The sequence below is a fragment of the Eriocheir sinensis genome, chromosome 11 (assembly GCF_024679095.1).
Source record: "Eriocheir sinensis breed Jianghai 21 chromosome 11, ASM2467909v1, whole genome shotgun sequence".
NCBI lineage: Eukaryota > Metazoa > Arthropoda > Malacostraca > Decapoda > Varunidae > Eriocheir > Eriocheir sinensis.
Window position 1 is genome coordinate 61,030 of NC_066519.1, and position 72,089 is coordinate 133,118.

The 72,089-nt window shown below is 45.0% G+C and overlaps 1 protein-coding gene across 5 annotated transcripts; it reads left to right on the top strand.

The window, feature by feature from the left end:
- Window positions 1-3,054: 3,054 nt before the first annotated feature.
- On the top strand, window positions 3,055-27,677 carry LOC126996720 (uncharacterized). Of its 5 annotated transcripts, XR_007751394.1 has the most exons (6): window positions 3,055-3,334; window positions 6,219-6,373; window positions 12,207-12,430; window positions 14,374-14,535; window positions 17,148-17,245; window positions 27,645-27,675. XR_007751394.1 is itself a non-coding variant. In XM_050857464.1 (5 exons), exons 1-3 carry the CDS (start codon window positions 3,142-3,144, stop codon window positions 12,225-12,227), a joined length of 369 nt encoding a protein of 122 aa, XP_050713421.1. In that variant the 5' UTR covers window positions 3,055-3,141; the 3' UTR covers window positions 12,228-12,430; window positions 17,148-17,245; window positions 27,645-27,677. The 5 variants fall into 5 exon arrangements, 3 of the variants coding, with proteins under 3 accessions (XP_050713421.1, XP_050713423.1, XP_050713422.1); XR_007751393.1 differs by lacking the exon at window positions 27,645-27,675 and having other exon boundaries at window positions 14,374-14,907; window positions 17,148-17,173; XM_050857464.1 differs by lacking the exon at window positions 14,374-14,535 and having other exon boundaries at window positions 27,645-27,677.
- Window positions 27,678-72,089: the final 44,412 nt, after the last annotated feature.

Here is a 72,089-nt window from a genome sequence, read left to right on the forward strand (position 1 = left end):
ATGTCAGAGTTAACCTCATGTGGGATGGAGGCTGATATGGAAATGGGGGCAGCCATCTCGCATGAGGCTAATTCTGCATTATATTATGTGTGTGTACGGGTATTATATTACCTCTAGTGCAAATTGCAGTAATTAATCCTTTTCATGCCATCTGGCGACATGCCATTCCTGTCAAAATGGAATCAGTCTACATCTGGAGCTTTTGACCTCGAAATGCGTAAGGCAAAATTTTTAAAAAAATCGCCAAAGTAAAGTAAGTATCGTTCAAATTGGTGTCAAAATTTTTTGAATCAAAGATCCAAGCTAGACTCTATAAAATAAGCAATGGTCAACTCTCTCAAAGCCGTTGGTTTGATGTGATAATTGCCCGTGGTGGAGTTTTTCGCCTCTCAGCAGGCAGCCTGTAGCGCGGACTGTTGCCCCCTTTAGAAATTGTCTCTGGAGCCCAGAAGTAGCCTGGATTACAGTTTGGCAGAACGATTTATTCTTACTTCAATGCAAAGTGGTCGTGCCGTGATGCGATATTTTGTTTTATTTTCTCGTAGGGACAAGTAACTGTTACTGTAGAAAATCTGGCTAAAACTATCAAGTAAAGAGAATTTGAGACACGCTTGTACGGAGCATGATGATGATTATGATGGTGATGGTAGAAAAAGAGTGAAAAAACTCCAGCAGAGTGTCAGGGAGAGACTTAGTGTTATTTATTATGCAGTTATTATTGGTACGTCTGGCGAAGTTGTTCCAGACAGCAAATAAGTGCGGTGCGCTAATAGTTATGTCTGTTTTTTATTATCAAAACTCTATTCCAGACAAAATTGACTCTCTATTTTGATCGCCTTGACCTGCCCGTTGTGTTGTGTTTTGCATACCCTTGAGCTGTTTCTTCTACTGGAGAGACAGAAGAGATAGAAAAATAAAAAGTTATCCTCCATCTTCTCAAGAATTACTACGGTCGTATGAAAATTCCAATAATAGCGTTGGAATCCTCATAAAATCCTCTTTATTGGCACATAAATCATAAAAAGTCGTCTCCACGAAGTTTTGTGGAGCTACAATTGATGAACGTAAGCATTTTCTTATTTTTCTTTAATCAAATTTTTTTTTTTGGAAGTTGGTAAACTTTGCTGTTTATTTGCATTCTTGATATTTTTTCCTTCATAAAGCAGAATAATCTCTTCCAAAATGAACGATGTATAATAATAATGCTTGAAAAAGAAATACCATTGGCTGAAATTAAATGCATGTAATTTTTTTCGCCGCACAGTCAGGCCATTCCGCAAAGCCCCCTGAGGGAGCCCTTGCAGACGGATGTCGCAGTGGAAGAAAACTTGTTAAACTTTTTGTGCGTGAAAAGGGTAAATACTTTGAAAACTAAAGAGAAACTGCAAAATATTGATGTATAACGAGTATAAGTATAAGGGTGGGTTCTCACCAAACCATTCAATTCAATTCCATTCCATTCAATTCATTGTCATTCATGAGTGGCTATGATGGATCACGTTAATTCCTATGTAAGCGTTCCCAGGTCATTCAATTCAATTCCATTCCATTCAATTCCTCGCAATTCTCAATCAATGATGCATCTGGTTCCATTTTTCTCTCTTGAATGACAATCATTCGACTATAATATATAATAATTTTGCAGGTAGCGCCATGTATATTGTCTAATATTTATATTTTTCTGCTAATTTTCATAACTTAATATGCATATGAAACAACATCACCATACGCTAGTCAGAGGACATCACCAGTATGTCATGAAACGTCATTACTCCATGACCTTGATACACCAGCATTTGATTAAGCAACAGCGTCAGCATGTAATCATAAAACGCTGTATTTAGACACTAGTAAGGTGTTGTTGAAGCATTAACTTGCTTTAATTGTTAAGTGAAAGTCTGTAATTTTCATTTCATTATTTTTATTTTTCATTATGTAGCTAATGAATGGTGTAATATTTCCCTTAATAGGTTTTTAGTTCAATATTACTTATGTACTTATTTATTTTGAATATTAACACCATATATAAATATTGGAACAATATACATTTCAAATCAAGTTTAGCTCATTTGCAATTTAAATAAACGCTCAACAAATTATTGAAGAGTTTTATGTTATTGCCTTACCTTAGATAAATGGCCAGTCTTTCTTCTGCTTCAATAATGACGGTAATTAGTATTTTGCTTCTGAATGGAGAGCCTCAGTAACTCGACCAACTGCTTAAATTTCTCCTTGTCAATCCTGGAAGAAATCATGAAATTTATCTGGATTATTGAGCAAATCTGGGAACAAATGTGCAAAATGTCCCCAATTGTGCTCCTACTATTAATGGGATGCATCCACATATTCCTTTGTTTCCTACGCCTTCTACGCCGCTGCAACAACAACAATGTTATTCTTGCTAGGTCACTGACGTCCATCTCGCACGAAGGCTTATTGCATACTAGATGACCTGAATGAAAAGTAAGCTGATGGCGTTGGTTGGAACGGTGTTCATTCAAAAAGAATTGAATGACGTGAATTGAATGGAATGGAATTGAATTGAATGGTTTGGTGGGAACGCACCTAAGGTGCGGCCTAGCACATGGCAGCTTGGGGGCTAGGTTATATTAGGTCATAGTTATGTTAGATATGCTTTAGATTAGGTTGGGTCAAGTTAGGTTATATTAGGTAGGAGTTTGTTTGATTAGGTTAGGTAATCGGAGCCCTTTCATGAATCTCAGTAATAATGATGATAATGATGATGATAATAATAATAATAATAATGATAATAATAATAATCTAATCAGACCTAACGCCACATAACAGGAGCATTCCTCCACTTGACTCCTGTTCAGCCATTTCCATGGACAATAGTAGGAAAAGAAGTTGAAGAGTACGCTTTGTCGGAGCAAAAAGTGTCAAGCTCTGATGTGTCGTTGAAATAAGAGAAGCCAAGTATGTAAATCTAGTAAGGTATCACGGTGGGGCCAAGGAGAGAGGGATGGGGTATTACTCTGGGTGTGTCATTCATTGCAATGCTTGTCCCCAGGTGTGCAGTGTGGGAGCGTGAGCACCTGCCAGGCCGCTCACAGTGATAGAGCCCTCAAGTAGACTAAGAAGCTGTGTTGCCGAGGACCACGTCTGGCTCCAGCAGCTCAGATGAGGAGGCGTCACGGTTCGGGGAGGCGTGTGACCCCACCCTGTGGAGGACGGCCACGCAGGGAGCCGCCAAGAATGAAATCTGCAGAGCGGAGGCATCTGATGAGAAGCCCCAGCCAAGGCGACCAGAGGCAGGCCTTCATGCTGCTGGAGAAGATGCACACAACCCTTGCCGGGGCGCAGGGCAAGGCAGGTAAGCAAGCAGTATTCTTAAGCACTCTGACTTCTCCTTTGGCCACTTTTTACTAGGGATGTGCCGATGTATTGGTATCGGTGGTATCGGCACATTTTATTGGTATCGGCACATTATATGAGTATTGGTATCGGCTGATTTTCTGCTGATACCGATACCTGAACTAGTTTTGTACGTCGCATGTCACTCGTTGCAAATATAATTTTGTTCAATAGAAATTGGATTTTCTAAATTACTGAAAAAATATTAGAAAAATGTAATTATCTAGGATCATGATACTACACAGTTTGGAATTTCCCGCGATTTAATTTTCATCACTTTAAACAATATGATTCATATTACTTTCAATACAAGTACAGTACCCTCTTGAGTTTCGCGCTATCCGAGTTTCGCGATCCTCTAGTTTAGCGCTTAGCCCTAAATTCTTATCATCACGAGTTTCGCACATTACCGCCACGAGTTTCGCGTTGCTCTGAAATATACGGGTCACGTCTACCTACCGCCGGCGTCATGCGTGCTGCCTTAAAAGGCGGTGTCCAACCATTGGGGCCATGGGCAACCGCGGTTGCCTGTATGCCCAACTGGGAGCAAGTTGTTGGTTGTCCTTACGAATGGAAAACGGTTGTGAGTACGAGCGTGGGTACCTCACGGCTGCATGTAAACAAACAGACGACGGCAGTGGCTGAGGAGCAGTGGAAGATGGCCCACCAAGAGACTCGTAAATTGGACTGGCAGAGCTGCTTTGCTTACTACTTGATTAACAAGATGAGAGAACACCCCGTGCTGGGGAACCACAGTCCAGAAAACTTTTTCTCCAGTCAATGAAAATTGTAGATCTCCCGGTGTTGTTTCCTCTTCTTCTTCTTCTTCTTCTTTTGACCTGTAATGCATGGCAGCGACGGTGAAAAGTAATAGTGAAAAGTAGCAAAAGGGCATACAACAGCAAAATCAGCGAGAGAAAAGGACAGAAAAATACCTAAGCTCAGGGTGAAGTGTATAAGTGCGCACTGTTAAGTAACTTAGGGCTGCTTTCACAGTCACTTTATTTGTTTTGATCGTTACCAATGGTGGCGATCGCCGCTCACCGTTGCCAGATTGTTGTACTCAAGCATAGTATTTATCGGTTTCTGACGCCTAACTATTGCCAGGAAACATCTAACTCTTTTAACGATAACTATAAATGAGTTTCGTTATTGGAGCCCAGAAGACAATTTAGGGGTAAGATGTCGGGAAATATAATCGGCTGAGTACGACAACCTGGTAATGTTGTGACGTCGCTTAGTATTTCACGTGAAACTGACCGACGGGGTAGTGGCGGCTGCACATGAGGCGAGAGATGCTGAAAGTGTTTGGTTGGTGCGGTGCTGGGCTAACCCCGCAGCCACCACTACCCATTGACCAGTTTCACACAGAAATACTGTAGCGGCGATCGCCGCCATTGGTAACGACCAAAGCAAACAAAGTGACTGTGAAAGCGGCCCCAAGTGCATGTTGTGAAGTATAAAAGTGTGGAGAAGGACCTAAGAAGCGATACAAAGCATTACAGGTCAAAAGAAGAAGAAGAAGGTCCACTACACTGGCCGGTGTTGCGAGAAATATCTCCCCGATGAAATTAGTCATTCTGTGTCCACCACACATGTGGGAATACACAGCATTAAAAGTATTAATTTGCCTGGTTTTGTTCTAGTCTGTCTGCGCGAAACTCAAGAGGGTACTGTGTATAATACTTAGTATACAGTGTAGCCTTTGGCACCGCGGACGTGTACAATACAGGTTTAGTAGCTTCGGCGGAGCCCCTCCACTCGCCTCATTTGCCTCAATTGCCTGCCTCAGACGGTCGCTCCGCAGCGGAGCACGCTGCCAGGGTCTGGGGATCTCTTCACAGTCTTCTGCCTAAATGTGTGGCAATTAATAAAGCTAACCTAGTTGAGTCAAGTAGACCTCATGAGGCGCCTTTTCTCTCGCCCCTTGTCGAAACTCATGGGTGTGTGTGTTAACACTTCCCTTCTATGGTGGAGCAACGAGTAGTGGGTCTTTTTTTCTTAACATGTGATGTTGCCCTTTAGCGGCTGGAGTTGTTGTATAAAAATTTAATCAGTGCACAGGTATCGGTATCGGTCAAATATTGGGGTATCAGTATCGGTCAAAATTTTGGTGTCGGTACATCCCTATAGTCCAACCAAATTGTCGGGTCCGTTTGGGCGGAGGCTCCCGCGGGTCCATTTCTCCCCTCCGCTCTGCCACACAGTCCCAACACATTTTTTTTCCTCTCCTATGTTACCTTTGCCTTACATGTGAGAGCAAGAGACAGGTGTTGGCACTGTGTGGCAGAGCAGAGGGAGGAAAGGACCCGCGGGAGCCTGCGCCCAAATGGACTCCACAATTTGGTTGGACTATAGTCTGTACTTCTCTCTTTTATAGGAACAGCGATTAGTGGGCTTTTTATACACTTTCTTTTTGTTGCCCTTGATCTCCTTCCTTTATTGTAAAAACAAACAAAAAAATCTCTCTCTCTCTCTCTCTCTCTCTCTCTCTCTCTCTCTCTCTCTCTCTCTCTATCTCTCTCTCTCTCTCTCTCTCTCTCTCTCTCTCTCTCTCTCTCTCTCTCTCTCTCTCTCTCTCTCTCTCTCTCTCTCTCTTCCCCACTTTCTTTCCCTTCTATTTTTCTCTCTCTCTCCTTACTTCCTTCTCTCCCTCCCACTTTCCTCTCTCCCTCCCATCTTTTCCCTCCCTCTCTCCTTACTTCTCTCTCTCCCTCCCCACCTCCCTCCCTCCCTCTCCTCCTGCCTGTACCCTTCACACAGCCAACAGTCAGGCCCGGTCCACTCCCCCAGCAGTCTCTTTGTGAGCAACTCCCCCTCACACACTGCCCTCCTCTCCTCAGGGTGTGTGGGGCTGAGGCACAAGGATGGCCATGGCCCCGGCATACAGAGCAGGCCATCGTCAGGCAGGGCAGAGGCCAGCACAGCGAGGGTGGCCATGGCTGCCCCATCCACACTCTCCCTTCCTGGCCAAGCAGCTCACCTCAAGACTGGACGGGTGAGTGCTGTGTAGTGGAAGTAGTAGTAGTAGTAGTAGTAGTAGTAGTAGTAGTAATAGTAAATTGATTTCTTTTGGCCACTCCTTAACTTTTTTATAGGAGCAGTGATTGGTAGGCTTTTTTCATTATTGTTTTCTTTCTTTTGCCCTTAAGCTGTTTCCTTTATTGTAAAAAAAAAAGTAGTAGTAGTAGATGGGATGGCTGAGAGAGAGGGAGAGGAAGGGAAGTAGATTTGGACAAGCTATGGGATGGAAGTGATAACATTGCTGGAGTGATGTCGCTCTATTAGTCGGCCGGCCAAGTCCAGGAAATATGCCAAAAAAAAATTCTGATGGCATTTTTTGTTAAAAGTGGGCAACTATGCCAGAAGTCATGAGTATAGTCTAAAGATCCAGAATCACCCGGTTGCCAAAAAGACATTTAACCTTTAAGGTCAAATTTGGAGGTCAAAAGGTCAATTGAGGTCAAATTTTATGTTTTTTCTACTTTGTGCTATACTTTCAATAAAATCATGTTTGGTGTAAATAGTGCTGGATTAAAAGATATACAAGTTTTTTAAATTCAAATTGTATTGGTAAATGCGACCAATCTCAATTACGCACGCTGGGGTCCTGTCTACCTTGCAGAAATGAAGGGGCTGCCGAAAACTGCACCGGACGTATACGAAGAGTTCTTAGCTGGGAATTTCGTCGTGAAACGCCACAGTGGAAGGTTCAACCAAGTTCCAGTGGACCAGGCAACCGAATGGATGAATAAGGTCTGTAAATTATCAAACGGGATTATTGGAATCACCCAGAATGATACAGCGAGAGACAGATTTTGCACGACCTGGTCTGAGAGGTGCCAAATTTCAGAAGACACCATGCAGCTATTTGGACTTTGCAAGGATGACGCCGAGGTCGATTTTACAACTAGGAAAGACGGTCTTCCATTTAAAAGGATACAGGACTGGGATGCTGTAGCGAATCTTGAAACCCAGTTTCGGCGGTTTAAGGTGTTCACAGAAATTGACCAAGATGCCACATCCGGCGACGTAAAGCTGAGCTCACTGACAACCAACGACCTAGCCACTGATGGAATAACTACAGATCTCCTGACTGCTGAAGAGAAAGGAGTCGAGTTGGTGAAGCAGAATGTAAAGGAAAGACTAGTAGAAAGGTGTGCCTTTTTTGAAAAGCAAAACGCCAGAAGTCAAAGACATTCGCAACACTGTACGAAACTCCTGTACATGACAAAAAACCGAAGACCACCAAGACGATTAAAGCAGACAGGCAACTGATGCAGAGACTCTTCAATGCGGCGCAAGCTGGTCGTGCAGTTGACCTCCACAAGGTGCTGGAGCATGAATTGTCAGCTGTACCACTTAGTCTGGCGAACAGAGCGAAAAAGATGAACACCAACATAAAGTCTGCAATGCTTCCTTGCTGACGAAAGATCTTGGGGTAGACAAAGTCAAGGGAGCACCAGAGACCGAAGGAAAAACTTGCATCATCATCGATGGGCATGCATTGATTCAGTCCTCGAATACCGCACAAATGTAAGACATTTGGTGACTATGCGCAGAACTTCATCAAGACTGTCACAAAACAGTTCACTGACAGAGTTTCTCGGATTGATGTGGTCTTTGACCAATACAGGCCACTCTCAATTAAATCGGAAAGAAGGAGTCAAATAGTTGGTCGAAAGAGGCCAATCCGTAAGGTTATTGACAGGGATGATCTTCCACTCCCCCAGACCTGGAAGAACTTCATTGCATTAGATGAGAACAAGGAAGACCTTGCGATATTCCTGAGTGGCAAACTTTCAGCATTTAGAGAGGCAGGCAAGGAGGTTGTCATTGGCGGAAGCATTCCCAACGGATTCTCGTCTACACGTGGATTGATTCCCAGGCTAAAGGCAAACCACGAGGAGGCAGACACGAGGATAATCTTGCACATGCTAGAAGCATTTGATTGCGAGTATGAGAGCATCCTAGTGAAGTGCCGCGACACCGACGTCCTGCTACTTTGTTCACTTCACGAGGGAAGAGAAGGCAAGGTGTGGATGGTTAGTGGAATGTCGAAGGAGCAGGAATGCTACCCAGTGCATCTTATAAACAGAAGCCTACATGAGGAAGTAGTGGATAACGTGCTGGGCTTCCATGCTTTAACAGGTTGCGACACTGTCTCCTCATTTGCTGGACATGGAAAGAAGTCTTGCTGGACTGTGTTTTTACAACACCCAGAACTGTTACACAGTGTTGGTCGAGATGCGCCCCTAGGTGATGTTGAAAAGTTTCTGTGCTACCTGTACAAAGCACCATGTCCATCTGGAGGCATTGACAAGGCAAGGTATGACTTATTTCAGAAAGGGAAAAAGGCTATTGAAATGCTGCCACCCACACGCGATGCATTGGAATTGCATCTCGCACGAGCAAATCATCAGGCAAAGGTGTGGCTGCAGTCGGACAAGGTAGATGTGGTGACTGAAAACCCTGAGGAGACTGGTGGATGGAATGTAGTGGATGGACACTTGGAAGTTGTGTGGCTGAGAAAGCCTTCCGTTCCAAGTAGTTGCATGGAGTTGATTACGTGCGGGTGCAAAACGAAATGCCGAACACACGCTTGCGTTTGCAACAAGACAAGACAGCTGTGTATTCCTGCTTGCGGTTGTGACACTGATGGGTGTCTGAATACTGCAGGTTTAGAACACGAACAGGACTAGAAAGTCTAAGATATGATTACAGGACATCTTTTTGATTACTTTATTGGAGAAGCAGAGACATTGTTGGGAACAAAGCGGATTCATGCAATTCGCAGAGTCTTCTTTTGTATCTTGAAGCATAACAGAGTTATATGCGCATTAAGTCAGATAATCTATCACATTTACCAGTACCTTTTGATTTTAAAACATAAATATCTCACTTAATATTCATAACTTTGCACCAAATTATACATTGTATGAATGTATAGCACAATAAAAAAATTGACCTCAAAATTTGACCTTCAAGGTCAAATGCCATTTTGGCAACCGGGTGATTCTGGATCCCTAGACCATACTGATAACTTCTAGGGTGGTTGCCCACTTTTAACAAAAAATGCCATCAAAAGTCACTTTTAAGGGTCTTGGCCGGCCGACTATATAATAAAATTTAGAATATGTCATGATGCCTTACCTTCAATACAACCCTCTGTACTTCACTAATAGAGTTCAGTCCAGCACAAGACGCCCCTGTTCCATTACTAAGGCTGTGTGTGTGTGTGTATTAGAGGCATGTTAACTTCTGAGGACTTCCTGGACCACAACGAAATCATAATTTTAGTGGTGAAGTGCACAGAGTTTTGGTGGCTTGGCTTGTTGTTCTGGAGGCAGTGTATTGTGACATGCTGTAGAGTTGTTATTTAAAACCCAACCCCTTCCTCTGTCATCCCCTTTCCTGCTCCTGCTGCCACCCACACTCCCTACCCAACCTCCATTCTTCGATACTAGGTACTTTCTGCTACTACTACTACTACTACTACTACTACTGCCCAAGCTCTCTCTCTCACACTCCCTGCCCAGTTCCCTCTCTCTCCCTCCCCTCTTCCCTCTCTCCCTGCCCAGTTCCCTCTCTCTCCCTCCCCACTTCCCTCCCTCCCTCCCTACTTTCCATTTTATCTCCCCACTTCTTTCTCTCCTTCCCCATCTCCCTCTCTCCCTCCCCACTTTCTTCTTTCTCCCTCCCCACTACCCTCTCTCTCCCTCCCTTCCTCCCTCTCTCCCTCCCCACTTCCCTCCCTCCCTCCCTACTTTCCATTTTATCTCCCCACTTCTTTCTCTTCTTCCCCATCTCCCTCTCTCCCTCCCCACTTCCCTCTCTCTCCCCACTTTCTTTTCTCTCCCTCCCCACTTCCCTCTCTCTCCCCACTTTCTTTTCTCTCCCTCACCACTTCCCTCTCTCCCTCTCCACTTCCCTCTCTCCCTCTCCACTTTCCTCTCTCCCTCTCCGCTGGCTTATGTTTATCCATTAACTTTTTCCTCAACACTGACTCATTGATGATTACCAGAAAGTTAAAGGTGTGAATGCTCACCTATTCTGCCGCGAGAAACACACAAAAGAAAAGAGTGATGTCGCCGGGCTCAGGTGTTCTCTGCTCTGTGGTTTTAAATGGTGTACATACCTAGTTGTATTTACTTAGTTGTGATATACATGATACACATGGGTCCTGTCTCCAAATCTTAGTTTATCAAGTTTAGCTTAACCCGTCCGCTGTGATGGTCACGGATTTGGCCTTCCCTGGTAGCCTGGTAACATATAGTCCCAGGTCTTTCTTTGCCTCTGTGGTGGATAGTGGAGTGTTTCCCATGTGGTATTGGTGTGCTGGATATCCCTTCACTGGTAGCCTGGTAACATATAGTCCCAGGTCTTTCTCTGCCTCTGTGGTGGATAGTGGAGTGTTTCTCATGTGGTATTGGTGTGCTGGATATCCCCTCCCAAGGTGCAGGACTTTACATTTTCTTCATATTGAATTGTAGCAGCCACTTTTTGTCCCATTCCTGTAGCTTGGTGATGTCTTCTGGTAGGAAATTTGCAGTCAAGGGGTTAAGGTGTTTTATATTACTCATGACAAGTCAGTCAGAAGTCTATTATTTCAGCAAGACAAATCTGGTGCTAGGAAAGTTGTAAATGAGAAAACTGGGTGAAGTTTCTGGGATGGAGGCAGCAATCAGCCCCTTATATGGGTATGTAATTCAAGATCACTTAAATAATGTAGTTTTTCAGACACCAGTTAAATGCTATTGGTGAGACACACTTCTTTTTTCAGTTACATTTGCTCTCATGAGTGGTCAAACCTACAAACAGTGATGTGTTCTGTTGAAGGATTACAGATTTTTTTTATGACTGAAGTGGCAGTGGTGCTTGCAGAAACACAAGACTTAACAAACACCCACAAATGTAACCCGTCCACTGAGATTGGCACGGATTTCACCTTAACAAACACCCACAAATGTAACCCGTCCACTGAGATTGGCACGGATTTCACCTTAACAAACACCCACAAATGTAACCCGTCCACTGAGATTGGCACAGTTTCAACTTAACAAACACCCACAAATGTAACCCATCCACTGAGATTGGCACGGATTTCACCTTAACAAACACCCACAAATGTAACCCGTCCACTGAGATTGGCACGGATTTCGCCTTAACAAACACCCACAAATGTAGCCCATCCGCTGAGATTGGCACGGATTTCACCTTAACAAACACCCACAAATGTAACCCATCCACTGAGATTGGCACGGATTTCACCTTAACAAACACCCACAAATGTAACCCGTCCACTGAGATTGGCACGGATTTCACCTTAACAAACACCCACAAATGTAACCCATCCACTGAGATTGGCACGGATTTCACCTTAACAAACACCCACAAATGTAACCCGTCCACTGAGATTGGCACGGATTTCGCCTTAACAAACACCCACAAATGTAGCCCATCCGCTGAGATTGGCACAGATGTCGCCTTCACTGGTAGCCTGGTAACATTTACTCCCAAGACTTTCTTTGCCTCTGTGGTGGATAGTGGAGTGTCTCCCATGTGGTATATTGGTGTGCTGGATATCCCCTCCCAAGGTGCAGGACTTTACATTTTTCTTCATTGCATTGTAGCAGCCACATTTTGCTCCACTCCTGTAGCTTGGTGATGTCTTCTTGTAGGAATTCGCAGTCAAGGAGTTAAGGATAAATTGGAGCAGAGGAGACATGTAGACGGGACAGTATGAGCACCACTATTCCTGCACAGTGTAGCTTGATCAGCAGAACAAGGCCAGTCAGTACAGTGTTGATTTCAGTCCACCTTTTCAACAGGAGTGTGGAGTACCAGGGTGACCAGGAGCACAGACTGACCAAGGATGGCAGTGGTGAGGGTGGTGGTGCTGGTGGTGCTGGCCAGCCCCTCCATCATCCCCTCCGCCTCCTGACTAACCTGCCGCTCGCCCCTCAAGGCATCACTAACCCCACACACGCAGCAGCCAGAAGGAGCAGGCCGGACAGAATTCCCAGGACTCTCCTACTTTGGCGGCTGTGATGTGGTGAGAGTCCTGGGTTGTGTCTGTGGGTGTTTCCATGGGTAGTGTTATGAGCCCAGTAATAGCTTTGGCTCTGGTAGAGGTTGTTGTGGGTACTTTCATGGGTGGTGTTATGAGCCTAGTGAGAGATTGACGAGACTTTCATAAAGGTTGCTGTGGGTACTTCCATGGGTAGTGCTATGAGCCCAGTAATAGTGTGAAATGGCTTTGGTAGAGGCTGTTGTGTTTGTACTTCCATGGGTAGTGTTATGAGCCTTGTGATAGACTGACAAGACTATCATAGAGGTTGTTGTGGGTACTTTCATGGGTAGTGTTATGAGCCTAGTGATAGTTTGACAAGGCTTTTTTTGTACCATGAACATGAAAAACACCCGCAAGAATCAGGTACAGGAGGCCGTGCCCCGAACACATGATGCCTCCCAAAGGAACTGGCGGTGGCTGAGTGCTTAGTGTGGACGATGCGGGTTCGAATCCGCTTCTACCACCTGGGATTTTCCAGTCACCGCCGAGTGGCCCAAGACTACCCACATGTTATCCTGAAGACCACCCATCAACCCGGACTCTAGAGGAACTGTCCAAGTGAGTCAAGTATGAGCTCCGTGGGGCAGCATGAGCCAAGAGAAGATGGCGCCACTATAAACATTTGCCGGCACCACGCCCCTAAAGAAAGCCCACTGGTGCTATAGGTCAGGACGTAAAAAAAGGGAAAAATGGGTTGTGTGCTAAATCAAAATGAACAACTGTCAAGGTAGAGGAGATGAGGAGCAGAAAACCCACTCCTAAGAATTAAATTGTGGTGTGAAAATGAACGGCTGTCGAGATGGAGAGAACAGAAAAGCCTCCTTGTTGGTTAGTCAGTCAGTGGCTGGAGCACGCCAACACCAAAGCCGCAGAGTAGGAGAGTGTGACCACCCTCATCACAGGCTGTTACCTAAAGAGCAACGCAAGATTTAAGTTCAACATTATAAGGAGGTTTTTAAAATGAAATGCACAAAATGGAGGCTACAGTACAGGGAGAGAGTGAGGTCAGGGAAGAAGGGACAGAGGGAGGGAGGACAGGAAAGAATTTGTGGGGGGAGGAGAGTGAAGCCAGTATCAAGACCATCTAATTGTACAGCTGTTGGGGAATCGCTGTGTTCCAATCTGGCAGACCAGTTTTAACCCCTTGACTATGAACTTCCTACCAGAAGACATCACCAAGCTACAGGAATGGAACAAAAAGTGGCTGCTACAATTCAGTGAAGAAAAATGTAAAGTCCTGCACCTTGGGAGGGATATCCAGCACACCAATACCACATGAGAAACACCCCACTATCCACCACAGAGCCAGAGAAGGACCTGGGACTATATGTTACCAGGCTACCAGGGAGGGGATATCCAGCACACCAATACCACATGGGAAACACCCCACTATCCACCACAGAGCCAGAGAAAGACCTGGGACTATATGTTACCAGGCTACCAGGGAAGGCCAAATTCGTGTCAATCGCAGCGGACGGGTTAAGGACAGCATCTTGCACCCAGAGCCACAGAATAAGAGAGTACATACCAAAGGAATTTATGCTAAATGGATACCATGGTAAATCAAGGTTATTTTAATGTTATTTCAATGGTATTTACTGGGTGTGAACTGTTGGGAGGGAAGAGAAGCACTGATTACTAGATATACATTTACTGACATGCAGAAACAAGGAAAATTGAGCATATGGTGCTATGGACAAAGAGATGTGGGAATGTTGAAGCAAGGGATTGATGAGGACAAGAACCTGACCCTTAGTGCATGCTGCTCACCCCACCCTGGCCCTATCACACCCTGGCCCTGCCCCGCCCTGCCCTGGCCCCTCCCCACACTGGCCCTGCCCCAAACTGGCCTCGCCCCATGTTGGCCCTTCCCCACCCTGGCCCCGCCCCACACTTCTGCTCCTAACAGTTTCCATGTTCTCCAGTGACCAAGTGGTGTGTTGGTGCCTACCTCTGGCTGGCCGGCTGTTGTGACAGAATTATGAAGAGCAAGCAGACAGCTCTGAAAGAACGGGGACTTCTTCTTCTTCCACAAACAACTGCCGATGAGAGAGTGAAGCGATGAATAACAGGGCACTGAATAACAGGTAGCCACGCCCTGTAGATTTTGTGTGACATTTATAAGAAGAACATAAGAGCATAAGAACATAGGGAGACTGCAAGAGGCTGAATGGCCTACACAGGGCTGCTCCAGATTCCTCCCACTGCCACCTGTCATCCTCGTCCATGTAGCTATCAAGTCTACTCATAAAACAAGCTGTCATCCCTGCACTCACTAGTATGTGATTGCTGAGTCTATTCCATTCCCCCATCACCCTATTACTAAACCAAGGCCTGCCTATTTCCCTCCTAATTCTATACTTTTCTAATTTAAATCCATTACTGTGTGTTCTATCCTGGTGGCAGTGTGGGTTGCCTGCTGCCAGCACGTCATCTGGGAGACACACTCGGGCGACAGTGTAAGCGGCAAGCCTTCCATTTAGTGAGCCTGTGTTACAAAATCAGCTTAACCTTTTGACGGCTACAGGAACAAAGAAGATGCCATAAAAACTGCATTGGTGTGAAAATCAAACCCCAGGATCACATTAGACTTTCTGTTCAGTATTCAGCCAGTCAGTTTTGTGAGGCAGAAATAAAACAACACTTCCAGATTGCGATTGAATCTATATATAAACGATAGTTAAAACACCCCTTATGTGGTGTAACTATATTTATGCTGCGGTCCTAAGGTCAGCAGTGACTATATATAGACCATTCATTTTGGGGAGCTTTTATCCTAATACTGCCGCCATCTGAGTTAATCGGCATGATAAACCCACGGATCATTTTTTATAGTACAAACATTCCTATCATTTCTAAAAACAACTTCCAGTGCAGTAAACAATATATTTTGCCTCTACAGTCATGCCTTGGTTTATGAGTCTAATTCGTTCTGGAATTTTGCTCGCAAATCAAAACACTTGTAAGCCAAAACAAATTTCCCATTGAAATTAATGTGAATCCCATTAATGTGTCCCATATCCCAAAAAATATAAACATAAAAATCATTTTACTTGTTATTTAGTACAGAATGAAGATAATTTTACAAACAACTAGCAATGATAATCAATATTTTTTTTATAATATAGTATAATAATATAGCATAATATCTAAATAATATAGTGCTGAAAACACAAAGATCGCACACTGGAGCACAAACGTACGCGGACAGGAGCGCGCGGTGCTACCCTTGAGAGTGTGCAAAGTGGACTAAGGCGGTGTCACACTGGGCGTTTTCCTCCAGCCCTTGGAGCAAGAAGCAACCGTGGTTGCCTGTACGGTCAACCGGGAGTGAGTTGTTGGTTTGGGTAAATACTCCTGTCCTCCCGTCTCTGAAGCCATGATCGTACCCACAACGGCTTCTTCCTTCCAATAAACTATAGCAACAAGCTTATAGTTTGAGTGGCAGCAGCACAAGCCACAACAGCTCTTACTTTTGCAAACGGTGCCGTGAAGAATGGACCGAGAGGAGGAGGACCTAAGAAGCGATACAAAGTGTTACAGGTCCAAAGAAGATGTGAATACAGGGCGACTGGTTTGTTTTCATTGTGGATATGGGCAGCCGATCTTGGTCGTGTGTGACGCACGTCACCTGGTAATCAAGAGTTACCCCCCTTCCTTGAGACTGTTTTCCATCCCCCCTGTGATCCACCAGAGCGCTCTTTCTTGTCCATATAACTAGATGAACCAACACAGTTTCTCATTTTGTCACTCATCAAGGACATATGCATTGATTTAGTCACAGTTATGAGATCTCCAGTTCATTAGGAACCTTTCTCTAGCTACTTTGCGTCACTGCATGCGACGGAATTTTTCAAAACGTCCTTTTCTCAACAAAATACCGACCGATGGCATCGCTTCACTCTCTTGTTTCTAATGATGACGATGATGTTTTCATAGCGGAAAGTTCTTACTTATCCTTCAGTGATGCTTTCAAATGGTCTGTGGTGCAGCAGTAACACAACAGTGACCTCGTGAATCTGTATGCACCCCCACCTGGCAGGGTTACCTGTAGGAATCTCAGGAAATGGTCATCGCCTTTGGCCTAAGGAGGTGCGGTGCAGTGTGTTTACCTGTGTCGCCAGCCCTGCCACGGCTTGTGCCACACCCCCGATTCTTGCCAAGAATTGGGGGGACTTCTTGAAAATCTGACACACGAGAACAAGGAACGCAAGGATTTCTCAGGATTTGGGAAAGTCTTGATCGCCAGATAACGCCTTAAAGTTGTAGTTGCCCGTTGCGCCTACCACCAACACGGCTGGAGGAAAAAGGCCAAGTGTGATACCAGCTTGAGACCCTATTCCCATTGTTTTCCGCTCTGTCTTGCTGTGAACAACGGGAACCCACGCCCACGTCTCGACTTGTACGAACAGGATGCTCGTACGCCAAGTCACCGCTCGTAAACCAAGACATTTTTTGTGATTTTCTTTTGCTCATAAATCAAAACGCTCATAAAGTAAGGCACCCGTAAACCAAGGTGTGACTGTATTTGGTAGTTCCTCGCTCCTCTTGTCATTATTATCTTAGAGATTAATCATATTTGCCGGCACTGAAGATGTCCTTTCTTTCTTAAAATAAGACTTGAAAAATTAGCATGCTGTGCACTATTACAAGCTTGTCATGCTGGTGGTGAGGCTGACCCTGATTGTGCACCCCACAGGAGAGGCTGAAGGCGCAGTGCAGGGCTGTGGCGGTGCCTTCAGAGTGGATTCTGTCCGGGCAGGCGGTGCACCCCAGGCCACACCCCAAGAACATCAGGTGAGTAGCAGGGACACACACACACACACACACACACACACTGTTAAGTGGGAGTGACAATCTAACCATGATGGGGTTTTCAAATGCAAAGAGGCATGTTGGGAGGAGTGGACATCAGAGGAAGGTGAAACTCTATGAAACTCTTTATTATACCTGCATGGGGAAATAGCTGCTGAGGATAGGCAATGGACAACATTCTTATGCAATGGATCAAGGAGAACACACACACACACACACAGACACACACAGACACAGACACACACAGACACACACACACACACACAGACACACACAGACACACACACCTTTGCACACCTTTGCAGCGATCAGACGTGCCTTCCAATTCCTCCAACTCTGCCTCAGCCACCAGTCATGGATCTTGAGGCAGTGAAAGTGCTCCTGGACTCTCAAGAACGGGCCTTTCGTTCCGCCATGGACTTGGTGGTGGAACAGCTCAATAAGCGTACAGAGTTGGTTGAAGGTACAGTGACTGATCTGATCAAAAGTCTAGAATTCTCACAGGCCGAAATTGTGGACTTAAAGAACAACATCAAAGTGCTTCAGAAAACGCTAAATGAGAAACAAGTGATTATTGAAGGACTTGAATCCAAAGTCTCGGAGACGGTACAGCGACTCAACTACAACGAGGACTATAGTAGACGCAATAATCTACGGATCACTGGCCTCCAAGAACAAGCGGGTGAAACATGGGAAAACACAAGCACCAAAGTGTCAAAGATGATCAATGATAATCTAGAGCTTCCCCCTGTGAGTCTCGAACGTGCTCACAGGGTGGGACCGGTCAACCCATCCCGCCCCCGGCCAGTCGTTGTACAGTTTGAGAAGTACAGCGACCGAGAAACAATCATTAGGAATGCAAAGAAACTCAAAGGAACCGGCATCTACATCAGTGAAGATCTCTGCCCTGCCTCTCAAGAAATCAAGATGAAGCAACTACCTCTACTGAAGAAAGCGAGAGATGAAGGTAAAATCGTGTACTTCCGTCACACGCGATTGATCATCAAAGAAAAAACTGGCCAACAATCATCATTCTCAACCATCGCAGCTGACCCGACACATCGAGGCGCTGGTCTGACTCCTTACAGCTCTGGCGGGGGCGGGGCGGCCCACAGTGCTGGGACTGGGACCACTGGAGGCGTAAGTTCTGCTGTGACTGGAGACTCCCAGACTAGTGCTTCGAAGACTGCTACTTCCCTGACTGGTGCTCTGCCGAAGGTGCCTAGTGGTGGTGCTGGCGGTGCCTCCTCGTTGCTGCCTCATGCTGGTGCTGACGGGATGTCGACTGAGACAGGTGTTCAAATGGGAGGAGGAATGGACATAATGGGTGGACGTACCCAGAAGAATCTGAGAGAACGCAGGAAGAAGTAGATAAGTAAAGTCACTCAACATTCTTCAACTTCGATTTCACGAGCATGATATCAGTACTCTTGTTTTCATTCATGTCACCCAAAATACTGTTTATTGTTATTGTACAACCAATTGTCATTCCTGTGGCCTTTACTTAACACTTCAGGATTACCATTACCTCTACTTCACTTATATTTCTTCTACCATTAATTTACTACAACCAATACAATTACTACTACCTCTTAATACTACTTATTTCTACTGTTGCCGCTTACTACTACTACTACTACTACTACTACTACTTCTACTACTTCTACTACTGTTGGTGCTTCTACTATCACTACTACATCATTACTTTATTACTATTACTACTACTACTACTACTACTACTACTTTTACTACTACTACTTTTACTACTACTACTTTTATTACTACTGCTGCTATTACTACTACTACTACTAATACTACTACTGCTACTCTTATTACTCTTACAACTATCACTGCTTCTACAACTACTGCTACTAAAACTACTGCTACTACTACTATTGCTATCTACTACTGTTACTACTACCACTTGCTACTACTACTACTGCTGCTACTACTACTACTACTACTATTACTACTACTACTACTGCTTTATTACTACTACTGCTACTACTACTACTGCTACTACTGCTACTACTACTACTACTACTACTACTATTACTATTACTACTACTACTACTACTTCAGCTACTGTTGTTACTTCTACCACTGCTACTACCATTACTGCTACTACTAACTACATGTTTCCTTTACATACATTTCCTTTAATAATGTTTCTGATGAAGATTTGATGGATGTTTTTAATTTCGATGAAATATTCAGGCAAGAAATTTCTGCATAAGCTTTGATCCCTTAAGTGTTCAAGATAACAATTATAACAATGATATCGATGTCAATCAGTTTTATATAAGATCTAGAAACATTAACTTTCCTAAATCTGAATATATTTTTCTTGATAATTTATCTTCTCTTTGTAACAATAGTGATTTTAATTTATTAACACTGAATGTAAGATCCATCTCCACCAATTTCCAATATTTCAAAGACACTGAACTGTCTGACAATGTAATTTATGACGTGCTTGGTTTCACTGAAACCAGGCTCGATGCAAACAGCATTTCTACATTGTATTCTTTGACAGCATATGAAATGTTCACAAATAACAGGAACAGGTATGGTGGGGTGGCTGTTTACGTCTCGAACAGGTACACAGGTCATAAAAGTAATTGAATTCAGTCGAATGGAAACATTTATTGAGAGTGTGGCAGTGGAAGTAAAATTTAATGGTAAAATATTTTTATTTATATGTATATATAGACCTCCTCAAGGTAATGTGAATAATTTTCTTAATGTTCTCAATGAAATTTTAACTACCAAAAAGATAAAAATCCTAGTGAAATATTTATTTTGGAATGATTTATTACATAATAATATTGATAACATTCAGGACCTTATGAATTTAGTAACGGCAATTTATTCCCTGTTTCCACTTACAACCCTGCCAACTTGAGAGTTCTGGCAAAAGATAAAAAGATAAAACCAGTGAAATATTTATTTTGAGATTTAGCCATATATTTATTACATAATAATGACGATACATTATGGACCTTATGAGTTTGATGTATAGTTATTCCTGTCGCCCTGGACAACCCCTGCCTTCACATCCGCCATACCTTATAGATCACATTTGGTCCACATGTGTTGAGAACAACGTGAAATTATGTAATCAAAACTGATATTACTGATCATTTTCCAGTGATATCTTTATTTAAATGTAACAATATTCCATCTCCTCCCACATTCATAACGAAAAGAACGTTCACCCAGGAAGACTTAGACACATTTAGTGCTGCACTTTCTCACACAGATTGGTCTGATGTCATAAACTGTACAATCATGTCCTAACAACTCCTATAATCTATTTTACAACAATTTCAAAACAAATTATGATAATTGCTTCCCTAAGAAAACAATTAAAGTTAGTAACAAAAATAATCGCAGTCCACACATTACTCCAGCATTAAAGAAGAGCATTAGAGAAAAACATAGACTTGAAAAACTAGCATATAAATGGCCTTTAACTTTTCGAGAGCAATATAGGACTTTCAGAAATAGACTAACATCACTTTTAAAAGAAGCAAAGAAGAAGTATCACCAAGACCAACTATTAGCTAGCCAAGGCAACCCTAAGTCTCACTGGAAGTCAATAACTAACTTATTAGGTAGATCTACAGATGGTAAAACAGTGAAATTGAGCGCGGATCAATTTGTTACAACATTCCAGATAAATTTAATGAACAATGAATTGAGCTACGATCAATTTGTTACAACATTCAGATAAATTTAATGAACATTTTTTTGAGAGCAAGTCAGCAAGCAGCAGAAACTGTAGGTAATGAATTTTAAATTATTTACACAACTCTCCCAATTTTTCTATGTATTTATTTCCTGCCACAAACTTAGAAATTGAAAAATATATTAAAGTAATTCCAGCATTAATAAACATCAAATGAAAAAGACAAATTTCCACCTATCCCTCGATCGTAACGAACGTGGATGACTGACATCTGTGACGCCAAAAATAATTCCCGTAACGGGTAACAGTGGTATGTCAAGTAAGGGTAAGTAAGACTTGTCTGCTTACTTCCAAAGCTTACAGATATTCACATGCTGGTTACGATAAAAGTTAGGGACAGCATCTGCTTAAGTTAAGTCTGTCAGTGCAGAGAAAAAGTATGTTTTAAGCAGAAGCACATGAGGTTCAAGGTTAAATTGTGCATATCCCTATGTTAGTCTACACCCTCGGTTATTACGGCTCCAATCAAATTAAGAAGACTGACTGCCTTGCATCAACTCAGCAATTAAAGAAAATAGTGGGTTAGAGTGAAAAGTATTACTCAAGCACTCCCCTCTCGCATGAAAAAGATGCAGGCAAAAGCTCAGGAACCAAACATAAATTAGTAGATGCGAGGATGCAGGTTATAGTCGTGTGGTGGAAAGATACACAAAGCAGCGTCAGGCTGAACCTCAAGCCGGCGCTAGTCTTTGGAGACGATCACTATGCACCATTCTGTGCAAAAAAAAAATCGTAAAGCTCAAATTTCCAACCACCTATTTATCTGACTATTTCTGCCTAAACCACGGGTAAAAGAACACACCAAGGAATTTTTGATTACCGCTGGTGACACCCAAAAAGGTTTAGGTCAGAGGGTCGCGAAGGTTCCTCCCCGACGAACGTGTCGACGGGAAACGAAGCTTCAAAGGACCCAATATTACTTTAAATGCCATAAAAGTTGGCTGATAAAACCGTGTAGGTTGCCAGTGGGGCTGTAGTCAAGGGATACTGCACTCTTTCGAAGAGGAACTTTAAGGACAATCATGTACATAAGGAACTCTAGTAATAATCTAGCATTAGCTACAGAAATGGTTTCTCCATCTGTCTAGTTTTCCTGTTTAAAACACGAGATCAAATCAGTAGATAGCCTATAGGCGTCCACTGGCCTATTAAAAAGGCCACTCATTTGCACAGTGTCCACAGCAAATATACACCCTTTATGAGGCTGTGTTGCCCATCTTCCCCAAATGTTTAAAGAAAAAGTGACCGAAACGCATCATAATCCTTCCGTCCAGTGAACGCGCTCCTGTTTATGAGGGCCGGCGTTCCCGTTCCCGGGATTGACCTTCGAGCGGCTGAGAGATATTTTATCTCCCGGATTTGACACGAATGAAATGTCCATGACAATCTCACTTTGAAACAAGAAGTCCCTGGCAGAACAATCTGCCTCCCTTGCTACCCTGCGAAAGGCCTAACTGCTGTTGCTGTTAGCGGGTGATTAGGGGCAGAAGCCATTGTGGGATTAGTAAGGTAAGTAAGGACCTCTTGGTTGCACATGCAGCGTAGGAGGAGCAAGCACCCTTTGAAGACTGCTACACTCCTTACATGAGAACAGTTACCGTTATCCTTGACGGCACTGTTCTTTCTCTCAACCCACCCCTCATAGTCCTCGGGTCAGGTTTCTCTGCCATTAAAAGAGTTACTAGTAAAATGAGGAGTAAAATGGTAAAAGAGAAAAAAATATTGCTGCAAAAATAAGTAAAGTAATAATCATTCACCGCTAAGTATGTGCTCACTCCTCCCCGATGCTTTAAAAATGCATAATAAAAGAGGAAAAAGAATAATGAGTGAGGCTTAGCAAGACAAAACGTCTCCACTGTGCAATAAAATACACAAAAGAAAGGAGAAAAGAAAATGAATGATTATACATAAAATGCGTAACAATGTTACTCAAGAAAAATATTAAACATCCACACGCCAGAAAAATCAACAGCTGAAAAATCTCATAGATTAGATGCGGCCCCACACGCCTAAACACGTGAACATAATAATAATAATTCACCTGTAATAATGTTGCAAGTGCTGTAATTACTGAAACCGTATCAATGAGTGTCAGCTATAATGTGTTAAAAACCTCGAAGACAGCAGCTCGATGCCCCACTACTCAGCACGCTCGCGTCCCTCGCCTCGCCGGTGGCAAGGGCAGGGCTGCAGGGGTGGCAGGGTCTGCCGTCCCCCGTCTGGTAGCGGTGGTGGGAGGGGCGGCGGGCAGACAATATACGCCCACCAGTCACCCTCAGAGGTCCTAGTTGCCTGGCGAAGATAAGTGCGCACCTACGACGAGTTGTGTCGCAGGAAGAAACAAATGCCTGGACACCTCCAAGGAAACTTGGTTGTGTGGAGGTGCGAGGCGGGGCGCGCGGGCTGTGTGAAGGTGCGGGACGGGGCGGGGTGTGCTCTCGGGTGCGGCTGTATGCTGACTCGACTCACTGGGGCAGGAAAAGCTGCGCGGCTGATGGTCAGCGTTTGCTTGCTGTGTCCGATACCGTTCACGCCCCCACACACACTGTCACTGAAGCTAAGTTTGAGAGAGAGATATAACAATTCGAGTAGTTCGTAACCACGCTGCACATCATTTATGTTAACGACTTTAAGCGTCATTTTAACGTGGTTAATGTAACGTGTTATGTTTAAGTTTAAGGCGCGAACTGCTGTCTCACCTCAGGTCCGGTGTACCGTTGCCTGCGTTCTCCAGTTGACTGAAGTGGTTGAGACAACACAATAGCCTTTTAGTTAAGTTATGTGTGGCCGAGCGGTAGCCGTTATAAGCTCACTTTAGTTCACTTTAGTTCTCTCTCTCAGGTTAATACAAATACCAAATGTATTTTAACTATATTAACAGTTGTACTACATAAGGTTTACAGTTTACGTGAGAGACGAGAACACACACACACACACACACACACACACACACACACACTCCTCCTCCTCCTCCTCCTAAGACTAACAAGCAAAAATCTTCAGTTTCCTCCCAAGTGGATGTACCGTCAGGTGTGATCCAACAGGACGAATTGGGTGTGGCAATGAAGAAAATACTATACGTTATTGAGTATCAAGATGTTGGATTTCTCAAATTTGACATCTCTAGGAAAGTGACTATATCAGATGCATTGCAGACAGAAATTTTAATGAGAGGCTCAAGTTTTTTCCAGTATATGTCCGGGGCGTTTGCAGTTAAAACAAGCAGTCAATGACAACAGCATGGTTCAAAAAATGCATTGGCAAAGGGAAAGGAGAAGTGCTTTGGTCTTGGTTAGTCTATTCAGCTGTCAAAAGTGCAGTGTTTTGCTTCTCGTGCCTACTGTTTCCCTTGACAGAGACTGCCAGCCACTGTTCTTCCCTAGAGCTAGAGGGAGGTTTTAGCAGTTGGAAAAAGCCAGAAAAAATCATTGCACATGAAAATAGTCAGATACATCGTGGCTCTTTCACTAGATGGGAGGAAATGGAAAGGCGCCTTGTTGAAAAGGAAGGACTAATTGACAAACAGCTTCAAGGGCACATTGCCACAGAGAAGGAATAGTGGCGACAAACCCTCAAGAGAATTCTGCACTGTATTCGATATCTGCCCAAACAAAATTTAGCACTGAGAGGTAACAGAGAGAATATAACCTGCACTGAAACAGATGAAAATAATATTGGAAATTTCAGAGGCCTTTTAAAACTAATTGCAGAGTTTGATCCTGTCATGAAAAACCATCTAGACTATGTCTGTCAAAATCCAAGGTCCCCTTCATATTTGTCTGCTGAAGTCCAAAGTGAATTCATCCAGATTATTGCATCTACTGCTGGAAGCACTTTACTGAGTGACATCCGAAGAGCTGAGTACTACGGTATAATGCTTGATTCAACTCCAGATGCTGCACACAGGGAACAAATGTCAGAGATCAAAAGATATGCAGAGATAAACTATGAAGAAAAAACAGTTTGTGTGAAAGAAAGTTTCCTTGGACTTATTCAATTACACCAAAAGGATGCAGCAAGTACTGTAAATGTAACAATGCAGCAGCTGGAGAAAGATCACTTGCCTTTTGAAGACTGTCGTTCTCAGTGTCATGACAATGCTGCTGTCATGTCTGGACACAAATAAGGAGTACAACAAAGACTTGTTACAGTGAACCCTAAAGCAATATATGTGAATTGTGACAACCACTCATTAAATTTGGCTGGGGTTCATTCCGCTAGTCATGAGGTGGTGATGGTCACATTTTCTGGAACTGTGCAGGCAGTGTATGTTTTCTTTTCAAGGTCGACCTATCGATGGGAGACATTGAAGAAGAATTTGCCTATATCTGTGAAAGCTGAATCTGAAACACGCTGATGCAGCTGATGTAGTTCGACCCATACATGAAAATGCGAGGGATTTGGTCCAACTTTTAGAGACCATCGGAAGTGATTTGAATGAGACAACAGATACCAGAAGTGAAGCAACACGGCTGTTGAGCAGAATTTTGGCATTTGATTTCTTTGCTGCACTAAGTTTCTGGAACATTTTACTTACCAAGATTGACAGAGTCCAGAAGCGACTGCAGGATCCAAAAATGAATTTCCATGAGGCAGCACAAGATATCCAGGCGTTGCAAGTTTATGATCTTGCTAATCGGGAGGAAATCTGCCAGACATCTATCAAAAAAGCAAAGGAGCTCTGTCATGCTTGGGATGTAAGAACTGACAGACGACGTAGAGTGAAGAAAAAATTGCCTGGTGAAACTGGTGGTGATGTAGGTCTTTCAGCAGAAAATGAGATGCAACGTCTGCTAAAAGGTACTATTGACAGAATGCATAATGAAATGGGCGAACGGTTCATCAGATTGCTTAGCCTGGATTCAAAGTTTGGCTTTCTTTTGGATATTAAGGAGTTGCTATCTACAACCAATGAAGCATACATCACAGAAAGGTGCATTGATGTGGCAAGTTTCTATGACACTGACTTAGATGGCTTGGAACTGTTCAGTGAAATTGTAGATTGCAGAATGCTGCTTAAGACACGAGATGATGTTCTGATCACTAACACACAGGAATTACTTTGTTTCATTGTACAATATGGGGATGAAAGTGTTTTCCCAAACCTTCGGGTTGGCCTTAGATGCTGCTGACCATTGCAGTATTAATTGCTAGTTGTGAGTGATCATTTAGTAAATTGAAACTTATCTTGTCGTACCTTGGAACGTCTATGGGGCAAGAAAGGTTGTCGGCTTTGACTCTACTAAGTGTAGAGCAAGAGATCGCAGACAAAATAAACTTTGATGACGTGATAGATAAATTTTCAGCTGTAAAAGCTAGAAAGATAAATACATTGTATCGTGCATCAGTACTTGATATCCTTCAATTCATTGTCAACCCTTTTCTTTGGTTTGGTTTTCTGTTATCAATATCTGTCTAATTACCTTTACCCTCTAATAGCTTTATACCATTTTATTTCCTTGCATATGGTTGATCCTAAGCATCCAGCACTTTAATCTTTTTGTGTTCATTAATTTGCCACATGCTAAAACATTCTCTAAAGAAAAGTAAGGTTTATAATTAGTGAACTAATTCATCTTTGCTCTTATCAGATTTCTTTCCAGGCATTATAACTATTCAGTCTTTACCACAAAATACATTTTTTTCTAATATTATCTTCTATACTGGCAACAATTTGTACATTTTCATGATTTTCTTAGCCCCTGTTTTACTAAAGTTTATCTCCTATTTTAGTCATATCTGTTTAATTTGCCATTTGTCTTTGGTTATTAAGAGTTACTGGTTGCTGTGATGCCTTAATATAGTCTACATTTTATTTATCTTATCAACATTTTGGAATTTATTTATGAGGGCTAATAATTAATTAATTATATCTATTATTTATAAAATAAACTATTTTAGTTTGCGAATTCGGTTTGTGTTCTATCATTCCAGAATATTATTATGCAAATTATAATGCTTTGTTTTCAACACAGTATATCTGAAATAATAAAGGCAAACATTTCCTGCCAAGATTAGTACACTCAAATGAAAAGAGCCTCCCCCCCTTTGGGGGCGCCATAATAGACTTTGCCCCCGGGCGCCAACAACCCCACGACGCCACTGACAGAGCCACAGGGATAGGAGACTTTGGCCGCCTCCATTCCCCCCCATTCCTTCCCTCCCTCCCAAGAGAATATAAAGGAAAGGGAGTAAGGGGAAAGTAAGGAAGAAAGGGAAGGGAGGAAGGGGATGAGAGAGAGAGAGAAGGTGATTGAAAGGAAGGGAAGGAAAGGAAGGAAGAGGAAGGGGAAGAGAGAGAAGGGAAGTGAAGGGAAGGAAGGAAAAGGAGAGAGAGAGAGAGAGAGAGAGAGAGAGAGAGAGAGAGAGAGAGAGAGAGAGAGAGAGAGAAGAGAGTGAAGGGAGGGGAGGAGAGAGAAGGGAAGGGAAGGGGAGGAAGGAAAAGAGAGAGAAGTGGATGAAAAGTGATGGAAAGGAAAGCGAAGGAAAAGGAAGAGTAGAAAATAAGGGAGGAAGGAAGAGGAAGGGGAAAGAGAGATAAGAGGGGACAAAAAGTGTTGGAAAGGGAAGAGGGGGAGGCGTAATCCTTTCCCTCACCAAACCACATTCTCACACCTCGGCACTTTCCAGATATTTGGAGGAGTACAAGTTGAAGGAACGGTGCGCCGACGGAACCATTGTAGCCGTGCCGTGCTCCCTGCCAGACAACACCAACACCAACACCACTGCAGGGAAAAAGAAGAAAAAGAAATGTGTGGTGTGTGTATCTCAGGCTGGGAAGGAAGACGCCACATTATCACACCAGGAGGAATCACCCACTGGCCTTCAGAACGGTGGTGTCGGTGAAGGTTTAAGTACAAAGAGAAGGAGAGGTGAGGTGTGTGTGTCTCAGGCTGGGGAGGAAGAGGAAGGAATTGTACAGGAGAAGCAGGAGGAAGCATTTAATGGCCTCACGAATGGTGGTTCTGGTTCAAGTACCGACGTGAGAAAGCAAAGGAAGCAAACTCGAAGGAAAGGGAAGAAGAAGTTGAAGGGAGGCGATGAAGTGGCTGTACCTAAGAGGAAGAACAGGGATGAATAGAACATGAAAAAACACTAGTTACCCCTCACAATGGCAGCGTTGACTCAAATACTGACGTGAGGAAACAGGAAGCAAACCCAAAGGAGAGGGAAGAAGTTGAAGGGAGGCGATGAAGTGGCCGTACCTTAGAGGAAGAACAGGGACAGATAGAACATGAAAAAGCACTAGTTACCCCTCACAATGGCAGCGTTGACTCAAATACTGACATGAGGAAGCAAACCGGAAGGAGAGGGAAGAAGAAGTTGAAGGAAGGCAATGAAGTGGTCGTACCTTAGAGGAAGAACGTGGATGGATACAACATAAAAAAAAAAAAAAAACTAGATACCCCTCACAGTGGCAGTGTTGGCTCAAGTATTGACGTGAGGAGACAAACCCGAAGGAGAGGGAAGAAGAAGAAGTTGAAGGGAGGCGATGAAGTGGCCGTACCTTAGAGGAAGAACAGGGACAGATAGAACATGAAGGAAGAAGAAAACACTAGTTACCCCTCACAGTGACAGCACTAGTGAAAGGAAGAGAAAGAAGGTGGAACAGGGAGTTGTGTGGCTTGTGTGTGTTGAACTTAAGGAGGCACACACTGCAGGGTTTGAACAGGAAGAAATGCTTACCTCACAATGACAGCACTAGTGAAAGGAAGAGCAAGAAGACAAAACAGAGGGAGTGTGGTGTGGCTTGTGTGTGTTGAACTTAGAAGGGACACACTGCAGGTTTGAACAAAGAAAAACACTTACTGACGATGGCTGAGTGGTCGGTGCCTGGATGCCATGACCCCAAGGACCCAGCCTCAAGTCCCTCCGCAAGACACTGACAATTCTTAACCATCGGCGAGTGGCGGAATATTACCCACATGCTGCCCAGGTCTTCAATCAACCCTGACTTCAGCGACTTCGGTCATGAGGAGCACCGGGGGGCAGCATGGTCCAAGCAGAGTCATACATCACAGCAGCCACTATAAATTCAATTCGCCTGTGCCACGAACGGACTGGGTCTTCCAAATGGTCCCTCGAGAGAGCCTACTGGTGCTATAGGCAGAGGAGAAGAGGAAAAATGAAAAGAGGAAGAATTCTGTGCCTTGTGATTTTGGGCCGAGAAGAAGCTGAAGGAAGGCAAAGTAATGGAGGGAAGAGAACAGACAGTCAATTACAACAAGAAGAAGCCCTTTACTAATCTACAGAATGGTGGCACTGCTGAAGGAGAACACAAAGAAACACAAAGGAAGAACAAACAACAGCAGACCTGCTGGTCCTTACGAGGCTGTTTGTGACAAGCTACACTAACCATCTAATCAAAGGTGGAAGATGAAGGACAGCAAAGGCTGGCAGGAAAGGAAAAAGAACCATGCAGCATGGAAAAACTGCATGGAAATTATGTAGGAAAGAGGAAAGAACTGCCATTACTGCTACCACTAACTGGGCGATAAAAGCGGACAAGGACAAGAGGAAAGAAGGAAGAAGAGGAAAAAGGAAAGAGAAAGAAATCTGTGCCTTGTGAATTTTATGCTGTGACAGTTACAATAGGAATTACACTTACTCTCCTTCACAGTGCTGGCATGTGCTCAAATTATGACATACAAAGGAAACAGTCGCCTTACAAACACTTCTCCCTCCCTCTCCCTCCCTCCCAGCCAAACACTATCATGGAGCCATCTGGTCCCATGAAGCACTAGTGGAAACAATCGCCTTCACCATTACTTTTTCCTGTCTCTCCACTCTTACAAACACTTCTCCCTCCCTCTCCCTCCCTCCCAGCCAAACACTATCATGGAGCCATCTGGTCCCATAAAGCACTAGTGGAAACAATCGCCTTCACCATTACTTTTTCCTGTCTCTCCACTCTTACAAACACTTCTCCCTCCCTCTCCCTCCCTCCCAGCCAAGCACTGTCATGGAGCCATCTGGTCCCATAAAGCACTAGTATTTTTAGAATGGCAAAAACATGTATAATGATCTCACAGCGAAACAGTGCGCGCGACCTTTTGTATACTCGGACTTTTGTCGCGGCGGAAAACATACATGATATACAGACAAACAGACAACATTGAGGGGAGGTGATGAAAAGGCGATCCCTTCAACTTGACGGGGGTGGAAGGAAGTGTGAGAGATGAAGAAGGAAGGAGAAAGAAAACATCCCATCACAACACTGGTGCTAAGAAAAGACAAAGAAGAAAAGTAAAATAAGAAAGAAAGGTGTAGCTTGTGGCTCTCAGGAATGTTAGTTAGGCTGTGACACTTGCAATAGAGAAAACACTTTAGTGGTGGCGTGGACTCAAATTCTGACTCACACAAAGAACAGCTGAAACAAATGTGAAATAAAGTATGTGTGTGTGTGTGTGTGTGCCTGTTTGCAGTATACAGGGCCTCAGCTCAAGCATGGTCAGTCCTGTCTCCCAATCTATATTTGTCTAGCTTTTTCTTCATTTTCTGATCACTGCCCGCCTCAACAAGGTCTTTGCTTAGTCCATTCCATGTGTCCACACTCATGTATGGAAAACTGCATGTCTTTCAAACAAGTCCCCTTTCTCAATTTCTTACTGTGTCCTCTTAGTTGCCTCCTCCCTTCCATCGCGATTAAATCATTTCTATCCAACACTTCCATGCCACTCGTATTCTCTCATAAAAATTACATCTCATCCCTTCTCCATTTTCATACAAGACTAACCATCATATTTTTGTAACATTTCGGCGCCCAAGCACACAGATTCGACAAGGCTTTCGTATGAGTTGTGGGAGGCGTTTCCAGGGGTAGTTTCATGGCCCTGGTGGTAGTTTGACCCTTCTTCTGTAACAGGAACTTGAAATACCACCCTTTAGAGCCCGACTGATCTCCTTTTATGCCTTTGGAAATAGTTGATGTGAGGTGTTTGAGAATACCAACCTTCTTAGTATCTCCATCTCTCCAGTGCTTTCATCTCCTTTATGACAATCTTCTCACTTAAAAACTAATTCTCATCCTTCTCCAATTTCCTATAAGACTTAGTGTAGCTCTTTGATCTCAATGTAATGAACTCCATCTCTTTGATCCTTTCCTCTCTTCCTTCTCGTATTCTTTCGAGTTCTCTTTAGAGGGAGAATTAAAGGTTGGAAGCTGGACTCTGAACTCAGACCCTCAGAGCTCATCATTCACCACTTCCAGCCGTTGTGTAATATAGTGGTATTTGTAGAAGTAGTAGTAATAGTAGTATCAGGTCCTCTGCATGCTTCTAATATATTCCAAATTTCTTCTTTTCTCTTATTTTTACATCATATTTCTCTCTCCTCTGTGCCGGCTCCATTCAAACAAGACTTTCTGTATCTCCATATTTATTCAGTTAACTTACATTGTGTTTACATTAATGCAAGAGAGAGAGAGAGAGAGAGAGAGAGAGAGAGAGATTATTTATGTGTCGGGGGGTCTTGTGTCTGTGGGGTTTGTAAACATACTGTGGGGCCTGTGGCTGAGAGAGAGAGAGAGAGAGAGAGAGAATTATTTGTGTCAGGGGATCATGTGTCTGTGGGGTTTGTAAACATACTGTGGGGTGACATCCTGTGGGGCCTGTGGCTGAGAGAGAGAGAGAGAGAGAGAGAGAGAGAGATTTATGTCACTCAGCATTGCACTGTCACTATCAGGCTGCTCCTAACGTGCCACTCACTGGAGGTCAGTGATCAGGTGTGTGCAGCCAGGCTTGGGCGCCAGATTTGACCCAATGTGGACAAATTTCCCACGTCCACACATGAGGTCAATCTGCCGCCCATGCCTGGCTGCAGACACCCACCCTAATCAGTGCGCTGCTAACACGTCCGCTGCGATTGGCACAGATTTGGCTTTCACTAGTAGCCTGATAACATATACTCCCAGGTCTTTCTCTGCCTCTGTGGTGGATAGTGGAGTGTTTCCCATGTGGCTTCCCATGTGGCATTGGTATGCTGGATATCCCCTCCCAAGGTGCAGTACTTTACATTTTTCTTCATTGGATTGTAGCAGCCACTTTTTGTTCCATTCCTGTTGCTTGGTGAGGTCTCCTTATAGGAAATCCGCAGTCAAGGGGTTAACGGTGACAGCATCGTCTTGGTGCCAGCCAGACAGTGACAGATCCCAGGGCAGCCAAACAGTGACATAAACTGCTGTGGGAAGCTTTAAAATTGGTGCATCAGGAATGAGAGCATTTCAAGCTTACGACACATATCCCTTACATCAAATCAAAATATATTAGTATTTCCATGAGAGAGAGAGAGAGAGAGAGAGAGAGAGATTCCTTTTCCCAACTCAGACTTTGGTGAAGAGATTAAATTTGTATTAGTATTAAGTAAATAAATAAATGATAGAAAAAAATGGCTTGAGTCTAGGCCCCTGAGAGAGAGAGAGGGAGAGTGTTGTGCTTGCCACTCATCTTTTTCTTGTATATTTGAATTCGTGAAGCATCAGTGACGAGGCAATAACGGTTTAAAATCTCAAAGTGTGTACCTCACAGTGCTGGGGATGGACCCGGACCCTTGCAATAAAAGTTGGGGCAGCACATCAACTGAGTCCCTTATGAGCTCCTCTTCCTCCTCCTCCTACTTATCCTCCTCCAGATCCCCTTCCTCCTCCTCCTGTATAATATGGAAGCAGAAGAAAGTGTAAATGAAAGTAAAGGAGTGTATTGAACAAGTGCATTAGTCTCATCATCTGTCATCATTCCCTCAATGTCCACACTGTTAGGCTGGCACGTCAGGTGTAGTGCCGCAGAATTGGCCCCTGGCACGATGGTTGAGTTCGCTTGCTGCCCTGGCTTGTACCCTGAAGGCCTGGGTTCCCTCAGTGCACGTACGAGACTAGTGAAACATTATTATTATTGTTATTAGTATTATCTGTCATGGAAATACACAAGAATGACAAAACTAATGCATCTTCAATATACACCCATACCTTAATATACTTTCTCTTGCATGCAAATTATAGGGGAAGGAGAAGGGAAGATTTAGAAGAGGAAAAATAGGAGGAGGAGGAACTAAGGAAAAATATTATAGATGAGGATTTGTAGGAGAGGAACAAAGGAAAAAAACATAGAAAATAAAAAAGAGGAGGAGGAGGAGGAGGAACAGAAAAGGAGGTGTAGTGAAAACTGTGAAAAGAGAAATATAAGAAAGACGTAAGTTTAGAAGAGGAGGAGGAACAGAGGAAGAAAATTATAGCTAGAGGAGGATCCGTAAGAGGAGAAATGACGGACGAAAATAAATGATGGAAATAGAGAAAACAAGGAAGAGGAGGAGAAGGAGGAGGAAGAGAGAAGTATAAGAAAGACATAAGTTTAGAAGAGGAGGAGGAGGAGGAGGAGGAGGAGGAAAAGTAGGAGAAGAAACGAAGGATAAAATTAAGGAAGGAAATAGAGAAAACAAGGAGGAGGAGGAGGAGGAAGAGAAGTATAAGAAAGACATAAAATTACAAGAGGAGAAGAGGAGGAGGAGGAGGACAAGTAGGAGAAGAAACGAAGGATAAAATTAAGGAAGGAAATAGAGAAAACAAGGAGGAGGAGGAGGAGGAAGAGAAGTATAAGAAAGACATAAGATTACAAGAGGAGAAGAGGAGGAGGAGGAGGAGGACAAGTAGGAGGAGAAACGAAGGAAGAAAACTAACGATGGAGATATAGAAAAAAAAGGAAGAGGAGGAGGAAAAACGGAGAAAAGGAAAAATATATAAAAAAAAATGAGAAGAAGAAATAATAAGCAGGAGAATAAAGGAAGAAAGGGCAAAAAGGGGGAGAGAGGAAGGAAGAGGAGAAGTAGAAAGGAAAAAGACAGGAGAGGAAGAGGAGGGGTCAAAGAAGGATGAGGAGAAGGAGCAAAGGAAGAAAAGTAAGAAAGGAAAAAGGTAGGAGGAGGAGGAGGAGGAAAAAGTAGAAAGGAAAGAGAGATAAATGAGAGAAAAATGAATCCTATAGGAAGAGGAGAGGGAGGGGAAGCGATAAAGAAGGAGGAGGAGGAGGAAGACGGAAAAAGAATGACATATATTAGAAAAGAAGAAAAATAAAGGAAAGAAGAAATAAATGGCAAAATAATATAGGAAGAAAAATAAGTAGAAGAAGAAGAAAAAGAAGAGGAGAAGAAAATATATATTAGGAAGGAGGAAAAACACGGAGAATGAGAGAGAAGATATAGTAAAAGAGGAGGAGGAGGAGGGAGGAGGAGGAGGAAGAGGAGGAGGAGGAGGAGGAAGCTCTTGCAAACTACTACTACTACTACTACTACTTCAACTACTACTAATACAACTACAACTACAACAACAACTACTACTACTACTACTATTACAACTACAACTACAACTACAACAACTACTACTACTACTACTACTACTACTACTACTACTACTACTATTACAACTACAACTACAACAACAACTACTACTACTACTACTACTACTTCAACAACTACTACTACTACTACTACTACTACTTCAACTACTACTATTACAACTACAACTACAACTACTACAACAACAACAACACCTACTACTACTACTACTACTATTATTATTATTACTACTACCACTACTGCTGCTATTACTACCACTACTACATGGATTTCACTAGAGTAAGGTCTGTATATAATTCTTGCTGTGGTGGTTCAGCTCCTGGTATCTCATTCCCTCCCTCATTCTTGTTGTGATTCTGTTGTCTCATTCGACCATTCTTGCTGTGGTTCCAATGCACATTCATTCACTCTATTCCCGTCACTGCCTGTTGCTTACAGCCCGCCTCGCCTGTGAAGGGAAGGATGTGTGAACCATCTGTATGTTACGGGAACAATGTGTGAACCATCTGTATGTTACGGGAAGAATGTGTGAACCATCTGTATGTTACGGGAAGAATGTGTGAACCATCTGTATGTTACGGGAACAATGTGTGAACCATCTGTATGTTACGGGAACAATGTGTGAACCATCTGTATGTTACGGGAAGAATGTGTGAACCATCTGTATGTTACGGGAAGAATGTGTGAACCATCTGTATGTTACGGGAAGAATGTGTGAACCATCTGTATGTTACGGGAAGAATGTGTGAACCATCTGTATGTTACAGGAACAATGTGTGAACCATCTGTATGTTACGGGAACAATGTGTGAACCATCTGTATGTTACAGGAACAATGTGTGAACCATCTGTATGTTACGGGAACAATGTGTGAACCATCTGTATGTTACGGGAACAATGTGTGAACCATCTGTATGTTACGGGAAGAATGTGTGAACCATCTGTATGTTACGGGAAGAATGTGTGAACCATCTGTATGTTACGGGAAGAATGTGTGAACCATCTGTATGTTACGGGAAGAATGTGTGAACCATCTGTATGTTACAGGAACAATATGTGAACCATCTGTATGTTACGGGAGGGAAGTGTGTGAACCATCTGTATGTTACGGGAAGAATGTGTGAACCATCTGTATGTTACGGGAACAATGTGTGAACCATCTGTATGTTACGGGAAGAATGTGTGAACCATCTGTATGTTACGGGAAGAATGTGTGAACCATCTGTATGTTACGGGAACAATGTGTGAACCATCTGTATGTTACGGGAAGAATGTGTGAACCATCTGTATGTTACGGGAGGGAAGAATGTGTGAACCATCTGTATGTTACGGGAAGAATGTGTGAACCATCTGTATGTTACGGGAAGAATGTGTGAACCATCTGTATGTTACGGGAAGTGTGTGAACCATCTGTATGTTACGGGAACAATGTGTGAACCATCTGTATGTTACAGGAACAATGTGTGAACCATCTGTATGTTACGGGAAGAATGTGTGAACCATCTGTATGTTACGGGAACAATGTGTGAACCATCTGTATGTTACGGGAACAATGTGTGAACCATCTGTATGTTACGGGAAGAATGTGTGAACCATCTGTATGTTACGGGAACAATGTGTGAACCATCTGTATGTTACGGGAACAATGTGTGAACCATCTGTATGTTACGGGAACAATGTGTGAACCATCTGTATGTTACGGGAAGAATGTGTGAACCATCTGTATGTTACGGGAACAATGTGTGAACCATCTGTATGTTACGGGAAGAATGTGTGAACCATCTGTATGTTACGGGAAGAATGTGTGAACCATCTGTATGTTACGGGAACAATGTGTGAACCATCTGTATGTTACAGGAACAATGTGTGAACCATCTGTATGTTACGGGAAGAATGTGTGAACCATCTGTATGTTACAGGAAGAATGTGTGAACCATCTGTATGTTACGGGAAGAATGTGTGAACCATCTGTATGTTACGGGAACAATGTGTGAACCATCTGTATGTTACGGGAGGGAAGTGTGTGAACCATCTGTATGTTACGGGAACAATGTGTGAACCATCTGTATGTTACGGGAACAATGTGTGAACCATCTGTATGTTACAGGAACAATGTGTGAACCATCTGTATGTTACAGGAGGGAAGTGTGTGAACCATCTGTATGTTACGGGAACAATGTGTGAACCATCTGTATGTTACAGGAACAATGTGTGAACCATCTGTATGTTACGGGAACAATGTGTGAACCATCTGTATGTTACGGGAACAATGTGTGAACCATCTGTATGTTACGGGAACAATGTGTGAACCATCTGTATGTTACGGGAACAATGTGTGAACCATCTGTATGTTACGGGAACAATGTGTGAACCATCTGTATGTTACGGGAACAATGTGTGAACCATCTGTATGTTACGGGAACAATGTGTGAACCATCTGTATGTTATGGGAGGGAAGTGTGTGAACCATCTGTATGTTATAGGAACAATGTGTGAACCATCTGTATGTTACGGGAACAATGTGTGAACCATCTGTATGTTACGGGAACAATGTGTGAACCATCTGTATGTTACGGGAGGGAAGTGTGTGAACCATCTGTATGTTATGGGAGGGAAGTGTGTGAACCATCTGTATGTTATGGGAGGGAAGTGTGTGAACCATCTGTATGTTATGGGAGGGAAGTGTGTGAACCATCTGTATGTTACGGGAACAATGTGTGAACCATCTGTATGTTACGGGAACAATGTGTGAACCATCTGTATGTTATGTGAGGGAAGTGTGTGAACCATCTGTATGTTACGGGAACAATGTGTGAACCATCTGTATGTTACGGGAACAATGTGTGAACCATCTGTATGTTACGGGAACAATGTGTGAACCATCTGTATGTTACAGGAACAATGTGTGAACCATCTGTATGTTACGGGAACAATGTGTGAACCATCTGTATGTTACGGGAACAATGTGTGAACCATCTGTATGTTACGGGAACAATGTGTGAACCATCTGTATGTTACGGGAACAATGTGTGAACCATCTGTATGTTACGGGAACAATGTGTGAACCATCTGTATGTTACGGGAAGAATGTGTGAACCATCTGTATGTTACGGGAACAATGTGTGAACCATCTGTATGTTACGGGAACAATGTGTGAACCATCTGTATGTTACGGGAACAATGTGTGAACCATCTGTATGTTACAGGAACAATGTGTGAACCATCTGTATGTTACGGGAACAATGTGTGAACCATCTGTATGTTACAGGAAGAATGTGTGAACCATCTGTATGTTACGGGAACAATGTGTGAACCATCTTTATGTTACAGGAAGAATGTGTGAACCATCTTTATGTTACAGGAACAATGTGTGAACCATCTGTATGTTACGGGAACAATGTGTGAACCATATGTATGTGACAGGAACAATGTGAACCATCTGTATGTTATGGGAAGAATGTGTGAACCATCTGTATGTTACAGGAACAATGTGTGAACCATCTGTATGTTACAGGACAATGTGTGAACCATCTGTATGTTAAGGGAACAATGTGTGAACCATCTGTATGTTACAGGAACAATGTGTGAACCATCTGTATGTTACAGGAGAATGTGTGAACCATCTGTATGTTACAGGAGAATGTGTGAACCATCTGTATGTTATGGGACAATGTGTGAACCATCTGTATGTTACAGGAACAATGTGTGAACCATCTGTATGTTACAGGAACAATGTGTGAACTATCTGTATGTTACGGAACAATGTGTGAACCATCTGTATGTTACGGGAACAATGTGTGAACCATCTGTATGGTATGGGAGGGAAGTGTGAACCATCTGTATGTTACAGGAAATGTGTGAACCATCTGTATGTTATGGGAACAATGTGTGAACCATCTGTATGTTACGGGAACAATGTGTGAACCATCTGTATGTTACGGGAACAATGTGTGAACCATCTGTATGTTACGGGAACAATGTGTGAACCATCTGTATGTTACAGGAAGAATGTGTGAACCATCTGTATGTTACGGGAACAATGTGTGAACCATCTGTATGTTACGGGAACAATGTGTGAACCATCTGTATGTTACAGGAACAATGTGTGAACCATCTGTATGTTACGGGAACAATGTGTGAACCATCTGTATGTTACGGGAGGGAAGTGTGTGAACCATCTGTATGTTACGGGAACAATGTGTGAACCATCTGTATGTTACGGGAACAATGTGTGAACAATATGTATGTTACGGGAGGCGAGTGTGTGAACCATCTGTATGTTACAGGAACAATGTGTGAACCATCTGTATGTTACGGGAGGGAAGTGTGTGAACCATCTGTATGTTACGGGAACAATGTGTGAACCATCTGTATGTTACGGGAACAATGTGTGAACCATCTGTATGTTACGGGAACAATGTGTGAACCATCTGTATGTTACGGGAAGAATGTGTGAACCATCTGTATGTTACGGGAAGAATGTGTGAACCATCTGTATGTTACGGGAACAATGTGTGAACCATCTGTATGTTACGGGAGGGAAGTGTGTGAACCATCTGTATGTTACGGGAACAATGTGTGAACCATCTGTATGTTACGGGAGGGAAGTGTGTGAACCATCTGTATGTTACGGGAGGGAAGTGTGTGAACCATCTGTATGTTACAGGAACAATGTGTGAACCATCTGTATGTTACGGGAACAATGTGTGAACCATCTGTATGTTACAGGAAGAATGTGTGAACCATCTGTATGTTACGGGAGGGAAGTGTGAACCATCTGTATGTTACGGGAACAATATGTGAACCATCTGTATGTTACGGGAACAATGTGTGAACCATCTGTATGTTACGGGAACAATGTGTGAACCATCTGTATGTTACAGGAGGGAAGTGTGTGAACCATCTGTATGTTACGGGAACAATGTGTGAACCATCTGTATGTTACAGGAGGGAAGTGTGTGAACCATCTGTATGTTACAGGAGGGAAGTGTGTGAACCATCTGTATGTTACGGGAACAATGTGTGAACCATCTGTATGTTACGGAGGAAGTGTGAACCATCTGTATGTTACAGGAAGAATGTGTGAACCATCTGTATGTTACAGGAAGAATGTGTGAACCATCTGTATGTTACAGGGAAGTGTGTGAACCATCTGTATGTTACAGGGAATGTGTGAACAATCTTTATGTTACGTTAACAATGTGTGAACCATCTGTATGTTACAGGAAGAATGTGTGAACCATCAGTATGTTACGGGAACAATGTGTGAACCATCTGTATGTTACGGGAAGAATGTGTGAACCATCTGTATGTTACAGGAGGAAGTGTGAACCATCTGTATGTTATGGGAGGAAGTGTGTGAACCATCTGTATGTTACAGGAGGAAGTGTGAACCATCTGTATGTTACAGGAACAATGTGTGAACCATCTGTATGTTACAGGAAGAATGTGTGAACCATCTGTATGTTACAGGAGGAAGTGTGAACCATCTGTATGTTACAGGACAATGTGTGAACCATCTGTATGCTACGGGAACAATGTGTGAACCATCTGTATGTTACAGGAAGAATGTGTGAACCATCTGTATGTTACGGGAACAATGTGTGAACCATCTGTATGTTACGGGAAGAATGTGTGAACCATCTGTATGTTACGGGAAGAATGTGTGAACCATCTGTATGTTACGGGAAGAATGTGTGAACCATCTGTATGTTACAGGAAGAATGTGTGAACCATCTGTATGTTACAGGAACAATGTGTGAACCATCTGTATGTTACGGGAACAATGTGTGAACCATCTGTATGTTACGGGAAGTATGTGTGAACAATCTGTATGTTACGGGAACAATGTGAACCATCTGTATGTTATGGGAGGAATGTGTGAACCATCTGTATGTTACAGGAAGAATGTGTGAACCATCTGTATGTTACAGGGAGGAAGTGTGAACCATCTGTATGTTACAGGAACAATGTGTGAACCATCTGTATGTTACAGGAACAATGTGTGAACCATCTGTATGTTACAGGAAGTGTGTGAACCATCTGTATGTTACGGGAACAATGTGTGAACCATCTGTATGTTACGGGAACAATGTGTGAACCATCTGTATGTTACGGGAACAATGTGTGAACCATCTGTATGTTACGGGAACAATGTGTGAACCATCTGTATGTTACGGGAGGGAAGTGTGTGAACCATCTGTATGTTACAGGAACAATGTGTGAACCATCTGTATGTTACGGGAGGGAAGTGTGTGAACCATCTGTATGTTACGGGAACAATGTGTGAACCATCTGTATGTTACGGGAGGGAAGTGTGTGAACCATCTGTATGTTACAGGAACAATGTGTGAACCATCTGTATGTTATGGGAGGGAAGTGTGTGAACCATCTGTATGTTACGGGAACAATGTGTGAACCATCTGTATGTTACGGGAACAATGTGTGAACCATCTGTATGTTACGGGAGGGAAGTGTGTGAACCATCTGTATGTTACGGGAACAATGTGTGAACCATCTGTATGTTATGGGAGGGAAGTGTGTGAACCATCTGTATGTTACGGGAGGGAAGTGTGTGAACCATCTGTATGTTACGGGAACAATGTGTGAACCATCTGTATGTTACGGGAACAATGTGTGAACCATCTGTATGTTACGGGAGGGAAGTGTGTGAACCATCTGTATGTTACAGGAACAATGTGTGAACCATCTGTATGTTACAGGAAGAAGTGTGAACCATCTGTATGTTACAGGAAGTGTGTGAACCATCTGTATGTTACAGGAGGGAAGTGTGAACCATCTGTATGTTACAGGAGGAAGTGTGAACCATCTGTATGTTACGGGAACAATGTGTGAACCATCTGTATGTTACGGGAACAATGTGTGAACCATCTGTATGTTACGGGAACAATGTGTGAACCATCTGTATGTTACGGGAGGGAAGTGTGTGAACCATCTGTATGTTATGGGAGGGAAGTGTGTGAACCATCTGTATGTTATGGGAGGGAAGTGTGTGAACCATCTGTATGTTATGGGAGGGAAGTGTGTGAACCATCTGTATGTTACAGGAGGGAAGTGTGTGAACCATCTGTATGTTATGGGAGGGAAGTGTGTGAACCATCTGTATGTTATGGGAGGGAAGTGTGTGAACCATCTGTATGTTATGGGAGGGAAGTGTGTGAACCATCTGTATGTTATGGGAGGGAAGTGTGTGAACCATCTGTATGTTATGGGAGGGAAGTGTGTGAACCATCTGTATGTTATGGGAGGGAAGTGTGTGAACCATCTGTATGTTATGGGAGGGAAGTGTGTGAACCATCTGTATGTTACGGGAACAATGTGTGAACCATCTGTATGTTATGGGAGGGAAGTGTGTGAACCATCTGTATGTTATGGGAGGGAAGTGTGTGAACCATCTGTATGTTAGGGGAGGGAAGTGTGAGAAACATATGTATGTTATGTGCGTGAAGTGTGTGAACCATCTGTATGTTATGGGAGGGAAGTGTGTGAACCATCTGTATGTTATGGGAGGGAAGTGTGTGAACCATCTGTATGTTATGGGAGGGAAGTGTGTGAACCATCTGTATGTTATGGGAGGGAAGTGTGTGAATATCGCTGTCATCGCTTAAAAAATTAGATGAAAACTGCTTTGATCTTTTACCATAACTAAGAATGAGAGAGGCCAATGAGGAAGGTGAATGAGATAGGAAGAAAGAATGAGAAAAAATGAGAAAAGTGAGACCAAGGAGGAAGTAGTTTTTTTTTTTTTTGTTACGGAAAGGAAACAGCTCATGGGTAAACAAAATAATAAATCCACTTCGTACTGCTCCTGTAAAAGCAGTTTGAGTTGAGAGAGAGAGAGAGAGGTTGGTACATTTTGGATGGAGAGGCGTCTGGAAGGAGAGAGGGAAGGGAATTTTTAAAAGGAGAGGGAGATCCTGTAACTTTAGAAAGGCAGTCAGGAATGCTGCCTTACCCTGTCTACCCGGCCTGCTAAGCAATCACGAGTGTGGAGTCGGATATAAAAATTTTCGACTCCGACTCCAGAAAATTTTAAGGTTACGACTCCGACTCCACATCCATGTAAACAATCCACATCGGCAGAGGGACGCAGTGTCTTTAATATTAATTATCTATCACGTTTGAACACAGCCTGGCGCGAGACAAGCCCACGGCTTTAGTAAGTTATCTCAAGAAACTGAACGCGATTTAGAAAAAAAGTGCAACTCACGTAGCTGACACCACGTGACCCTCAGAGAACCTGTCTAGGGTAATAATAATAGGCAACAGTACATTTTTTCCGTTCAAAAAAATATCAGTGTAAAATACAAATGATATCTGCAAATGAACCCAATCAATTCAAACCAATAATCTATAACAGATTTATTACTTTACCTCTAGTAGCTAATTTTCTATAAATAAAAAAATAAAAAAATGCCATGAAGAGCTCCTCTGAGACGCCCTCTGAAAAATATAACCTGAAACAAACACACATTATTTCGGCAAAACTTTTAGTTAAACACTCACCACTCCAACGAGGCCTAGATGTGTGTGTGTGTGTGTGTGTGTGTGTGTGTGTGTGTGTGTGTGTGTGTTTCACCACGGCCTGATCACGATATGGGCTCGTCATCGCCAACAATTATATATATTAAGTAGCTTCCCGACCCGGGCAAGCTGATTATATCAATCACTGGGTACTGCTTATAGTTCACACACCACACTCCCTTGATCCTCCTTGCTCATGGGGGGACAGTAACCGCTCCTCGCCCCTTTGCATGCCGGCAGCTAAGCCTGGCAGCACAGAGCTTTAACCATTCAGCTACCGAAGCAGTGTGTGTGTGTGTGTGTGTGTGTGTGTGTGTGTGTGTGTGTGTGTGTTTACCTCTTGTTGTAGAAATATCAATACAACATGGTGTGTGTGTGTGTGTGTGTGTGTGTGTGTGTTACAGTAAATGAGGTAACTCTAATCAATCAATCGCCTCGCCCACCCTCCGACGCCACCCCCGGGGTCCCTCCGGACAAGTCTCCATGCCGGCCCCTCCATCCCAAGTAGGCTGCCTCATGGCAGGATCCGTCGACCTGCTCAAGCCATGAACTCTGTGGGCGTCCCCTGGGTCTCCTCCACTCGGGATGGTCAGAAACAACCTGGTAGTCCAGGATCCAGGCTACATATCCGTAAAAAAATGGTTGTGCACGCAGTTTTACTGCAGAAATAGGTTCTACAGTAGCTAATGAATGATATTAAGTTGGGTAGACATTTCACTCTTTGGACATTTTCATTCTGGCGGCCATTTTGAAAAAAATGTGAAATTATCATAATAATCTCCTTTGTTGTTTACTTGCAACAATAAACTATCAGTCAATCAATCAATCATAACTGAACCAAATAACTCCAAAATACTCATCTTTAAAATAACTCTTTTGATGTAATCAGACATTTTTGGGTAAGAGAAATATTTTTAGGTTACTGTGAAAACATACAAAGTTGAATGTTCAAATTAAAATCTCAAATTTAGATTTTTAGGGAGTCTGTTCGATGTTGTGAGATTGCATTTCCGGCCTAATATGTATGTACTCTATGACATTTCTAGCTCAGATGATGGCTAACGTAACGCCTTCTCTTTGTGGATCTTCATATAATGGAATCCAAAGAAGCTTCAATTCCAGCGGTTCATCTGAACGTCAGCGAAGCAGTCCGCGCCAGAAGGACAGATGCATCGTGTGTCAAAAGAAAAAATGTACAAAGCTTTCCTCAACTGACGGCGAACATAAACGGTTACGTGAGGCGGCATTTTTAAGAAAAGATGATGTGTTTAATCGGCTGAAGTTAATCCCAGAAACTGAGAAGTTATATTCTCATCACTATTCAAAATTAACAGTCCCAACTGTTATTCAGGGTCGGCTTCTGGGCAGCGTGCCACGTGCCCGTAGAGTTGGAGCGCTGAAAATTACCGATCATATAGGTAATATGCCTCCATTCAGTCTCATGGAGTAATCGCCGGTTTATCACAGCCGTTCCCGTGATATATCATGATTTTGCCTAAGGGCCCTAGGCAGTCTATTTTCAAATGCATCCCTTCATCTCTCCAAGTCACTATTCAGTGTCCATGTCTCACAGCCATAGAGTAAGACAGGGAGCACAAGGGACTTGAAGATCTGGATCTTTGTCCTTCTGCACAGGTATCGACAATGCCATATACTCATGCTCAGCGAGTCCATAACACCGTGGGCCAGACCAATCCGCCGAAAAACTTCCTGGCGAGACTCACCGTTGTTATGAACTACGCTACCAAGGTATGTGAAATCTTTCGAGATCTCAACGTCCTCGCCACACGCATGAACAGACTGTACTGTGTCATCCAGCAAGCCTCCAAACACCTGTACCTTGGTCTAGTCCAAGGAGACCTTAAGTTCCAAGGTCTTCGCCTCCTCGTGCAGTGCCTCGAGAGCCATCACCAAAACCTCCAGCGGCACCGCCAGGATTACTGCATCATCGGCAAAAACAAGGTCGGTGACCCTGGTATTGCCAATGGATGCTCCACAATGACTGGTACACAACTCTGCCTAGTATGGTAGTACCCAGTCCACACAAGTGTTGAAAAGCGATGGGGCAACGACACAGCCCTGCCTCACTCCCGCATTCACGGAAAAGAAGCTGGACAACAGCACTTTGTCCCAGAATACAGGCCAGTCAGCAAACCAATAGTCCTCGCAGGAATCCCACGGAGTCGCAGAGGATCCCAGAGTGCCCCGCGATGCACTGAGTCAAACGCCTTCTTGAGATCGACATAGGCTGCAAGCATCCCCTGTCGAAACTCACGTCGGCGCTCCACCAGTACACGAAGCGCTAGGATACCGTCAGTTGTCGACTTACCAGGCATGAAACCAGGTCTCTGCAGCTTCAGCAGCTGACTGAAAATCTGCATCAGCAATAGGCGGGCGAGCACCTTGCCTGGCACACTGAGCAGTGTAATACCACGGTTGATGTTGCAGTTGTTGCAGAACAACGAAGTCTCGCCAGGAAGTCTTACGGCGGATTAGCCTGGTCCACGGTGTTATGGAATCGCTCAACACGAGTATATGGCGTTGTTGATACCTGTGCAGAAGGACAGAGATCCAGATCTTCAAGTCCATTGTGCTCCCTGTCTTACTCTATGGCTATGAGACATGGACACTAAATGGGGACTTGGGGAGGTGGATTGATGCCTTTGGTAATAAGTCTCTACGCAGAATCATGGGATATCGCTGGAATGACCTTGTCAAACCGGTGACTACTCCGTGAGACTGATTCACGGCTATTACCTGCATAGTTCGTCAACGCCAACTCCGGCTATACGGGCACGTGGCACGCTACCCATAAACCGACCTTGCTCATCGGGCTATCTCTGTAAAGCCCCGTTCACACTGTGCCGACCCTTGGCCACGACAACACAGCGACTTCTGCATTTGACAAGTCAATTCCCACACTCCAAGAATTTTTTGGCGACTTGGTGTCGGCTACCATGGTTGCCGACTGTTTGGGACATTCGGCCAACTTGTTGGCAGAATGTCTGCGACATGCTGCCAACTAATCTCAAGACGAGTCTCAACGGTCAATTTTTTAAATGGCGCCATGTCTACAACAACCACGAATCTGCCGGCTGATTGGCCGACAGTCGCAGAAAGTCTTGACTGTCAACTGGTTGGCCGACAAGCTGGTCGACAGTTGCCAAGGAGTTGGCCGACGATCTTCATGACGGTCTTCGCGACTGTCTTGGCGACTGTCTTGGCGGCAGCCTTGCCGTTCCTCAAAATACGGAGTCGCTCTGTATACGAGACTGAAATGTATCGTTCCGTTTTGAACCAATACGAAACGGCATTTGTTCCGTACGGTATTTTATCATCTGAATGGTCAAGCAGATAAAATTTAGTATCTTAATATTGTAGTGAGCGCATTTTTCGGTTAATCACAAAACCAGTCCGTTAAATTTATCAAAGGTTCGTCCTAAAATACGTGTAAAACACGCGACGTAACGTCCCTCCCCCCTCCCTCTTGCCTCCACCAGCAGCGTGCTGCGGCTGTCACTCATTGCATGCTCCAGAAATTTTAGGGTTGCCACCCGTTCCTATAAATATGGATCCATTCCGTATTGGAGGGTGAGATGTTGCATTCCACATTTTTCTGACCTCAGGGTGGCAACCCTAGTTGTGTCATTCAACACAAGAGAGAGGCAGCGCGGTGCGTGAGTGCTGTGCGGCTCCCAAGTTTGTGCCAGCGAAATGTAACCATGCCCATAAGTTGTTATTGTGCTTGTGATTACAAAATAAAAATATAAATTTCTTGATGGCGGCAGTGTTAGCCAATATTTCTGAGCGGACAGTCGTCACGAATGTCCTTCATCAGGCGAAGACTGTTGTCACGACAGTCCCTCATCATTCTTAGGTAGTCGGCACAGACGACTGTGCCGACAGGAAACTGTAAAAAATTGAAAAATGGCCCCGACAGTCGTCACGACTGTCTAAAAACAAGCCAAGACTGTTGACGACTGTCTTGACGACTGCCCCCGACCTCCCTCAGACCTCAACCGGAAGTGACGGTTGGTCCATACTCTTGCCGACTCTTGTTGTGAAAGCTTAGCGTGGAATACTTTTTTGCGCTACCCCTCACGACTCCAGACTCCCGTCACGACGTCTACGCAGCATTCAGCAACAGTCTCAAGACCTCTTTCAAGACATGTCCGACCCTTTCACATCAACACCCAAGACCTCGTGTACCCTCGAGTCGTGGGTTGTCTTGGCCCAGAGTCGCACAGTGTGAACGGGGCTTAAGGGACATTACTGAGTGGAGGAGGCGAAGGGGACGCCCTCTGAGTTCGTGGCTTGAGCAAGTCGACAGATCCTGCCAGGAAGTACTCAGGATGGGAAGCGGGTCTGCATGAATACTTGCCCGGAGTGACCCCCGGACATGGCGTCGTAAGGCGGGCGAGGCTACGCGGCCCCCGGCGTATGCCCCCATTGGTTGAAAAGAGGCAGCTCAAAGGTAAAATGGATTAAAAAAAAAACTATTCCGTTGGCGCAGCTCCTGTGAGAAGTTTAAATAGTAATCGGAAGTGTTAAAATCGGAAAGGTGTTTTGATACACCCCTTTTGAAAGCGTTCAAGTCGTAGGCAGGAGGAAACATTAGGAAAGGCTGTTCTAGAGTTTACAAATGAAAGGGATGAAATAATGAAGATGGTGGTTGACTCTTGCATGAGAGATTTGGATATCATAAGGGTATTCAGTCAATGAATGGGGGCGTGCCAAATGCCCGTATAGCCAGAGACGGACAATGAGGATAATCTGGTCCTCCTCTTTCTTTAACTCAAACATCCTCCTCATTCTCCTCCTCCTTGTCTCCCCACGATATGTTTTACGCCAAAAGCATCGCGTCGCAGTCTTCCAACATAAAGCTTGTTCCACGGTCCAACATTACCCCCCCCCCCCTCCCTAATTTATCGCCTGAACCACCCCCCCTCTCTCTCTCTCTCTCTCTCTCTCGTGACCATAGGTAAACCCCCAAAATATGTGGGTGTTAGCCCTCGTTGGTGCCTCCTGAGAGAGAGAGAGAGAGAGAGAGAGAGAGAGAGAGAGAGAGAGAGAGAATTACATAGATTTACATAGAAAATCAGACCACACAAACCCCATGCTCCAGACTAGGTGGTCTGTCCTTAAACCTAAGTGAATCTACACTAATCATATGGCTCCAAAACGTTGCTTTTCTACTTTAGTTAATATTAAGTTCAAGGAAGTGACGGTCGAGCTTGTTTTTAAAGGAGTCAATCGTGTTACACTGGACCACTGATGGTGGGAGCTTATTCCATTCTCGCACTACAACGTTGGTGAAGAAAAATTTGGTGCAGTCTGAATTTACTTGTCTACATTTGAGTTTTATGCCATTGTTCCTCGTTCGCAAAGTGTCATCGATCATAAACAATGTTGATCTGTCTACATTCGTGAAACCATTAAGTATTTTAAAACATTCGATCAGTTTTCCTCGGAGGCGACGTTTCTCAAGAGAGAACATGTTAAGGGTGGAAAGTCTTTCTTCGTAGGATTTGTTGCGCAAGGAAGGGATCATTTTTGTTGCTCGACGCTGAACACCTAGTTTAGCAATGTCCTTTGCATGGTGGGGAAACCAAAACTGTACTGCATATTGCAAGTGGGGTCTGACTAAACTATTGTTGAGCGGAAGTATTACATCTTTATTCTTGAATAAAAAGTTTCTTTTAATGAAGCCCAATATTCTGTTCGCTTTATTTGCTGCATCGATGCATTGATGTAAGAATTTGAGGTTTGACGCGATTTTAATCCCCAGGTCCTTAACGCATTGAACGCTTGTGAGTTTAACGCCGCGTATTTCGTAATCGAACTTCTTATTTTTTGTTCCAACTTGAAGGACCTGGCACTTGTCTACGTTAAGGGGCATCTCCCATTTATCTGACCGAGCTGAAATTTTGTGCAAATCCTCTTGGAGGCTTTGCCTGTCTTCGTCAGTGAGAACCGAGTTACCAATCTTTGTGTCGTCTGCAGATTTACTAATGCGATTATTGAGTCCAACATCCACGTCGCTGATGTAAATAATGAAGAGCACTGGGCCAAGAACCGAGCCCTGAGGGACGCCACTATTGACCGGAGCCCACTCTGAGTTAAATCCGTCAATCACCACTCTTTGTTGTCTGTTGCTCAACCAATTCGCGATCCATTGGTTTACTTGACCGTCAATGCCTATTTGCTTTAATTTATAAAGTAATTTATGATGTGGGACTTTATCAAACGCTTTCTGGAAATCAAGATAGACTACGTCCAATGATTTGGTTACGTCATAAATTGAGAAGAGATCGTTATAAAAGGTCAGTAGGTTTGACAGGCAGGATCTTTTGTTACGGAAGCCATGTTGTGAATCCCTAATTAATGAGTGGCTTTCAAGGTAACTCACAATTTTGTCTCTAATTATGCTCTCGAGTAGCTTACCTACAACTGAAGTTAGACTAATGGTTTGGTGGTTACCTGGTATTTTTTTTGTCTCCTTTCTTAAAAATCGGTGTCATGTTAGCCTTTTTCCAATCCGAAGGGACGATGCCTTGTCGCAAGGACATATTGAATACGGTAGTGAGGGAGGAAAGTATCTCGCTCTTTGTGTCTTTAAGAAGTATAGGATATACTTTGTCGGGTCCGGGACTTTTATTTGTTTTAAGTGAATGGAGAGCTTTAAGGACTTCATCGGTTGTTATTTCAAAATTAGGCAATGCATGCTCGAGATTTACAATAGTACTGGTGTTGGTGGTAGCGAGAGGAAGACTGTTAGTATTAAACACCGAGGAAAAGTAATTGTTTAAGAGGTTTGCAATGTGTTGGCTGTCAGTCACTAGTGCACCGTCGCTGTTTGTTAAAGGTCCAATACCACTTTTGATCGCCTTTCTGTTGTTTATGTAACTGAAGAAAGATGTCGGATTATTTATACAGTTGGCTGCAATATTTTCTTCATATCTACGCTTTGCCTGACCTACTAGTCTTTTTACTCGTCGCCTGGCATCATTATAAAATCTAATGTTTTCGGGCGTGCTTTGTTCTTTCTTTAACCTGTAAAACAATTTTCTCTCATTGACTGATTGTTTAATTTCGCTATTAAACCACGGTGGGCTTTTATTAGTGTTAATTCGCTTCTCGCACAAGGGGTCGAATGTGTTCTGCTGAGTGAGTAAGTGATTTTTAAGGCTTAGCCAGGCTTCCTCTACATTGCCGTCATCTGATAGTTGTATTTCTGTTAGTTTTTGTCGGATTTCTACGAAGTTAGCTCTTTTGAAATTGGGCACCTTTACTTTATTTTCAGTCACTGATGATTGAGCTTTAAAGTCGACGCGCACTAATTTATGATCGCAAGAACCGAGGTGTTCTCCTACCGTGACATTACTGAGTAGGTTATCTTGGGTCGTTATAACAAGGTCGAGTACACTCAACCCTCGATTTGCCGGACTAAAAGGGGGGAAGGCTTGTCCGGGAATGGCAAATGTCCGGCAATGGAAAATGTCCGGGGGTCTACCCCCTTGCCGGACTTTACCCTATATATGTCCGGGAAACACAACCCACCCCACTCATTCCTCCATCTATTTTACGTAAAAGTTCCAGTTTTTGCGACACAGAAAGGTGCACAGGTTTAGCTGTACGCTTGGTTACTTTCTTTGGTGGGTTTTTGGGTGGCATCGTTGTGAAGAAGAGGTGTATCCACGACAAGCACGTAAGCACAACACTCGTGTGACGCGGCAGACTTGTGTACAGTCCAGTACTAGACGTGTATGTCCGCCCGCGCTGCCATCTAGTGCCCGATTTGCGAACTTTGTCTGGCGCGGTAGTTTGAAATCGACTTGTCCCGGACTTTTTTTTTTTTTTTTTTTACCCCACGGACTCTTGTCCGGCAAATCCGAAATCCGGCAAATGGAGGTCCGGCAAATCGAGGGTTGAGTGTATGTTATTTTGTCGAGTTGGCTCAGAAACCATTTGGCTTAGATAATTTTCTTCTAGAAATTCGATCATTCTATGTGACTCGCCTTCTGTACCTGACAGTGTCGCCCAGTCGATATGGGGGAGGTTAAAGTCTCCTAACATCAGTGAGTCGCTGTTATTAAGTGACTGCCTTAAGACGCTGTACATTTCAAGGTCGTCATTGAGTGATTGTCCGGGAGGTCTGTAGGTGACAGATATATTTAAATTGACTTTTGCAATGTTTACTCGCACGCACAAATGTTCAACGTTACTGTTTCCCGGTGTTTTGTCAGCGGGTTGCAAATAGCTTTTGACATAAAGGGCGACGCCACCGCCTCTACGGTTTACACGATCTTTGTTGAAGAGTCTGTAGCCATCTATGTTGTATTCGGAACTTAACCCTGCTCAGGTACACCTGTTGCCCCCGAAGGTCCCAGGTACACCTGGGTCTGTCAGACCCGTATACAAAAAAAGGGCCGTATGTGCAAACGGTGTTTCTTTTTATGCATTTCTTAGTTTGTACACTTATTTTGGGATCAGAACAACAGTGTGAAGCAGTTATTAGGGTGTAAATGAAAAATCCTGTATATGCTAAATTTATTAAAAAAAAACTTATAGAAAAAATGATATCTTTTTTTCCAAAAATCATTACAACGGTTTGGCTGAAAATTAAGAAAAAATAATTCTATCTTACTTTAATAATATGTGGAACTTTATGATGGAACCATCAAATTTCATGTCTCATACCCACAACCTGAAGAAAACGAGCACAAATATTAGTTTTTTTTTTTTTTTTTCAATAAGTGTAAAGGGCCTTTATTCAATACTGGTATACTACATCAGAGTTTTTATGAATCCTGTGCATATTTCAGTGAACATAATAACATAATAACCATATTTTTTGTCTTATATGAGACCTGTACAATGAATTTTTTTTACATTGATTTATTCACAGTCTGCGCACAGGAAACGGCTGTGCTCCACACACACTGGCCTGTGGCAGGTGATACACCTGTATTTTGTTTTTCAGAGGCCCCATCACTCACAGTAGTTAGGTACACCTGGGTCTTACGGGCCCGTACAACCGCACTCCCCAGGTACACCTGGGTCTCACAGACCCGAATGCAACTTTTAGCCCATATAATGGAGAAACTAAGGGTGATCTCAAAGTAACCTCCCTACACCTTACATGGGCACATAAAGTTAGGAAGCTATCAGAAAGGACAGGTGTCCCAGAAATCTACATAATACCGGAAAGAGTTCAGGTGTACGAGGGCGGGGATGGCGATAAATTGAGGGATATAATCATTACCAGGCAAGTAGTTCAGGATGAGATAGATAAGCTTAAGAAGAACAAGTCGCCAGGTCCTGACGGGATATTTCCGAGGGTATTAAAGGAGCTAGGTGATATAATCAGTGACCCACTAACCGACATCTTTAAGATGTCGGTAAATACTGGCTATGTGCCGAGCCTATGGAAAGTAGCTAATGTGACGCAGATTTTTAAAAAGGGGGACAGGTCAGTTGCTTCAAACTATCGCCCAATTAGCTTAACATCGGTTATAGGCAAGATGCTGGAGTCCATAATAGCCAGGAACATTCGGGAGCATTTAGAGAAACATAGCTTAATTCACGACTCGCAGCATGGGTTCACAAAAGGTAGGTCATGCCTCACCAATCTCTTGTCCTTCTACAATAAAGTATTTGAGGCGGTTGACAGAGATGAAAATTATGATGTAATCTATCTTGATTTTAGTAAAGCGTTTGACAAAGTTCCTCACCAACGACTGTTGCTTAAATTACAGGCTCACGGAGTAGAGGGTAAAGTTTTGAACTGGGTCAAGGCGTGGCTTAGCAATAGGAAGCAAAGAGTGCAAATCAATGGTAAAAGATCTGACTGGGGATGTGTTACGAGTGGGGTCCCACAAGGTTCGGTATTAGGTCCACTTTTGTTTATTATTTATATCAATGACTTAGACACAGGAATTAGTAGTGATGTTAGTAAATTTGCAGATGATACCAAGATCGGTAGAGTAATTGAGTCGGATCAGGACGCTAGTATTCTCCAAGGTGAACTCAACAGATTGTATGACTGGGCGGATAAATGGCAGATGGAGTTCAATGTAGGGAAGTGCAGTATTCTGAGTGTAGGTAGGAACCCCTCACATAACTATTGCTTAAATGACACTCTCATAAGTAGGTCTGGGTGCGAGAGGGATTTAGGGGTCTTAGTGAGCTCTGATCTCCGTCCAAGGGCACAATGCATTCAAGCTAGAAATCGAGCTAATAGGGTACTGGGATTTATTTCAAGGAGCGTAAGCAACAGAAGCCCCGAAGTCTTCCTCAAACTATATTTAGCATTAGTTAGACCTCATCTTGACTATGCGGTTCAGTTCTGGTCACCCTACTATAGAATGGATATCAAAATGTTAGAATCGGTGCAGAGGAGGATGACTAAGATGATTCAGGGGTTGAGAAACTTGCCATACGAGGAAAGACTCAAACAGTTAAACTTGCATTCTCTAGAAAGGCAAAGGGTGCGTGGAGACATGATCGTGGTTTATAAATGGATGAAGGGCTTTAATAAGGGAGACATTCATAAGGTTTTGTTGGTAAGAGAACCGGGTAGGACACGAAGTAACGGGTTTAAACTGGATAAATTCAGATTCAACAGGGACATAGGCAAAAATTGGTTTACTAACAGGGTGGTGGATGAGTGGAATAGGCTTAGCAGTCATGTGGTGAGTGCCAATACAATTGTCACATTCAAAAATAGACTAGATAAATTCATGGACAGCGATATTAGGTGGGGTTAGATACACGGGAGCTTAGGGTCAAAGGAGCTGCCTCGTACAGGCCTACCGGCCTCTTGCAGACTCCTGCGTTCTTATGTTCTTATGTTCTTATATGACATACATTTAGGGTATACCCGGGTCTCTAAGACCCAGGAGTACCTGAGCAGGGTTAAATCAATATTTGTGGTGTCGATAAATGTTTCGGTTATAGCAATTATGTCAAAATTTTCTGTTAAAGCAAGACATCTCAGTTCATCAAATTTGTTTCTTAGGCTACGCGCATTGAAACTAAGGATTTTTAAGTTATCTAGAGGCTTGGTAATAGAGGTGGTGGTACTTGCGGGATCACGGTTACGGGTTTGTTGCGATGCACGGCGTCTATTTACACGGGTGGGGTGGAGGGACGTGGCCGTGACTCGTTTTTTGCTCGGATGACACGCACTGCTTCGTTGAGGAGCCTTCCGAGTCTGGCTGCCCCGATGGGAGAAAGGTGCAATCCGTCCCTGTGGAAGAGAGAGAGAGAGAGAGAGAGAGAGAGAGAGAGAGAGAGAGAGAGAGAGAATGGCACCAAACTTAAGCGTAAACAAATTGATTCATTGAGGACACATTCCCAGTGCTGAACAACCTTCCCCTTCCGTGGTCCAGTGCTGCAGCAAACAATACATTCCAAAACAACCTCCACCGTCACTTCCCTCCCTCAACTTAACCGTCCCGGCCGATAGGGCCCATATGGGACTGCGTCACCACAGGCCGATAGATCCCTTTATATTATGGGACAGCTACTTTAAGCGCGTATCATAACTGCGCTAACATTAGTAGCGCTGCTAATTTGGCTTGAGGAGTAGCCTTATGTCTACACTGTCGCCCCGGACCATCACCACCTCCCCCACGCACCCTACCTCTGTCCCATAGACCGACCCCAGTAAAGTGACCACCACCTCTGCCACGCCAACAACGAGTGCTGCGGCAGCTGTAGCAACGGCTGCTGCTTCTGCACGTGCCCCTAAACGTCCAAGGGGACCAAAAAGGCTGCAATGATGTCGGGAGATGATGCACGCGGGCCAGTTATGCGGGGGTCCAATGGAGGCGGCCAGTCCTCCTATGCCTGAAAAAAATCACACTGTGACTGCCCCACTGTCACAGAGGGTCCAAAACAAACAGGCCTATAATAGACCGGGAAAAGGCCTTGGGCATACAACGGACCGAGTCTGACACCTCAGCAGTCTAGCCCAGCTCGGAGGGTTGCACGCCACCACAATCTCCAACTACCAGCGATTATTCTGAAGCAACCAGGGTGAGCTAACCAAAAATATTTCACATGCTGATGTATTTAAATGAATACTACAGCTAAAATTGCTTCCAGGTCATTCTGCAAGAGCTGATTTTAAATCGATTGATGCGGCTTTGGGGGGTAGACGCGGGGGGTATCGTCGGCCTTTATGGGTTAATATTCAATAATGATGTTGAAATGCAAAGTCCTGCTGACATTGAGTTTAACCCTTACAGCGCGGGTGTGGACAACAGTGGGTCACAGCTGGTGCCTGGGCTCAAGGCGCGGTGTGGACAACATTCAACAAGCATTTTTTGACTTGGTGCGCCGTCAGATTTACTTTGTTTGTGGTGAAGTAAGCATGTGTTTTATTTCCAGCACTACCCAGCCATGCTGCCTTGTCTGGTCAGTGTGTGCTGCCTTGTGTTAGCTTTGACAAGATGTACACCCACCTCTTCTCACCTTACAGGGAATTTCATCCACAAGATGGGGGCCACAGCACCCACCTAGGGAAGGCCCGGAAGTTAAGCTTGGTTGGGTGTGTTTCACAAACACTGTAGAAAAGTTATGCTCTTTATTACTAAATCATAGAAGGGAAGTCCACTAGGGATAGAAAACTGTCTATAATACGTTACGTTCTTTCAGTGATCCTACTTCAATATTCCGTACTCACTCCAGCAATGGTTATATAGTCTTCAACTTAACGTCAAAGGACAGTTAAGGGTAAGTACTTTACAATGATACTTTATTCAGTCACGTGAGGTAAGTAGAAGTGAAGATATGAAAGGTTGAAGAGAGGCATGTTTTTGCCGAATATGCCCGCGTGGGAGGACAGACTGCAGGGCAAAACAAGCCACCGCTTTAAGGGTTAACCAGGCACACAGTTATCCACCAGCCCCAAAGGGAGGATGAACACCTGGGTGACATTCACGCTGACTGCCCGGGCCGGGATTCAAATCTGAGCGCAAGGAGTAAAAGCCAGGCCCGCTGACCACAGGAGCATGGAGGCATGGTCACAGGCCTGCTAATGTTTATAGCTGTGGATTGGCATATTGGTGCATTTCCCCAAAGATGCACAAAGGCTGACCCTGAGAATTTTTTCATCAACACCAAAGCTTCATGGGGACAGTTTGACCATTTCCAAGGAAAGGATGATGTGTGTGCATGCAAGAAACGCCAGGAAGAATGATGGGCAGCATGACTCACTGGCCACACATACTGTACTTTAAGTTACAAAAATTCCTTACAAACAGCTCGTCCCTGAAACAGTCCTCACCATGAAGCCTCAGACATTTCCTTCATCTTCAAGTTCAGGTGCTTAAGTTTCCCTTCCATGGGCATCATTTACTAGTGAATACTTCTTTCTATATAGATGAGGAGATAAAAGTGTGGAGAGTGTACAAAGCAGTGACCTGTTGGTGTCTTTCTCTGTAGTGGGCCGGGCAGGAGTCCTGAAGGCCGGGGCCTCAGCTGTTGAGGGAAACATTCACGACTCATCACTGGCCGAGTGTGTCCGTGCTAACACACTCCATTACAAGTGTACTGAGTGCCCTAACTAATGGTTTGTTATCCCATTAAGTGAAAGTAAACACTATCTGTTTCCATACTTGGCACAAAACAGTAATTCCTTGGCTGTAGTATCATGCTGTACACACTGGCATGTGTTAAGTATTACTGGACTGACTTGAGGAAGAACAAATGTTACAGTTTACAAGTCACCAGGTGTAACAGTTTTCTTTGGTCACCATCCAATAGAGTAACTGTTTTGCTTCAATTCTTGCAAGACAACAATGCTATGTCTGATTTTGTTGTGTCAGCCATTAAGGGATGACTGAGATAAATGTTGCAGAGATCATTATTACTTTCTTCCTGTGGTTTGCAGCATTTCCAACACAATCAAGTAACACTTTCAAAATATCACAGACATCAGTACTTAGAGCATGTTACAGGCAGGTGCTGACATTTCCTTTGTTTTGGGCAGGCAAAACAGGCAGCCAGTGTTGTTTTGGCATAAACACATGGTAGTGAGGGCATTAAAATACTCAATAAATTTGTAAGGCAGCAGTGTTTCATCACTGCCTGCCACTCACTGACGTCCCAAACCTTACATGGGCCCAGGGAACCAAAGCTGGCTGTGGCTTCAAGCTTTGCACAGACTTAACCAATCCTTAGACTCAGAGATCAGTGTTCTGAACACTGAATCATACCTGCCAGCAGCTGTTAACCCTTTCATTGCTAATCCCTCGCAGCGAGACTACCCCCAAGGCGCACTCGGGCAGCCCAACTGAGGGAGGGGGTCTCTGTTAACCTCAGCATCTCAAAAACTATTCATCACAGCTAAAAAACAAAAAAAAAAACATTGGAAAGAGGAGGCCAAGATCTATAAGATTCGGTTATGTAAGCCTCTCCTGTGAACGTACAGGCACGTTCAGGGGGTGTTGCCTGTCAAGACGTACATTTGTGCGTGTGTGACGGTCAGCTGTAAGGCAATTACTGAGTAGCTCTCTTGATGATGTGGTGCTGGCAGGGCAGAATTGTCAAATGCAAAATTTACAACTATATGGTCAAAAAATCAGTGAGGTGAAGCTATGCAAAAATGCTGCAATATTGGACAACAACATCCACCAGTTACTCGTCCGTAGATTTTCTGCGCTTTTCCGCTCTAGGCTGATATGATTTTACACCAAATTTTGTGGAAAACCCACTCAATTGGCAGTGCTGTGGGGTGAGAAATAGTGCTGGAACACTCTCATATGCGGGAAGTTTGAGTGCGACTGGTGATCACAGCGAGGGTTTAGCACCACCGGCAAGTTACGCTGGTCCACGCTGCAAGGATTTAGCACCACCGGCAAGTTACGCTGATCCTTGCTGCAAGGATTTAGCACCACCGGCAAGTTACGCTGATCCTTGCTGCAAGGATTTAGCACCACCGGCAAGTTACGCTGGTCCTCGCTGCAAGGATTTAGCACCACCGGCAAGTTACACTAGTCCTTGCTGCAAGGATTTAGCACCACCGGCAAGTTACGCTAGTCCTTGCTGCAAGGATTTAGCACCACCGGCAAGTTACACTAGTCCTTGCTGCAAGGATTTAGCACCACCGGCAAGTTACACTAGTCCTTGCTGCAAGGATTTAGCACCACCGGCAAGTTACGCTGATCCTTGCTGCAAGGATTTAGCACCACCGGCAAGTTACGCTGATCCTTGCTGCAAGGATTTAGCACCACCGGCAAGTTACGCTGGTCCACGCTGCAAGGATTTAGCACCACCGGCAAGTTACGCTAGTCCTTGCTGCAAGGATTTAGCACCACCGGCAAGTTACACTAGTCCTTGCTGCAAGGATTTAGCACCACCGGCAAGTTACGCTAGTCCTTGCTGCAAGGATTTAGCACCACCGGCAAGTTACGCTGGTCCACGCTGCAAGGATTTAGCACCACCGGCAAGTTACACTAGTCCTTGCTGCAAGGATTTAGCACCACCGGCAAGTTACGCTGGTCCACGCTGCAAGGATTTAGCACCACCGGCAAGTTACGCTAGTCCTTGCTGCAAGGATTTAGCACCACCGGCAAGTTACGCTAGTCCTCGCTGCAAGGATTTAGCACCACCGACAAGTTACGCTGGTCCTTGCTGCAAGGATTTAGCACCACCGGCAAGTTACGCTGGTCCACGCTGCAAGGATTTAGCACCACCGGCAAGTTACACTAGTCCTCGCTGCAAGGATTTAGCACCACCGGCAAGTTACGCTGGTCCTCGCTGCAAGGATTTAGCACCACCGGCAAGTTACGCTGGTCCACGCTGCAAGGATTTAGCACCACCGGCAAGTTACGCTGGTCCACGCTGCAAGGATTTAGCACCACCGGCAAGTTACGCTGGTCCTCGCTGCAAGGATTTAGCACCACCGACAAGTTACGCTAGTCCTTGCTGCAAGGATTTAGCACCACCGACAAGTTACATCACTACAGGCAGTGTCACTCACTAGTGTGGTTGCGAAAATATGTGAGAGGCTGGTTAAAAACAGGTGGTTGGATTTTTTAGAAGGAGAATTATCTCCACCGGATTGCCGGATTTGGATTCAGGAGAGGAGATCTTTGTGTCACCAACTCGTTATGTTATTACTCAAGGGTGACAGATTTAATACAAGAGAGAGTTAGGCTGGGGGGATGGAGTGTACTGGAATTTGACCAAAAGGCATTCGACAAAGTACTGCGCAGAAGATTAATTTGGAAAATTAAAAAATAGGGTGAGTGGGTGATGGACTGATTAAGTGGCTGGAAGGACTTCCTAACTAACGGGAAATGAGGACAATAATCAGGCGACTAGGAAGCTTCCAGCGATGCCCTATGATGAGGTGAGGGGTCCCTGCCAAAGGTTCAGCGCTTTGGCATCGATAATGTTTGCTGTTTATATAAATGATATGGTGGAAGGAGTGACCAGCGACTATGTGAGAGTTTGTTTTGCAGATGATGCAAAGCTAATGAGACAGGAGTCCAATGATGTGAAGGACTATGAGGCATTAGCAGAGGGACCTGGGACAAAATATGGGGAGTGGAGTGGTACATGGCAGATGGAGTTCAACCTTGCTGCAAGGAATTTAGCACCAAAAATAGTTTGGGAGGAGCAGTAGATGTAGAATATGCCAGTTATAAGGCAGGGAAAGCTGAGATAATATGCAGGAGCGATTTGGAAGAAAAAATTTGGGGAGTTATTGTCTCACGAAGGAACATGTCACCGCAGACAAACAGATCAACAGGATAACAAGGACAAACTATGAATTTTGCTGAGGAACATAAGGACAGCATTTGTGTATTTGGATGAGGAGATGATGAAGAAATTAATACGCTTACAATGATAAAGGTAAGGTTGGAGTATACGCAGCAGTGGTCTGGTCTCCTCACGAAAAGAAAGAATATAAAAAAGACTGGAAAAGAGTACGAAGAATGGCTGCTAAGATTGGTACCACCGGCAAGCTTAGGGATCAGACTTGCAGAGGAGAGACTCAAAAGCATGGGGGCTCCCAACCCTGGAGACTAAGAAGAAGAAGAAGAGGAGACCTGTTACGCTGGTGTACAGGGTGGCGAGCAGAATTTAGCTGGAGAATCTGGGTGTGTGTGGCAGCAGAGGAAAGCTGAGAAGGTCCTGCTGGAAAAGTTGATTTCAGGCACCAACCATGTGGCACTAGGCAAGATGTTAAAAGTTTAACTTCCCAAGTTACAGAAGCATTGAGTTGTAATGGGAATGGACTGGCAAGGATGAGGTGGTTTGTGCAAGGGAAACATTCATAGACCTTTAAGAAAAAGTACGCTGGATAAGAGGGGATATGGAGACGGGACAGCGCAGTTACACTAACTCTTTTCTGCACACGTATGTCACAACCTAGTGAATACACACACACACACACACACACACACTGCATGAGGCAGTGGGACAAGCCACCATACAGTCAGCGACAATTAGGAGGTTCTGTCCCCCAAAATTGTCCAGTGATCGCCAAGCAAGCGCTTAACTAAGAAACAGAGTCAAGGCCTGTTGATGCTATGAAGACTCGCACACTTTAATGCAAATCTCTCACGTGATAAGTCATGATGCACTGTGCCTATAGTCTAGTCCACAAGACATTGATCCCAAGATGTTTATGCTAACACCATTTTCCAGGTTAAGTGGTGAAAACACTCACCATTCAGTTATTACAAGCTAAATACTCGCACCCAAAGCTTACACCAGTCTCCCTGCCACATGTATAGCTTGCAAACATTTTTCCAATAGATTCCACGAAGACTTACTTATGTTCAAGCCTGGAAAGTACCGAACAGAATCTAGTCGAGTAGAACTCGTGGTAATGAGGCCATATTCAAAAACTGAAATCCCGCAGTGCAGTACCGAAGAAATACAGACCGCTGGGGAGGGCCAGACTCACTCTGGCAAGACTTCATACCTGTCAAGTCCCTTACAGTATTTTGCATAAGTCTTACGTAATTTCAGTGATTTCCAAGTCTTACAATGTCACAAGTTCGAAAATCTTAAAGTTTCTCCACTGGCGATGTTTTTTTAACATGTTTTGTTTTCAACAACAATTTGAAATATATCATGCATTTGCCATAATTAATAAATTCATGCAGAGTGTGCTGAAGTAACAGCTACTGTTCCTCCCCGGTTGCGATGTGTGTGTGTGTGTGTGGCCCAATGTGTGCGTGTGTGTGTGGGTGTGTGGGGAGAGACCTCATCGCTGCACCCTGCTTACAATGGTCATAAAGTTCCTTACACTTGGAAAAGTCTTATGTTTTTCAACACCACCACCACACACACGGTAAAAAAAAAACTTGACAGGTATGAGACCTTAAACACAAGGGCTGTAGCTGTACTAGGACACTGGGAGAAAGAAACAGTGGAACACCCTAATTGTATAATGTAGCAACTACGAGAGAGCAGAGAGGAGAGTTAGTACTGCAGAAGAAAGTGATGGCCGTGATGAGCCGATGAAAAGCGATACAGGTCAAAAAGATGAAGAAAGGTTTGTTTTGGTTTGGAATGCCAAGTGGTGCATAAATCTTCCTCCAAGGTATGAATATACATAATGAACAAGTAAAGTGCTGTGTTCGTGATTTATTAATTGCTTTGGTGTATCAAGTGCCTAAAATTGAGAGTAAAAAAGAAGTTTTTTGAACCTCAAGAGCAACGAACAACAGGTTGGAATTCAGGCTGCTTGCAACCTAAGTTTCATAATTCATTTATCATAACACTGCAACTCTGTCAAAGATTACTAGAAAATGTTCTTAATATTCATTTGACAATCTCACTCACCCTCATATTTCTTTGACTCTTTCCAGCAGGGCCTGTTTTCTTGACTTAATAATAATAATAATGTAATAATGTAATAATTATAATAATAATAATAATAATATGTATTAACATTATAATAATAATATGTGATAATAATAACAGTAAGTTAATAATCAAGCAGTCCTGGGAAAAAAGATAAACAGCGGTTGGGTGTGAGTCCAGGCAAAAGTCTGAGGCAGGAGTGCACGCAGATGGTGTCTGGCTCCTGCAGCCTACAGCTGTAATTGCGGGCCCTGGAGCAGTGGTGTAATAGCCACCTGATTAATGACCACCCGTGACCCCAAAATGTTGCCATGCACACCTACCCACTTCTGACCATGTAAGTGGCAGCCATGGTAAGATACACTCTTGACTACACTTGGGGGTCAGGTCAAGATTCCCACCATGTGCCCACCGCTGACCAAGAGGAAAGGACCAGTATGCTGCCTGTCACAAGGAGAAGGGTGAGGGAGAGGGAAGGAAGAGTGAAGGAATGGAAGGAAAGGAAGGAATGAAGGAAGGAAGGAAGGGAAGGGAAGGGGAGGGGAAGGGATGGGAGGGGAGGAGAGGAAAGGGAAGGGGAGGGAGGGGTGGGAAAGGAAAGGAAGGGAGGGGAAGGAAAGGAAAGGGGAGGGGACGGGAGGGGAGGGGAGGGGAGAAGAAGAAAGGGAAGGGGAGGGAAGGGAAGGGAAAGGAAAAGGAAGGGAAAGGAAAGGGAAGGAAAGGGAAGGGAAAGGGAAGTAAAGGGAAAAGGAAGGGAATGGAAGGGCAGGGAAGGAAAGGGAAGGCAAGGTAAGAGAAGGAAAGGGAAGGGAATGGAAGGGAAGGGCAGGGAAGGAAAGGGAAGGGAAAGGAAAGGGAAGGAAAGGGAAGGGAAAGGAAGGGCAGGCAAAGTAAAGGAAGGAAGGCAGGAAGGAAAGGAAAAAGGGAAGGAAAGGAAAGGAAGGAAGGAAAGGAAGGAAGGAAGGCAGGGAAGGAAAGGGAAGGCAAGGTAAGAGAAGGAAAGGAAGGAATGGAAGGAAGGGAAGGAAAGGAAGGAAAGGAAAGGGAAGGAAAGGAAAGGATGAGAATGAAAGGAAGGAAAGGAAGGAAAGGGAAGGAAGGAAGGAAGGGAAGGCAGGAAGGAAAGGAAGGTAAGGCAGAATGAAAGGAAGGAAAGGAAGGGAAGGAAGGAAGGAAGGGCAGGAAGGAAGGGAATGGATAAGAGGCAGGAAGGCAGGAAGGAAGGGAAGGGAAGGAAAGGGAAGGGAAGGGAAGGAAGGGAAGGAAAGGAAAGGGAAGGGAAGGAAAGGAAAGGGAAGGGAAGGGAAGGGAAGGGAAGGGAAGGGAAGGGAAGGGAAGGGAAAGGGAATGGAAGGGCAGGGAAGGAAAGGGAAGGTAAGGTAAGAGAAGGAAAGGGAAGGAAAGGGAAGGGAAAGGGAAGGGAATGGAAGGGAAGGGCAGGGAAGGAAAGGGAAGGGAAAGGAAATGGAAGGAAAGGGAAGGGAAAGGGAAGGGAATGAAAGGGAAGGGCAGGGAAGGAAAGGGAAGGGAATGAAAGGGAAGGGCAGGGAAGGAAAGGGAAGGGAAAGGGAAGGGAATGGAAGGGAAGGGCAGGGAAGGAAAGGGAAGGGAAAGGAAATGGAAGGAAAGGGAAGGGAAAGGGAAGGGAATGAAAGGGAAGGGCAGGGAAGGAAAGGGAAGGGAAAGGGAAGGGAAGGGAAGGGAAGGAAAGGGAAGGGAAAGAAAAGGGAAGGAAGGGCAGGAAGGAAAGGGAAGGGAGAGGAAATGGAGGAATGAAAGGGAAGGGCAGGGAAGGAAAGGGAAGGGAATGAAAGGGAAGGGCAGGGAAGGAAAGGGAAGGGAAAGGGAAGGGAATGGAAGGGAAGGGCAGGGAAGGAAAGGGAAGGGAAGGAAAGGGAAGGGAAAGGGAAGGGCAGGGAAGGAAAGGGAAGGGAAAGGGAAGGGAAGGGCAGGGAAGGAAAGGGAAGGGAATGAAAGGGAAGGGCAGGGAAGGAAAGGGAAGGGAAAGGGAAGGGAATGAAAGGGAAGGGCAGGGAAGGAAAGGGAAGGGAAGGGAAGGCAAGGTCAGGAAAGGAAAGGGAATGGAAAGAAAGGGAAAGGCAGGGAAAGAAAGGGAAGAGAAAGGAAATGGAAGGAAGGAAAAAGGAAGGAATGGAAGGAAAGGGAAGGAAAGGGAAGGGAAGGAAAGGGAAAGGGAAGGGAAGGAAAGGGAAAGGAATGGAAGGGAAGGGCAGGGAAGGAAAGGGAAGGGAAAGGAAATGGAAGGAAAGGGAAGGGAAAGGGAAGGGAATGGAAGGGAAGGGCAGGGAAGGAAAGGGAAGGGAAAGGAAATGGAAGGAAAGGGAAGGGAAAGGGAAGGGAATGGAAGGGAAGGGCAGGGAAAGAAAGGGAAGGGAAGGGAAATGGAAGGAAAGAGAAGGAAAGGGAAGCGAAGGGAAAGGGAAGGGAATGAAAGGGAAGGGCAGGGAAGGAAAGGGAAGGGAAAGGGAAGGAAAGGGAAGGGAAAGGGAAGGGAAAGGGAAGGGAATGAAAGGGAAGGGCAGGGAATGAAAGGGAAGGGAATGAAAGGGAAAGGAAAGGGAAGGAAAAGGAAGGGAATGAAAGGGAAGGGAAAGGGAAGGGAATGAAAGGGAAGGGAATGAAAGGGAAGGGCAGGGAATGAAAGGGAAGGGAAAGGGAAGGAAAAGGAAGGGAATGAAAGGGAAGGAAGGAAGGAAAGGAAGGGAAAGGAAAGGAAGGAAAGGAAGGAATGAAAGGAAGGGCAGGGAAGGAAAGGAAGGGAAGGAAAGGAAGGAAGGGCAGGAAGGAAAGGAAGGGAAGGAAAGGAAGGGAAGGCAGGGGAAGGAAAGGAAGAGAATTAAAGGAAGGAAAGGAAGGAAAGGAAGGAAAGGAAGGGCAGGAAAGGAAAGGGAATGAAAGGGAAGGGCAGGGAATGAAAGGGAAGGGAATGAAAAGAAAGGGAAGGAAAGGAAAGGGAAGGGAATGAAAGGGAAGGGCAGGGAAGGAAAGGGAAGGAAAGGGAAGAGAAAGGGAAGGGAAAGGAAAGGGAAGGGAAGGAAAGGGAAGGAAAAGGGAAGGGAATGGAAGGGAAGGAAAGGGAAGGGAAGGAAAGGGAAGGAAAGGGAAGGGAAGGAAAGGGAAGGAAAGGGAAGGAAAGGGAAGGGAAGGAAAGGGAAGGAAAGGAAAGGGAAGGAAAGGGAAGGAAAGGGAAGGAAAGGGAAGGGAAGGGAAGGAAAGGGAAGGGAAGGGAAGGAAAGGGAAGGAAAGGGAAGGGAAAGGAAAGGAAGGTGAAGGAAGGGAAGGAAAGGAAAGGGGAGGGGAAGGGAAGGAAAGGAAAGGGGAGGGGAGGGGAAGGGACGGGAGGGAAGGGAGGGGAGGAGAGGAAAGGGAAGGGGAGGGAGGGGTGGAAAAGGAGAGGAAGGGAGGGGAAGGGAAGGGAAAGAAAGGAAAGGAAAGGGGAGGGGACGGGAGGGGAGGAGAGGGGAGGGGAGGGGAGGGGAGGAAAGGGAAGGCAAGGGTAGGGGGAGGGAGGGAGGAAAGGGGGAGGGGATGGGGAGGGGAGGGGAGGAGGGAGGGGAGGAGGGGAAAAGAAAGGAGGGGAGGGAGGGGAGGGAGGGGAGGAAAGGAAAGGGGACGGAAGGGGGGGGAGGAAAGGAAATGAAAGAGGAGGTGACGGGAGGGGAGGGGACGGGAGGGGGGGGGAGGAAAGGAAAGGAAAGGAAAAGGGAGGGGACGGGAGGAGGAAAGGAAAGGAAAGGAAAGGGGAGGGGAGGGGATGGGAGGGGAGGGGAGGGGAGGGGAGGAAAGGGAAGGAAAGGGGAGGGGACGGGAGGGGAGGGGAGGGGAGGAAAGGAAAGGGGAGGGGACGGGAGGGGAGGGGAGGGGAGGAAAGGGAAGGGGAGGGAAGGCAAGGGAAAGGAAAAGGAAGGGAAAGGAAAGGGAAGGAAAGGGAAGGAAAGGGAAAGAAAGAAAGGGAAGGGAAAGGGAAGGAAAGGGAAGGGAATGGAAGGGCAGGGAAGGAAAGGGAAGGCAAGGTAAGAGAAGGAAAGGGAAGGGAATGGAAGGGAAGGGCAGGGAAGGAAAGGGAAGGGAAAGGAAAGGGAAGGATAGGAAAGGAAAGGAAAGGGAATGAAAGGAAAGGGAAAGGGATGGGAATGAAAGGGAAGGGAAAGGGAGGGGAATGGAATGGAAGGGAAGGAAAGGGAAGGTAAGGTAAGAGAAGGAAAGGGAAGGAGAGGGAAGGGAAAGGGAAGGGAATGGAAGGGCAGGGAAGGGAAGGGAATGGAAGGGAAGGGCAGGGAAGGAAAGGGAAGGTAAGGTAAGAGAAGGAAAGGGAAGGAAATGGAAGGGAAAGGGAAGGGAATGGAATGGAAGGGCAGGGAAGGAAAGGGAAGGAAAGGGAAAGGAATGGAAAGGGAAGGGAATGGAATGGAAGGGCAGGGAAGGAAAGGGAAGGGAATGGAATGGAAGGGCAGGGAAGGGCAGGGAAGGAAAGGGAAAGGAATGGAAAGGGAAGGGAATGGAATGGAAGGGCAGGGAAGGAAATGGAATGGAATGGAAGGGCAGGGAAAGAAAGGGAAGGAAAGGGAAGGGAAAGGGAAGGGAATGGAATGGAAGGGCAGGGAAGGAAAGGCAAGGGAATGGAAGGGAAGGGCAGGGAAGGAAAGGGAAGGTAAGAGAAGGAAAGGGAAGGAAAGGGAAAAGGAAGGGAAGGGAATGGAAGGGAAGGGCAGGGAAGGAAAGGGAAGGTAAGGTAAGAGAAGGAAAGGGAAGGGAAAGGGAAGGGAATGGAAGGGAAGGGCAGGGAAGGGAAGGGAAAGGGAAGGGAATGGAAGGGAAGGGCAGGGAAGGAAAGGGAAGGTAAGGTAAGAGAAGGAAAGGGAAGGTAAGGTAAGAGAAGGAAAGGGAAGGAAAGGGAAGGTAAAGGGAAGGGAATGGAAGGGAAGGGAAGGGAAGGGAAGGGAAGGAAAGGGAAGGTAAGGTAAGAGAAGGAAAGGGAAGGAAAGGGAAGGGAATGGAAGGAATGGAAGGAAGGCAGGGAAGGAAGGAAGGAAGGAAAGGAAAGGAAGGAATGGAAAGGAAGGCAGGAAGGAAAGGAAGGGAAAGGAAGGAATGAAGGAAGGGCAGGGAAGGAAAGGAAGGAAAGGCAAGGAATGAAGGAAGGGCAGGGAAGGAAAGGAAGGTAAGGTAAGGGAAGGAAAGGAAGGAAAGGGAAGGGAAAGGCAAGGGAATGGAAGGGAAGGGCAGGGAAGGAAAGGGAAGGTAAGGTAAGAGAAGGAAAGGGAAGGAAAGGTAAGGGAAAGGGAAGGGAATGGAAAGGAAGGGCAGGGAAGGGAAGGGAAGGGAATGGAAAGGAAGGGCAGGGAAGGGAATGGAAGGGAAGGGCAGGGAAGGAAAGGGAAGGTAACGTAAGAGAAGGAAAAGGAAGGAAAGGGAAGGAAAGGGAAGGGAAAGGGAAGGGAATGGAAGGGAAGGGCAGGGAACGAAAGGGAAGGAAAAGGAAGGGAAGGAAAAGGAAGGGAAGGGAAAGGGAAGGGAATGGAAGGGCAGGGAAGGGAAGGGCAGGGAAGGGAAGAGAAGGGAAAGGGAAGGAAAGGGAAGGTAAGGTAAGAGAAGGAAAGGGAAGGAAAGGGAAGGGAAAGGGAAGGGAATGGAAGGGAAGGAGAGGGAAGGGAAAGGAAATGGAAGGAAAGGGAAGGTAATGAAAGGGAAGGGCAGGGAATGAAAGGGAAGGGCAGGGAATGAAAGGGAAGGGAATGAAAGGGAAGGGCAGGGAAGGAAAGGGAAGGTAAGGTAAGAGAAGGAAAGGGAAGGAAAGGGAAGGGAAAGGGAAGGGAATGGAAGGGAAGGAAAGGGAAGGGAAAGGAAATGGAAGGGAAAGGGAAGTTAATGAAAGGGAAGGGCAGGGAAGGAAAGGGAAGGAAAGGGAAGGGAAAGGAAATGGAAGGGAAAGGGAAGGGAAACGGAAGGGAATGAAAGGGAAGGGCAGGGAAGGGAAAGGAAATGGAAGGGAAAGGAAGGAAGGAAAGGGAAGGAAAGGAAGGCAGGGAAGGAAAGGAAGGGAATGAAAGGAAGGAAAGGAAGGAAGGGCAGGGAAGGAAATGAAGGCAGGAAGGAAAGGAAGGAAAGGAAGGAAGGCAGGGAAGGAAAGGAAGGAATGAAAGGAAGGAAAGGAAGGGATGGGAAAGGAACGGAAGGGAAGGGCAGGGAAGGAAAGGAATGAAAGGGAAGGGAAGGGAAAGGAAGGAAAGGAAGGAATGAAAGGAAGGCAGGGAAGGAAAGGAATGGAAGGAAAGGAAGGAAAGGAAGGAAGGCAGGGAATGGAAGGAAGGGCAGGAAGGAAAGGAAGGAAAGGAAATGGAAAGGAAGGAAAGGAAGGAATGAAAGGAAGGCAGGGAAGGAAAGGAAGGAAAGGAAATGAAGGAAAGGAAGGGAAAGTTAAGGAATGGAAGAGAAGGCAGAGAAGGAAAGGAAGGAAGGAAATGAAGGAAAGGAAGGAAAGGAAGGAATGAAAGGAAGGGCAGGGAAGGAAAAGAAGGGAAAGGAAGGATTGCAGGAAGGAAAGGGAAGGGAATGAAAGAGAAGGGAAAGGGAAGGGAAGGAAAGGGAAGGGAAAGGGAAGGGCAGGTAAGGAAGGGGAAGGGAATGAAAGGGAAGGGAAGGGAATGAAAGGACGGGAAGGGAAGGAAAGGAAGGCAAGGAAGGGCAGGAAGGAAAGGAAGGGAAGGAAATGGAAGGAAAGGAAGGAAAGGAAGGGAAGGCAGGGAAGGAAAGGGAAGGAAGGAAGGGCAGGGAAGGAAAGGAAGGAATGAAAGGAAGGGAAAGAGAAGGAAAGGAAGGAAAGGAAAGGAAAGGAAAGGGAAAGGGAAGGAAAGGGAAGGGAAGGGAATGGCAGGGAAGGAAAGGAAAAAGGAAGGAAAGGAAGGAAAGTGAAGGAAGGAAAAGGAAGGAATGGAAGGGAAGGGCAGGGAAGGAAAGGGAATGGAAAGGAAATGGAAGGAAAGGGAAGGGAGAGGAAGGAAAGGAAGGGAAAGGAAGGAAAGGAAAGGAAAGGAAGGAAAGGGAAAGGAAGGAATGGAAGGGAAGGGCAGGGAAGGAAAGGGAAGGGAAAGGAAAGGGAAGGAAAGGAAAGGGAAGGAAAGGAAAGAGAATGAAAGGAAAGGGAAAGGGATGGGAATGAAAGGGAAGGGAAAGGGAAGGGGAAGGGAATGGAAGGGAAGGAAAGGGAAGGTAAGGTAAGAGAAGGATAGGGAAGGAAAGGGAAGGGAAAGGGAAGGGAATGGAAGGGAAGGGCAGGGCAGGGAAGGAAGGAAGGAAGGAAGGAAGGGAAGGGCAGGGAAGGAAAGGTAAGGTAAGAGAAGGAAAGGGAAGGAAAGGGAAGGAAAGGGAAGGGAATGGAAGGGAAGGGCAGGGAAGGAAAGGGAAGGAAAGGGAAAGGAAAGGGAAGGGAATGAAAAGGAAGGAAAGGGAAGGGAAGGGAAGGGAAAGGAAAGGGAAGGGAAGGAAAGGGAATGAAAGGGAAGGGCAGGGAAGGAAAGGGAAGGGAAAGGAAAGGGAAGGAAAGGGAAGGGAATGAAAGGGAAGGGCAGGGAAGGAAAGGGAAGGGAAAATAAAGGGAAGGGAAAGGAAAGGGAAGGAAAGGGAAGGGAAGGAAAGGGAAGGAAAGGGAAGGGAATGAAAGGGAAGGGCAGGGAAGGGAAAGGAAAGGGAAGGGAAAGGAAAGGGAAGGGAAGGAAAGGGAATGAAAGGGAAGGGAAGGAAAGGAAGGAAGGAAAGGAAAGGAAGGAAGGGGAAGGGCAGGGAAGGAAAGGAAAGGGAAGGTAATGAAAGGGAAGGGCAGGGAATGAAAGGGAAGGGAAAGGGAAGGGAATGAAAGGGAAGGGAATGAAAGGGAAGGGCAGGGAATGAAAGGGAAGGGCAGGGAATGAAAGGGAAGGGCAGGGAATGAAAGGGAAGGGAAAGGGAAGGGAAAGGGAAGGTAATGAAAGGGAAGGGCAGGGAAGGAAAGGAAAGGGATGGTAAGGTAAGAGAAGGTAAGGGAAGGAAAGGGAAGGGAAAGGGAAGGGAATGGAAGGGAAGGGCAGGGAAGGGCAGGGAAGGGAAAGGGAAGGGAAAGGGAAGGGAAAGGGAAGGGAATGGAAGGGAAGGAAAGGGAAGGTAAGAGAAGGAAAGGGAAGGAAAGGTAAGGGAAAGGGAAGGGAATGGAAAGGAAGGGCAGGGAAGGGAAGGGAAGGGAATGGAAGGGCAGGGAAGGAAAGGGAAGGTAATGTAAGAGAAGGAAAAGGAAGGAAAGGGAAGGAAAGGGAAGGGAAAGGGAAGGGAAGGGCAGGGAACGAAAGGGAAGGAAAAGGAAGGGAAGGGAAAGGGAAGGGAATGGAAGGGAAGGGCAGGGAAGGAAAGGGAAGGTAAGAGAAGGAAAGGGAAGGAAAGGGAAGGGAAAGAGACGGGAATGGAAGGGAAGGGCAGGGAAGGAAGGAAAGGAAGGAATGGATGGGCAGGGAAGGAAGGGCAGGGAATGGATGGGCAGGCAGGGAAGGCAGGAAGGGAAGGAAAGGAAGGAAGGGCAGGGAAGGAAAGGAAGGGAGGGAGGAAGGGAAGGAAAGAAAAGGAAGGAAATGGAAGGAATGAAAGGAAGGCAGGGAAGGAAAGGGAAGGAAGGGAAGGAAAGGGAAAGGGAAGGGAAGGGCAGGGAAGGAAAGGGAAGGGCAGGGAAGGAAAGGGAAGGGAAAGGGAAGTGAACGGATGAAAGGGAAGGGAAGGGAAGGAAAGGAAGGAAAGGAAATGGAAGGAAAGGAAGGAAAGGGAAGGGAATGAAAGGGAAGGGAAAGGGACGGGCAGGGCAGGGAAGGAAAGGGAAGGGAATGAAAGGGAAGGGAAGGGAAAGGGAAGGGAAGGGCAGGGAAGGAAAGGGAAAGGAATGAAAGGGAAGGGCAGGGAAGGAAAGGGAAGGGAAAGGAAAGGGAAGGAAAGGGAAGGGAAGGAAAGGGAAGGGAAGGGAAAGGGAAGGGCAGGGAAGGAAAGGGAAGGGAAGGAAAGGGAAGGGAAAGGGAAGGGAATGGAAGGGAAAGAAAGGGAAGGGAAAGGAAATGGAAGGGAAAGGGAAGTTAATGAAAGGGAAGGGCAGGGAAGGAAAGGAAGGAAAGGAAGGAAAGGAAATGAAGGAAAGGAAGGGAAACGAAAGGAAGGGAAGGGATGGGAAGTAAAGGAAGGGAAAGGAAATGGAAGGAAAGGGAAGGAAAGGGAAAGAAAGGAAAGGAAGGAATGAAAGGAAGGAAAGGAAGGAAGGCAGGGAAGGAAATGAAGGGCAGGGAAGGAAAGGGAAGGGCAGGGAAGGAAAGGGAAGGGAATGGAAGGGAAGGGAAGGGCAGGGAAGGAAAGGGAAGGGAAGGGAAGGGCAGGGAAGGAAAGGGAATGAAAGGGAAGGGCAGGGAAGGAAAGGGAAGGGAAAGGAAAGGGAAGGAAAGGGAAGGGAATGAAAGGGAAGGGCAGGGAAGGAAAGGGAATGGAAGGAAAGGGAAGGGAAAGGGAAGGGAAGGGCAGGGAATGGAAGGGCAGGGAAGGAAAGGGAAGGGAAAGGAAATGGAAGGGAAAGGAAATGGAAGGGAAAGGGAAGGGAAAGGGAAGGGAATGAAAGGGAAGGGCAGGGAAGGAAAGGGAAGGGAAAGGAAATGGAAGGAAAGGGAAGGGAAAGGGAAGGGAATGGAAGGGAAGGGCAGAGAAGGAAAGGGAAGGGAAAGGAAATGGAAGGAAAGGGAAGGGAAAGGGAAGGGAAGGGAATGAAAGGGAAGGGCAGGGAAGGAAAGGGAAGGGAAAGGGAAGGGAAGGGCAGGGAAGGAAAGGGAAGGAAATGAAAGAGAAGGGAAAGGGAAGGGAAGGAAAGGGAAGGGAAGGGCAGGGAAGGAAAGGGAAGGGAATGAAAGGGAAGGGCAGGGAAGGAAAGGGAAGGGAAAGGAAAGGGAAGGAAAGGGAAGGAAAGGGAAGGGAAGGGAAATGGAAGGAAAGGGAAGGGAAAGGAAAGGGAAGGAAAGGGAAGGGAAGGGAATGAAAGGGAAAGGGAAGGGAAGGGAAGGAAAGGGAAGGGAATGAAAGGGAAGGGAAAGAGAAGGAAAGGGAAGGGAAAGGAAAGGGAAGGAAAGGGAAAGGAAAGGGAAGGAAAGGGAAGGGAATGAAAGGGAAGGGCAGGGAAGGAAAGGGAAGGGAAAGGGAAGGGAAAGGAAAGGGAAAGGGAAGGGAAAGGGAAGGGAAAGGAAAGGGAATGGAAGGGAAGGGCAGGGAAGGAAAGGGAAGGGAAATGGAAGGAAATGGAAGGAAAGGGAAGGGAAGGGAAAGGGAAACATGGAAATGCAGGCAACAG

Coding starts and splice junctions, on each gene's coding strand:
- LOC126996720 (XM_050857464.1), top strand. CDS start 3,142: ATGAGGAGGCGTCACGGTTCGGGGAGGCGTGTGACCCCACCCTGTGGA. Junction 3,335..6,218: donor CGGGGCGCAGGGCAAGGCAG/GTAAGCAAGCAG, acceptor TCCTCTCCTCAG/GGTGTGTGGGGCTGAGGCAC. Junction 6,374..12,206: donor CTCACCTCAAGACTGGACGG/GTGAGTGCTGTG, acceptor CCTTTTCAACAG/GAGTGTGGAGTACCAGGGTG.